We start from the raw sequence: 72,089 nt of genomic DNA on the forward strand, positions 1-72,089 counted from the left end.
TGATAGTAAATAAAATCTCTCAAAACTTACCTTTTCAGCAAACAAGACCCCTAGCGGCCCCACCCGCTCACATTTTCCTCTCCCCCCCTGCTCTCACCCCCCCTCACCCCCCGTTACAGCTCCTCTCTTCCCCGTCTTCAACAACCTCCCTCCATCCTCTGTCAATTTCGGTTTTACTTGTTACTGAATTGTTTTATTTGTTTGTAAATCTGCTTGAAAACGTAGATCCTTTTATAATTGATGTAGAACTCGCCGGGTATGGCGGTATATAAAAAATAAAATTATTATTATTATTATTATTATTATAAGACAAGTAGGGGGAAAAAAACAATAGGAAAGGTGAGGGCGGTGGGCTTCAAACAAGTTGGGAAATAGGATTCAATTGAGGCTTGTAATTTTTATATGTTTTGTTTAAGTAGCCACAGTGCTGAGACAGTACCGGCACTTTTGGACCAGTTGCTGATTTTTGCTCGCCAAACGCTGGGAGAATCACAAGGCGATGATGAAGAATCGACCGGGTGCTCGTTTAAATACTGATGAACCCATTGGAGATTGCTAAGGAAGCTCGGGAAAAGACCATGGTAAGTTGTTTTGATAATCCGTTGCTAAAATACAGGCAATGTGAAGCTTTGAGAATCTTCCCTTGGGATTTGATCTCTGGATGCAGAGGCAGCAGCTCTACCAATGAGCCACACCTTCCCCCTTACAGCGGAGCAACAGGTTAATTGATGGGGTTAAGAGCTCGTATTCAGACTTGCATTGAGGCAAAGAAGAAAGTATATAGAACCTGCAAAATTAGCTTTTATCCAAATTAGATTATTGTAACATAATATATGTTGGCCGTAATAAGGTCCGGATTAGAAAAATGCAAATTATTCAAAATATTGCAGCAAAGCTTTTTTTTTTTTTTTCTGCTAGTAAATATGATCATGTTACTCCATTGTTAAGATCTTTATAGTAGCCACCAAAAGAAGGCAAAATTAGATTCAAAGTGAGTATTATAATGTTTAAGATACATCATGGATGCGTGCCTTCCTATTTGATTCAATTAGTGGCCTCGTCTTTTAAGAAATCATCTTTTAATTGCAGGAATTGTCTGAAGTTAAATTATCCTTCAATTAAAGGAGTGAAATATAAGAAAATGTTTAATCCCACTCTCCAATATCAATCAGTTGTTATATGGAATAGTATTCCATTAGAAGTGAGATGGATTATGAGGGGGTCACGTGATGGCCGGCACCTGAGCGGACGCCTGAACGCGGGGCTCTGTCCTCCTTGCACCATTCGGCTCCCCTAACGCCTGCCGCCGGCGGTAAACTTGTGCTTTTTTTGGCTCCTGCACTTCCGGGATCGCTCCCGCTGAGCTGGGGAGCGTCGGGAGCATCTGGCACGCGACTCACGGTGGCAGCGCGGGGGATGCCGACTCAAGCCCTGAAGGCCCCTAGAAACAGCGTGGCACCGGCTCTTAAAATGGCGGGGACGCAAACGGAGGCGCCAGTGGACTGCACCTCGGACGAGGTGCTCCAGGTATCCATGCGGAACCTCTCTCAATTATTAGATGATAAATTGGCCAAGTTGCATGCTTCAATGGACGAAATCAAAGATGTGCTGGCGGGCCATGCGACGTAGATCCATCAGATGGAGGAACGGGTCTCGGCACAAGAAGATAGAGCGGGGGTCGCAGATCGCAGGCTTGACTCCTTGGAGACCCAAGTGTGCCAACTGCTCGAGAAAGTGGAGGACCAGAAGAACAGGGCCCGTAGAAAGAACCTCCGTCTGATAGGGCTCCCGGAGTCAGTTAAAGACTCTTAGCTTCTCCATGTGGTGGAAAGATGGCTGCCGAAGGAGCTGGGCCTGGCGGAGCAGGCTGGCCCGGTGGTGGTAGAGCGAGTCCATCGTGTTGGTCAACGTCGCGATGGAGACGGACCGGGCCGTCCGAGGCTGGTGCTGGCCAGATTCCACAATTATGCAATCAAAGCGCGCCTGTTGGACCTGTTCAAGTAAAATAGATCTCTGTCCTATGAAGGGGCTAAGATTATGATATTTCAAGATTTCTCCACCAAAGTCGCGGAGCAGCGCAGGGCCCTTACGCCGTATTGCTCGCAGTTGGTCACGAGGGGAATAAGATTTGCATTTCTATACCCCGCTAAGGTGAGACTAACTCATGTAAATCGGACTTTCACCATGAGCACGGCAGATGAGCTGAAAAAGTTCCTCGAGAAGCTGCCGGCACATCAGGAGCGCTGATGGGCATCTGTCGTGTGGTTTCTGGTGGTGTTTCTTCTATCCTGTCGTCTTGGTCATCTGACAGTGTGGTGCTGACTCTGTCCTGCTCACTGCTGCTGGGGGCCTATGTTTTGCTGCCGCCTGTGTGACCTGCTTGCGTGGCATGACTCCAGTCTCTACAGTCTCCTTGAGATAGTGGCAGCCATACCGTCTCGACACCCATCGGGAGCAGGGGACCTGCACTGCAAGGACTTCTGGCTGCTGGACTCTTGGTTTGAGATTCTGTTGAGTGCCTGTTTGAGAGATTTGCCAGTTTGTTGTTTATGCAGCTCTCTTAGCACTGCTTTAATGTGTTTTCTATATACTTGGATGTTTTAGCCCTCTAGAGTTGGTGTGGGGGTTCTCACTTTAGTTTTCAGCCGGGGGCTGGGTGGTGGGTGGGAGGACGAGAGTGTTCGTGTGAGAAGGGAAAGGGGGATGGAGGTAGTGTTGGGGTTCTGGTTGTGTGTGTGGGGATTGTTTGGTGTGAGCATGGTTGAGATGCATTGGGGACCTGGGGGTAGGGCTGAGGGGATGAGAGATGACGAGATTGGGGTGGAGGGGGGTTTTGGTGGGGCGGGATGGGGGGTGGGATGCACCTGGGGTCTCTGATCAGGAATGTACTGATAATTCAGTGGGTGGCGTGCTGGTTTGGCTGGGAGGCTGGCGCTGTTGCCCCCACAGATCTGTTGTCTTTGGGGGGACTTACTTCTTATCAGCTGCTACTGTGAGTTCTGTTAAGATTGCCAGCTTCAACATTGATGGCTTGCACTCCCCTGTGAAGCGCAGCAAATTATTTCAATACTGTAAGAAATTAAAAGTAGATGTTTTAATGCTTCAGGAGACTCACCTCAGCGTGACAGAGCACGTTAAACTGAAGAGGGATTGGGTGGGAGAAGTAGTTTTTGCTTCATATAACTCCAGACAGCGAGGTGTTGCTCTCCTCTTTCATAAAAAGCATCCTTGTACTATGCACAAGGTGATACGGGACCCTGAGGGGCGATTTGTGATCTGGGCCGGAGTTTTCTTGGGGAAGAAATATGTGTTTTGTTCTCTTTATGCACCTAATGTATATTCTCATAGATTCTTTTCTGTATTAGTAGCGGCTTTGACGCCCTTTTCTGAATACCAATTGGTACTAGGTGGGGACTTTAACATCACTGCAGACCCACTTGTTGATTGCAAGCCGCCTAAGCCTCGATTGAAAGGAGGCGATCACAAGGGGGTGAACTTTGTGCTACACCAACTGGGTCTGATTGATGTCTGGCGCACGCTGCATCCTACTGAATCTGACTTCACTTTTCACTCTCACGTGCACGATGTTCATAGTCTCTTGGACTACCTGCTGGTGGCTCCTTCTCTGCTGGCGGGTATTCCACGAGTGGTGATTGAAGATGGTGTTTTGTCAGATCACCACTTGGTTTGGCTGGAGCTCATTGATAGGCCGGGGTACCAGGGGCCGACTACTAGCTGGCGTATGAATCCCACGTTATACGAAGATGATGAGTTTAAGGACTTCCTGGAACAACAATGGGATTTCTTTGTGAACGAAAACCCTGCTTCTGATGTATCAGAGGTGGTGTTTTGGGAGGCGAGCAAGGCGGTCTTGCGTGGTAAAATTATTGAGTACACTACCCGCAAGCGCAGAGCCCAAGATAAGACACTGTTGGACTTAACACAGCATCTGGCCGCGCTGCGTGGGAGTCTACATGCTCCGGGTGCTACGCAAGCTCGATCTCAATATTCTGACCTACGTAGGCAAATTAATGATTTATTGACAGAAAGAGCCCTTAGAGATATCAGATTGTATAAATATCGCCTCCATTGCTGGGGTAACAAAGCGGGGAAACTGCTTGCATCTTTGGTTACCTCACGGACTCCGAAGTGCATTATTTCAAGGATTCAGGCACCTGATGGTGGTGAGGTAACTGCCCAAGCTGGAATACAGCAAAGTTTTGTTAACTACTATAGGGCACTATATGACAGGGGGACCTGTGACACAGGACAGAGGATGACTTTCTTTCAAGACCTACAGCTTCTGTCCCTGGGAAATGAGCAGCGAGAGGTGTTAAATGCCCCGGTGCGAGGGTTGGAAATTCAACAAGCTATTCAGGCCTTAAAATTGGCTAAAGCCCCTGGGCCTGACGGATTGGGTTCTGAATATTATAAGTTGTTGGGGGTACGAGTGGTGGGCCCATTTCAAGCCCTATGTGGGGCTCTTGGCAGAGGTGATATGCCTCCACATAGATTAACTCACGCCAATATTGTGGTTCTACCGAAACCGGGTCGAGCGGAAGATCAGCTGGGATCCTATAGACCTATTTCTCTGCTCAATCAAGATATCAAGTTGTTTGTTGCTATCATGGCGGCTCGCCTGGGTCGGGTTTTGCCCAATTTAATCCATTCGGATCAGGCAGGTTTTGTGCCGGGCCGCTATTCATCTGCTAATGTGCTGATGGCGCTTTCGGTGCTTCAGAATCCTGGACTTGTTGGGCAACACCCGGGACAGCAGAACGCTCTTATAGTTAGTTTAGACGCGGAAAAAGCGTTCGATAAAGTGTTGTGGGATTATCTTTTTTGGGTTCTTCCTCAGTTCGGCATTATGGGGAGCTTTCTGAATGGGATTCGATCATTATACGCTCATCCTACGGCCCAAATCCTGATTAATGGGGAGCTTACCTCTTCTTTTGAACTCGAGAGGGGGACGCGCCAGGGCTGTCCCCTCTCCCCGATGCTTTTTGTCTTGGCTCTAGAGCCTCTTGCGGCTAAGCTCCGTGGTATTTGGTTGGGTTCCCAGGAATTTAAAATTAATTTGTTTGCGGATGACATGCTCATCTTTCTGGGTGATGCAGAAGAGGGGGTTCCTCATTTAATTGATCTTATACAGAGATTTGGAGCCTTTTCTGGGTTGAGAATTAACTTTGATAAGTCAGGGGCTCTGGCGGTCCGCCCCCCGTGTAATCTATGGCAGGATCCTTCCTTTCCGTTGCAATGGTCTAAGGGTACGCTCAAATATCTGGGAATATATCTGCTTGCTGATCCGGGGGTGGTTTACCGGAAGAACGTACTTGATAAATTTGATGCAGTCCGAGCTCTGTGTAAGAAGTGGATGGAGTTTCCCCTTTCGCTCCTGGGACGTGTTGCCCTTATTAAAATGGTCCTCTTGCCGAAGCTCCTGTATCCACTACAAATGGTGCCCATTTGGATCAAACAGAAAATGTGCAGGCCTATAGGGGGATCGTTTCGTCCTTTATATGGCGCTCCCGCCGGGTGAAAATTGGCTATAACAAATTGATTAGGGGGCGCGAGCATGGAGGTGTGAACTTGCCCAATTTGCGTCTTTATAATGTTGCTGCTTTGTTGAGATGGGTGCATGAATTATATACGGGAGCTGCCAGGTTTGCCCCGGTTGGATTCTGGTACATTCTGTCAGCTCCGGTGTCAGTTTTTAACCTCCTCTGGCATGGGGCGGGACCCTGCCCTTCTATGCTTCGACCCTTACGAATGGCCTGGTGCTGGTGGCGGTCTTCCTTGGGGGGCGCGGTGGGTCCTTCGCCTTTTACAGAATTGGTGGGTAACCCTAAGTTTCCTGCTGGTTCGTTACATGCATTTTTTGCCTCAGTTCGGACGTCTGGGTGTCGCTTTGTGGGGCAGGTTGCTGAAGTGGGGTCGGGATCGGTTCCCTCCTTTTTGGCATGCCGGGACCGCTGGGGTTGGACCGCAGGGTCTATGTTTGCGTACCTGCAGATGCGTAGTTATTGTTTGGTGCTCCGTTCGCCGTAGGGCAGATTGCCCACCTTCACTTCCTTGGATCAACAGTTTTTGTTAGCCCCATCTGAGTTTAACACGCTCTCGGAGTGGTATAAAGTGGGGAGGGAACAACGGTCTGATAGGTTTCTTGATGCTATGGCAACGGCTTGGGCCTCAGCTTTGGGTGAGCAGGTCACTGCTGATGAATTAGTTCTGTGTTTTCGGGAGTGTGCCTCTGCCTCCCCTAATGTGAGTTTGCGGGAAGTACATCTGCAGATTCTGCACCAATCTTATTTAACGAGATGTAAGGGACGAACGATGGGGCTATGGCCTGATGACTGCTGCCCCCATTGTCCGGCTCGTCGGGACACCTTGGTACATCACTTTTTGGAGTGTTCACGTGTAGGGTCCCTGTGGATTTTTGTGCTTCGAGAGCTGGAGAAAGTTATAGGATTATCTATAGACTGATCTTATAAGACGTTGCTGTTGGGTGTCACAGGTCCCCTGGTGGAAGCGGGTGTTAGCGATTCTGGAAGGCGCTTCCTTTTAGTGGCCTTAGGAATCACAAAGAAACTAATTCTTCGCCACTGGATTGGTACCACGCAGCCATCGGTGCAACAGTGGCGGGCTAATATGTCCCTGATGGCTGAGTGGGAGCGGCAGCACCGTCGGGGGGCTGCGGGCTGGAAATTTAGGACCTATTTGGATTATTGGAGTTCCTTTTAGGGCTGGTTAGAGATCATGGGTGCACAGGGTGGGGGGAGGGGCTGGAGGGGAGGGTTTCATTCAAAAATTGGATCTGCATGGGGGATGATATGATGTGGATTTATCGACGTTTGTTTATCCTTAACCCGCACCCTTGATAATTGTATCTGATGTCTTTCTTGTATGGTCATACTTTGTATTTTCTCGTAGGCATTGATCCTTTAATAAACATATTTTCAAAAAAAAAGAAGTGAGATGGATTATGAAGGGTTAGGAAAATCTGGACCCATGGCCACGCCCCCAGGCCCACCCAGTTCCACCCGCATCATGCTCTGTCCCACCCCCAAGCCCCGCCCCCTTAACCTGTTTGTGTGTTAGGACTAGAGAATGACACGGTGACGGTTTACCCGCGGCCACCGCATTTAAGCCGCGGGTCACCGCCGAAAACGGGGAAGAAAACTAGCAGTCGCTGCGGTGACGGTGACAAGGCCATTCACCGACCGCGGAAACGGTGAACAGGTTTGTCCCCGCGGGCCAATGTACCCCCTTCTAGGAACCGCTATTTACCGCCCGACGCCCGATTCACCCCCCCAGCAGGACCGCTCGCACCCCCACCCCGAACGACCGCTCGCACGCGCTCCCACCCGCACCCGCGATCGGAGCAAGAGGGAGCCCAAGCCCTCTTGCCCGGCCGACTCCCCGACGTCCGATACATCCCCCCCCCCTGGCAGGACCACTCGCACCCCCACCCCGAAGGACCGCCGACTTCCCGACAATATCGGGCCAGAAGGGAGCCCAAACCCTCCTGGCCACGGCGACCCCCTAACCCCACCCCGCACTACATTACGGGCAGGAGGGATCCCAGGCCCTCCTGCCCTCGACGCAACCCCCCCTCCCCCCCAACGACCGCCCCCCCAAGAACCTCCGACCGCCCCCCCAGCCGACCCGCGACCCCCCTGGCGACCCCCACGACCCCCCCACCCCCCTTCCCCGTACCTTTGGTAGTTGGCCGGACAGACGGGAGCCAAACCCGCCTGTCCGGCAGGCAGCCAACGAAGGAATGAGGCCGGATTGGCCCATCCATCCTAAAGCTCCGCCTACTGGTGGGGCCTAAGGCACGTGGGCCAATCAGAATAGGCCCTGGAGCCTTAGGTCCCACCTGGGGGCGCGGCCTGAGGCACATGGGCCCAACCCGACCATGTGCCTTAGGCCGCGCCCCCAGGTGGAACCTAAGGCTCCAGGGCCTATTCTGATTGGCCCACGCGCCTTAGGCCCCACCAGTAGGCGGAGCTTTAGGATGGATGGGCCAATCCGGCCTCATTCCTTCGTTGGCTGCCTGCCGGACAGGCGGTTTTGGCTCCCGTCTGTCCGGCCAACTACCAAAGGTACGGGGAAGGGGGGTGGGGGGGTCGTGGGAGTCGCCAGGGGGGTCGCGGGTCGGCTGGGGGGGGCGGTCGTTGGGGGGAGGGGGGTTTGCGTCGAGGGCAGGAGGGCTGCAGTGCAGAACATAAGCCTTTCATTAAGACAATCCTGGTTCGCTTTTCCAAGTTAAAACAATTAGAAAAATATTTCTGGAGTGCTGTAATAAATTAAAATTAATAGTGCTCAGAACCCCCAAGATAACTTCAGGCATCATTTTGAAGCTGGGGGGGGGCGGTCGTTGGGGGGAGGGGGGTTTGCGTCGAGGGCAGGAGGGCCTGGGATCCCTCCTGCCCGTAATGTAGTGCGGGGTGGGGTTAGGGGGTCGCCGTGGCCAGGAGGATTTGGGCTCCCTCCTGGTCCGATATTGTTGGGGAGTCGGCGGTCCTTCGGGGGGAGGGATGTATCGGACGTCGGGGGGGGGGCATCAGGCTTTCAGGATGGGGACAGACCTTCAAGGGGGGACAGTGCAGGGAAGTCAGGGAATTTATATTAATTAATTTTTTCTCTGCGTGTTTTGTTTTTGTATAGTTATTAACTAATATTTAACTAAGTTTTAAAGTTTTAAAGAATGCTTCCTTTATACGTAAATAAAGAAAAGTGAATGGGATTGCAGTGGCGGTGACGGGGCGGTGAATGGGGTGGCAGTGGCGGTGACGGGGCGGTGAAGAGGATGGTGAGACGGGGACGGGGCGGTGACGGGGATGGTGAGACGGGGACGGGGCGGTGACGGGGATGGTGAGACGGGGACGGGGCGGTGACGGGGACCAATTTTTTCACCGTGTCATTCTCTAGTTAGGACGGCATCCGCACATGTGTGGTTGCATTGGAATGACGTCACGTGCATGCGCGGATGTGACACAGTGACGACGCGTGTGTGCGCATGATGTCACCGCGTTGCATCTGCCCGTTCACGGATGCTGTCCCAATGTCGTAAGCTTTTCAAAACCCGGACAAAGTGCCAGGCTTTGAAAAGCCGTCCGGACTCCTGGACATGTCCTCAAAAGGATGCCATGTCCAGGGAAATCCGGACGTCTGGTAACCCTAGGATTATGAATTATCTCAAACTAGTCTTTAAGCCCGTTACATTAACGGGTGCTAGAATAGGTGTGTCTGTCTGTGTTTCTTTATCTCTGTCTCCTTGGTCGCTGTCTGCCCCCAGCACACCCCTCCCCCCCCAAGCAGCCCCCTTTCCCTCTCCCTAACTGTCTCTCAATGGCCCTCTTCTGTCTTCCCCCCAGAGCAAAGCTGTCTGTCCCCAGCACACCTCCCCCCCCAAAGCAGCCCCCTTTCCCTCTCCCTATCTCTCCATGGCCCCTTCTGTCTTCCCCCCAGAGCAAAGCTGTCTGTCCTCAGCACACCTCCCCCCAAAGCAACCCCCTTTCCCTCTCCTTGTCTCTTTATGGCCCCTTCTATCTTCCCCCAGAGCAAAACTGTCTGTACCCAGCACACCTCCCCCCCAAAGCAGCCCCCTTTCCCTCTCCCTATCTCTCCATGGCCCCTTCTGTCTCCCCCAGCACACCCCTCCCCCCAAAGCAGCCCCCTTTCTCTCTCCCCCTGGCCCCCGGTATTGATCCGCTTCTTATCTTCCCTCCATCCCGGCGTCTTCTGGCCTGCTCCTCTTCAAAGCAGCCTGCGATTGTGGTGGCCATCTTTAGCGAACCTCGCAGGCCACTCTCCAACTCGGTAGCACGTTCCCTCTGACGTGATCCCTTGCGTCAGAGGGAACGTGCTACCGAGGTTGGAGAGCAGCCTGCGAGATTCGCTAAAGCCGGCCACCATCGCAGGCTGCTCTTTAGAGGAAGATCAGCATCAGCAGCGGCGAGTGAGGGCGGGAGGTGTATTCCCTGCTGAGGACGCGGGCAGGGAGAGAGCTTGCCTGGCTTCCATGGTGAGTGAGGGCGGGAGGAGGAGAGTGGCCAGAATGTTCCCTGCCGCCGTGTTGGAACACGGCCATGGATCACACACCACGGCAGCAGGGAACACGAAACCCTAAGTTCGCATGCGCGCTTAGGGTTTCATTATATAGGATTTACAAAGATAGTCAAGGTAATATATTTTTTTAAAGAATATCTAAACTAATTTGACTTTGGGAAGTATAAGGTTGAAATATATGAATGGATTTTATGATTTTTATGTAATTCCTAGATGTCTCTTGTTATCCAGTATATTAAGTTTGTAATCCGCATAGAGTTGAGAGATTTAATGGCAGAATATAAGTTTTTTTTAAAAACCCTTTTAATTTATTAAATAGGACAGAATCAATCATTCTAGTATCCTCTTAAGTCAAGGACTAATACAGAAGGGTAAGGGAAACACAGGAGGGTGTAAATGACACAGATAGCCAGAGACAAAGACCAAGGTGTTGTGCCAGAATGGGAATGCCTGGCTAAATAGCCAGATTTTGTTGAACGTCTTAAGTTGGGGTTCACTACATATAAATTGTGGACGTGAATTCCAAAGTGCTGGGGCTATGCAAAAGAATGCAGAATGTTTGATAGATTCTAGACACACAAGACGGGGAGTTGCTAGAACCAGTCTGTGGTCCATTATAGAATGGCGAGTGCAAGAAGGGGTATTCAAAACCATTAACCAGTGGAGCTTTATACAGATAACTCATATCGTAGTGCTTTGAATGTGAAAGAGAATTTTGAATTTAATTCATTTTTTTTATTAGAAGTCAGTGCTGTTGTTTTTTGTTTTGATTTTTTAATAATGGTGATACATGAGTGAATCTGGAATAATTCAAATGTAATATTGCTTTGCAAATAAATCAAGGCAGCAGGAAATCTTTGGATCATAAGCTAGCATTTCAGGCTGCTTTTTACGATAAGGAATGTCGACCTTTGTTACGTAACAATTGCTCTTATAAACATTTTAGAACCCTACTGAAAACTTTTCTTTTCTCAAAGTATTTGGCCAAATAATTCTGTCTCTCTTATGTTATTTTTATTATTAATCTTTTGTTAACCGCGTTAAACTTACAGTTACGCAGTTTATAAATACGTTATGTTATATTGAATTTTCTTTGGAGCCTCTGAAAGAATATTGACATAGGGAGGAGCAATTTGGGCAGTGTCATGGTAAGGGGGTGGGGGGGGGGCGGATTGTCCTGATCGCACCTCTCTGCCTTCCTCCATGCCATGTTCGTGCCCTCCCTTCCTTGCCCCCATACCTCTTTAAAATCTTTGCCAGTGCAAGCAACTATTTGTTGATGCATTTTTCAGAGTATTGACTGTTGTTAGAATTAATGCCGTCTGTTTTTACTTGTCCTGATTTTATGTATGTAACCATTTTGTGAACCGTTTTGATATAAAACGGTATAGAAATTTTTAAAATAAATAAAAATTTATAAACCACTCTAACCTGCTACTACTGCTGGCCTGGATCCTTCTGAAATCGCTTCCAGGTCATGGGGCCAGGAAGTGGTGTCAGAGAGAAAGCAAGGAGCTGCTCACGCTGGCAAGATTTTAAAAAGTACAGGGGTGGGGCGGGAAAGGAGGGCATGAGTATGGCACAGAAGGAGCGGGGGGAGGAGAGGTTGGTGCAGAAGGAGCGGGGCAGAAAGGAGGGCACAGGTATCAACAGAGGAGGGTACGGGGTACAACACTGCCTAGGCCCCTTCTACTCTTGCTACACCACTGAAATTGGGTAAATACTTTGAGCTGAAAATTGTCTTCCACTCAGTAGTTTAAAGTATGTACATTAGTTTCAGAGCACATGCACTTGCAGTAAAGGGAAAAGCGACAGGGCAAGAGGGAAGCAGCAGGCAGGAAGGTGTGCTCTGATTTCTTCCTACTGGTTGCACTACTTGGTTTAAGTCTCTACGGCTCCCCTCTCATGAAAGCAGTGATGAGTGAGAAATAGAGCTCAAAGAGTGTAAGCTTTCAAATGAGTGTCAGACATTCCTAATGAGTGAGACTTGGCATCTCCGATCAACGTGTTCCTTTTGTGACATGGTGAATGCACACACAGATTTCTGCTCCGCTCACAGTGCCCAAACCAGGTCTCTTTGAAATCTATGCATGATACAGATCTCCATGTGTAAACAGTGGCTTTCTAAAATTGCTCTTTACACATCTATGTGATCTACACTTGTAAATGCTGCTTTTCCACATGGAGATGCTTTCAAAAATAGAAGCCTCAGTTTACCTCATAAGGAACTGTAACATTCACAGTTTGTTCAGGAATTTCACTTTTGTAAACAAATACAGCTGTCTTTTACAGCTCCTTTTGCAGTTTCAGCCTGTAGTCATATACATGGCTGTTTTTCACAGTCTCTGTAGCTCTTTCAGTATTTAAAGAAAAATGGCCGCCTTTCGTAGTCTCTCTAGCAGATTCAGCATAGATATACACACACAAAGATACTTTTTTATAGCTTTTCAAACTGCTGTCATATTTCAATGAGGATTTCATCAAAAAAACAAGATCTTGTTTCAGTATTTTATTATAGCACCAAAAGATTAACATTCTGCAATCAACTTACAGGGGACCTGCAAAGGAAGTAGAGGTAGTGGGACCGTTGGGAAACAGCGATCATAACATAATCAAGTTCAAGGTTGAGGTAGGAATACCGAAAGGAAAGAGAACCATAGCAACAACTTTCAACTTCAGGAAAGGAAACTTCGAAGCAATGAGGGAAATGGTAAGGAAGAAACTTAGGAACACTTCCAAAACATGGCAAATGGTAGAACATGCCTGGTCTTTTCTCAAGAACACGGTGAGCGAGGCGCAAAATCTGTATATCCCCGGATTCAGAAAGGGGTGCAAAAAGAGTCGAACAAAAGACCCAGCATGGATACCTAAAATAGTGAAGGAAGCGATAGGCAATAAGAAAAACTTATTCAGGAAATGGAAAAAGGACAAAACTGAGGGGAACTGGAAAGAGCACAGGAAGTATCAAAAAGAATGTCACCAAGTGACATTCGAAAAGCCAAAAGAGAGTATGAAGAGAGGCTAGCCAGGGAAGCACGAAATTTCAAACCGTTCTTTAGATATGTTAAAGGGAAGCAACTGGCTAGGGAGGAGGTGGGACCGCTGGACGACGGAGACAGGAAGGGAGTGGTGAAGGAGGAGAAAGAAGTGGCAGAAAGACTTAACATGTTCTTTTCGTCTGTATTTACAAATGAAGACAAATCCAACATACTGGAACCTGAGCAATTCTTCAATGGAAATCAAGCAGAAAAATTAACATCCATGGAAGTGAGCCTTGAAGATGTACGCAGGCAGATAGAAAAACTAAAAACTGACAAATCCCTGGGTCCGGATGGAATCCATCCAAGGGTTCTGAAGGAATTAAAGGAGGAGATAGCGGAACTACTACAGCAAATTTGCAATCTATCCCTGAAAACAGGCATGATCCCGGAGGACTGGAAGATAGCCAACGTTACACTCATCTTTAAAAAGGGATCAAGAGGTGACCCGGGAAACTACAGACTGGTGAGTCTGATCTCGGTTCCGGGGAAAATGGCGGAAGCACTGATAAAAGAAAACATTGATGAACATTTTGAAAGAAACGAACTTCTGATAACCAGCCAACATGGTTTCTGCAAGGGGAGATCGTGCCTAGCAAACTTATTGCACTTCTTCGAAGGAATTAACAAACAGATGGACAAAGGAGACCCCATAGACATCATATATCTAGATTTTCAAAAAGCCTTTGACAAGGTGCTCCATGAAAGCCTACTCTGGAAACTGAAGAACCATAGGGTGGAAGGAGATGTACATAGATGGATCAGAAACTGATTGGCGGGTAGGAGTGAAGGGCCACTACTCTGACTGAAGGAGGGTCACGAGTGGGGTCCCGCAGGGCTTGGTGCTTGGGCCGCTGCTATTTAATATATTCATAAATGATCTAGAAACAGGGACGAAGTGTGAGATAATAAAATTTGCGGATGACACCAAACTATTTAGTGGAGCTCGGATTAAAGAGGACTGCGAAGAATTGCAAAGGGACTTGAAAAAACTAGGGGAATGAGTGACAAGATGGCAGATGAAGTTCAAAGTTGAGAAATGTAAAGTATTACATGTGGGAAACAGAAACCCGAGGTACAACTATACGATGGGAGGGATGTTATTAAATGAGAGCACCCAAGAAAGGGACTTGGGGGTAATGGTGGACATGACAATGAAACCGACGGCACAGTGCGCATCGGCCGCTAAGAAGGTAAACAGAATGTTAGGCATAATCAAGAAGGGTATTACAACCAGAACGAAAGAAGTTATCCTGCCATTGTATCGGGCGATGGTGCATCCGCATCTGGAGTACTGCGTCCAATATTGGTCACCATACCTTAAGAAGGACATGGCGTTACTCGAGAGGGTTCAGAGGAGAGTGACGCATCTGATAAAGGGGATGGAAAGCCTTTCATACGCTGAGAGATTGGAAAAACTGGGACTCTTTTCCCTGGAAAAGAGAAGATTAAGAGGGGATATGATAGAGACTTACAAGATCATGAAGGGCATAGAGAGAGAGTAGAGAGGGACAGATTCTTCAAACTTTCAAATAATAAAAGAACAAGAGGGCATTCAGAAAGTTGAAAGGGGACAGATTCAAAATGAATTCTAGGAAGTTCTTCTTTACTCAACGTGTGGTGGACACCTGGAATGCGCTTCCATAGAGCGTAATAGGGAAGAGTACGGTACTGGGGTTTAAGAAAGGATTGGACAGTTTCCTGCTGGAAAAGGGGATAGAGGGGTATAGATAGAGGATTACTGCACAAGTCCTGGACCTGTTGGGCCGCCGCGTGAGCGGACTGCTGGGCATGATGGACCTCAGGTCTGACCCAGCAGAGGCATTGCTTATGTTCTGGCTTCCCTCAGTTTTATCAAGAAACTAGTCTCATAGTCACTTTTCTGAAACTTAAAGTCAAGAAAAAAAAATAGCTGCATGTATTTGTTCTAAACATGCCAAAACAAAAGAAAAGATCCAACTGGTCTGCATTAAACAAATCAACTAGGCACATGAAGCTCAGATCCAAGGTAGCTGCGAGTGGCTGAATTTCGGAGCGTCTACTGAGCGTTCGGTAGATTTCACAATTTACCTGTATTGGATTGATCAGCTTGCTCTGAAGGTTTCCTCATGCCTAAGAGGAGAGGGGGAAGTGCCGCCGGAGTCTCGCGGCATTCTGTAAATCCTCCTCCTCTCACTATTGAGCGCCTCTTGACGCGGCTTCAGAGGGAGCCGGTAACTTCGGGGAATCGCCCGCAGGACTCGGCGGTACGGGGTGACGCCGCCAGGATCCAAGGGCTAAAGGTCACGCTGAGCCCGGAAGTAAGAGATACTCCCCCCCCAACCGCAGCACACTAGCTCGCCGCAGGCACAAGGCACGTCCATAGAGGCAGTGCCGGTAGCCCAGGAGGCTGGTTCATCTTCGAGCTATGTAATGGATCTATCAAAAGACTTTTCAAGTCTGGAGAGGGATAGTGCGGCTGGAACATCAAGGGAAAGGGAGGCACAACAAGACTTGATACCCAAAAGTTTGGCAGGTGAGACTTCTTCCTTTTTGGTTGAAAAACCTACTGAAATTACAATGGAGTGTCTTTGGGACTTAGTAGTTAAACTGGGAAATTCATTGAATCCACAACCTAAAGCACTGGAAATGAAAATTGATAAGCAGGAACAAGAATTGACTCAATTGAAATCAGAACTGACGTCAGTTAAAGTTATCTCAGAAAAAAATAAAAATGAGATAATAGGGGTTAAACAAGTACAAGAAACCATGATTATAGTACAAATATCAGGATGAAACTGGAAATGATTGAAAATGGCCAACGAGCCAATAATTTACGGTTCTTAAATTTCCCCAGGATATCTTCTATGTCTCCTAGGGAAGTGTTAAAAAAATACTTCTTGGAGATTTTCTCAGTTTCAGAAGAATTAATTCCACCATTTACACAAGTATTTTACCTGCCTGATAAAAAATTGGAACAGCAATTGATCAACGAGGGACAACAAGAATTAAAATTGGACATTACTACATTACTGGAAAGTTCATTGAAGGAATTAGCTAAACCTGTGACATTGCTGGTAACAGTTGTATTGATGCCAGACAAGAACTGGATTATGAAGATGTTCTTTAAAAACAGAACTAAAGAGTTTCTGGGTCAGAAAGTACAAATTTTTCCAGATGTTACCAAAGAGACTCAAAAACGAAGAAAGCAGTTTTTGTTATTAAAATCTGGTGTAATTTCAGTAGGATGAAAATTTTTCCTTAGATTTCCTTGTAAATGTATTGTTCATTATGGTTCTGATAAATATGTTTTCTTTGATCCGACACACCTAACTAAATTTGTGGCATTGAAACGTCTTGAGAAAGGTGAAAAAATGGAAGTAACAACAGAAACACATGATTAGCTCCCCGCGATTTCATCCACTTAGATTTTCTTAAGTTTAAGATTAATATTATGATCTTTTCATTTTATCTCACTCTATTGAAGTCTAGGATCCAATAATTGTGGACTAGAGATTGTCTTTATAAGGAGAAGATGTTATGATATTTAATATCTTCTATATTGTATTGTAATTTGTTTTCTTTTTCTTCATTTGTTTTAATAAAATCTTACTGTACAAGATGTTTATGCTTGGGAATAATGTATAAAATTATAAATAAATAAATATACAAACAAATCAACTATTGAAAACAAAAGAAAAAACTGCAGAGACGATGTACAAAGCGTCAAGCAACTTTATTAAAATGAATAAATTATGGTGATTTCAATAGTGCTTCTCATTTGTGAAAATGCGGAACCCGACACGGGCCGTGGTTCGGAGAGACGCTCCTTCAGGGGCCCAGTTGTGATAAAGTTACAAGTGTGAGAACTGTGGACATCAAGTACAACAAATCAACGGGCGGAAAACATGGCCAATTTGTGTCCTGCTGCTGCTACACAGTATGAAACTGTGAATTAGCACACACAAATTCATTAGCGTGTGTTAATCACCACAAACTCTTTAGTGGTTAGTATGCGCAAACACTCTTAGCGCCCTTTAGTAAATTCACATAAGCACCACTGCAAGTATAGCTGTACCTTTATGGAATTAGCTTCTTTTTCGTTAGTCGAAAATGTGAGACACGTTTTGAACTAAATCTAATACAAAACAGAGACAGAAAACCAATCCAGGGGTCAATTCAAGCGGGGGTTTAACTGGTCAAGAGAGAGTCTCTTAACCTTATGTGTGTTGAGTGAACTGGACGCTGGTCAGAACTTCGGCCAGTCCTCAATTAACTTCCAGTCAGCAAACATACACAAATATTCAGAGTCAAGAACGGCACATGCCATGGCATTGAATATCTGAGGTTAGGTCAGCATGCAGCTGAATGTGACTTCTGAGTCACTTGTCACCACAGGCTAAATATTGGCCCACCCAAGAACTAATTCAGCCCAACAAGTCAAATGAGGTAGAGCCTGCACACACCGCAGACTAGAGTCCTTTCCCAGAGAATGGAACTCTCCTTTCTTTCCCCTTTTGGCACTTGAAAATCCTGCAGTTGTTAGAGGACAACAGATTATATCAAGAGAGCCCTTTGACCATCACAAGTCTTCTTGCAGGGCAGTCCTTCCTATGACTGCCAAGAGAAAATTACACAAAGGCATATGCCGTTACAATAATTTTTCTTTTCCAGTTTTCCTTCCTTGGTCCTCTAGGACAGTGGTTCCCAACCCTGTCCTGGAGGACCACCAGCCAGTTGGGTTTTCGAGAAAGCCCTAATGAATATGCATGGGAATGATTTGCATATAACGGAGGTGACAGGCATGCAGAAAACCTGCGTGGCTGGAGGACAGGGTTGAGAACCACTGATCTAGGACACAAAGAAAACAAAACAAAAAAAATCCTGAGACAAGGGACTCGGGAACTGTTAAACACATGTTCTTTTAAAGACATCTTCCAGTGGGGAGTGTATAAGAAGTTCTAACTGCAACACTTTCTGACCTCATCTCTCCCCTTCAATAGCTCTAGCAAGGAACCCTTTGTGACATCCTTACACCATGAAAGGTTCAAATAAACCACAAAAGGTAAAGTTTTGTAAATGATCCTTAAAAATAGATGCTTTCTGTAAGTATTACTGGCAATTATAAGAATTTTAGCAATGGTTAGGGATATTTTTTTCAGAGCAGATGGAAGGCTTTTGAAATCTGCTGATAATGCAAGCTACATCTGATCTTGTCAGCAAGGTAAGCTTGGTTGGGATTCTGACTTGGATGACACTCTTCCTGTACATTGGAATAAATGTGAATTATTTCTAACTACACTGCAGTTTGACAGAATGTAATATAAGTTATCCATTTCTCCCCTCACAAACATCCTTTTACGAACTTAAGATTCTAATATGCACAAACAGAACCAACAGTAGCTCTGCTAAAAACACAGGGCAATATTCAACTGGTAGCATCAGTGTTTACAGGGGCTCTTAATTTTTTTAATTCTAAAAAGGACTCAACATGTAAGAAGTTCTTCTTTGTACACCTTACCATTTAATACTCTCGGACATTGACTTACCAACCTTCTCAAATTTAGAATTCCGTGCTCGTTACTTTAAAATTAGGGACTAATTATCTGAGATTTAAGCGTACTTTACAAACTTTGCAGGAGATAACCAGATAGGAGCCTGTCCTACCCAATTCTCTCTCACTATCAGCCTCAAATTTTTTTAAGGTGACAGAGAAAATTTAAAGTAGGGCTGCACATCGATTAATCGCGATTAATCACAATTAATATTTGTAATCGCGTAAAGCATCCATCCCCTCACATTTCCTTCTATACTAATACAGTGGCTAATATAGACAGTAGATGTAAATTCTCAGAACCAACATATTTTAATTACTAAAATGAAAATAAATCTTTTTTTTTTACCTTTGTTGCCTGGTGATTTAAAAGATGGAACAAAATGATTAGGCGGCAATTAAAACCTGTGCAGACTGCAAATAATCTAGCAAAACTAATTCATGCTTTTATTACCTGTCGTCTAGATCAGTGTTTTTCAACCTTTTTACACCTATGGACCGGCAGAAATTAAAGAATTATTCTGTGGACTGACGGTTGAAGATCCCGCCCATCTGGCCCATCGTGGGCCAGACCCCGCCCATCTCTATCCAATCTCCACCCCCAGACCACGCCCCCATAATAGTACTAATTGCACCTTGCACGTCCTGTGCCTCATCTGGAAGCCTTCCCTCTGACGTTGTAACGTCAGAGAGAAGGCTTCCGGTTCAGGCGCAGGATGCCCGTAGGAGCCACTGTTTGTGGCTTTGTGCACTGAATCAGTTAGGAAGATTAGGATCAGTTAGGAATCAGTGTAGGGCTGCCCAAGTCCGGTCCTCGAGATCTACTGGCAGGCCAGGTTTTCAGGATATCCACAATGAATATGCATGAGAGAGATATGCCTGCACTGCCTTCTTGGTATGCAAATCTCTTTCTCATGCATATTCATTGTGGATATCCATTGTGGATATCCCGAGGACCGGACTTGGGCAGCTCTGCGCTAGACTATTCTTATCAAGCACTTCCTTTTTTTCAATCCACCTACTTTTTCCAGATGTTTCTCAAGCGAATGTGATTTTCATCCTTTTCTTGCATTTTGCCATGGCTAGCATAGCTTAAATAAGCTAAAATAGCTTAGCCAAGTCATGATTCTTGTTTCTGAATTAAGAGTATAAACAGAGCTCACACAACAAACCTAGCACAAATACGACCTAATTTGAAAAGACGATAACACGAGGGAAAAAAGAGAGTATTATGTTCAAGTCTACATCAAAGAGAGGATCATGAAACAAAAATACTAGAGGAAAAGCACAATAGCTTATCTGGTCATAATGAATTCAGCCTATCTAGGCCCCTGAAAACCTTCAGCATTCACACACAGGTCAGATCAAAAGGAAACATTTATTCGACAGCATTTTTATCTTGAAGAAAGGTCTCTAAACTAGATCAAAGAAAAGTGAACCTGTTACCCTGGTAGCCAACAAAATACTTGCTGAGGAGCTTCAGATAAAAGGCCCCTCCCCCTCCCCCTCCCCCGTCATTGCCTAATCTTTAAGCTGGAGGAATATCTTCCTTCTCAGCTGGACAGACCTGACTACATTTTGAAAGAGGGTCACTTTCTTGTCCTTATCTTTGAAGAATTTCTGAAAAGCAAGTTTTTGTCTATTTCAGACTAGACCAGAGGTTTTGGTAAATATATCACCATGAGATGTTTATAGGAAAGCAAATATGCCCAAGTTATCAGCTGGAACCATAGCATTCATCCTCCCCCTCGTGGACGCGAGTGGACACAGGCCTACCCAGCAGTGGCGCACCTGAGATGTGCAGTCAAGGATCTCCAAGCTCCATCAATTGAACAGTCCAGATGTCCGAGGTCCCGGATGGACTTTCCAAAACCCAGAAGTCATCTGAGCATGCGCAGATGACGTCGCACACATCCACGCATGCTCCAGGCCCTCCTGACGTGGCTGGAGCTTGTCAGGGAAGAAGGTTTGTGGGGGAGGGGCTGGGGCTGAACTGGGCAGAGCCAAAGGTGGAACTGGGTGGGGCCATATGTCTGGGTTTTTGCGGCCTGAAAAATGCCTTAGGGCAGGGGTGCCCACACTTTTTGGGCTTGCGAGCTACTTTTAAAATGACCAAGTCAAAATGATCTACCAACAATAAAATTTAAAAAAAAAACACAACGCACACTGTACGCATACAATTGTTAATTATCATTCCTATTCTGGGGTTTTTTCAAAGAGGTCAAAGGAGATGACTCTATGCACTGTCACCTCAGTAACAACCATACAAAAATAGACAAATACCCACCCCCTCCCTTTTTACTAAACCACGATAGCAGTTTTTAGCGCAGGGAGCTGCGCTGAATGCCCAGCGCTGCTCTCGACGCTCATAGGCTCCCTGCGCTAAAAACCTCTATTGCGGTTTAGTAAAAGGGGACCATATTGTAAAATATAGAGAGCAGATATAAATTCAGACACATTTTGATCACTAAATTTAAAATAAAATCATTTTTTCTACCTTGTCTGGTGATTTCATGAGTCTCTGGTTGCACTTTCTTCTTCTGACTGTGCATCCAATCTTTCTTCCCTTCTTTTAGCCTGTATGCTTCCTCTCTTCCTGACCTCATTCCCCCCCCAATGTTTTCTTCTTCTCTCCTTGCCCTCTCTTTCTTTCTCTCTTCATGCCCCCATTCTTTTTTTCTGTTTCTCTTCTTTCCTTCTGTCTCCCTGCCTGCCTTCTTTCTCCCTCCCTGCCCACCCACAAGCCACTGCTTCTGCCACTGCCATCGGATAACAGGCCCCCAAAGCCGCCCGCCGCCGGCCAAGCTCTCCTTGCTTCGGGCCCACCAGCATTCCTCTCCCCGACGTCAATTTTGCCGTCGGAGAGGAAGTTCCGCTGGCCAGAACTTCCTCTCCGACGGCACAATTGAGGTCGGGAAGAGGAAGGCTGATCAGCCCAAGATCGACATTTTGGGAAAAATGCTGCCGGGTCCTGCCTTTGAGGAAACAGAAAGTAGGCAGGACCTGGCAGCAAGAAGAGCAAATCGCAAGCTTCACTGACCTGTCTCCCGCTTTAGCCCGCGAACAGGGCTCTAACATGTGCGTGCCGGCTTCCCTTCTTACCCCCTCCCCCTCCCCAGACATAACTTCCGGTTTCAGAGGGAAGCGAAGGGAAGCCGGTACAAGCACATGTTAGCCCCCGGAGCATAAGTTCTCCAAGCCTTTTTTTGATTTTTGTTTTTAAATGTTGAGCAGCGGAGGCAGCAGCAGAATTCAGGAGCGGGCCAGTCAGGAGGGGAAAAAAGAGAAGGGAAGAAGGGAACCCGTTCTGCGATCGACTGGGGTCGCCTGAGCGAGCGACCTGTCGATCGCGATCGACGCGTTGGGCACCCCTGCCTTAGGGGCTCATAATCAAAATGGAAATACGTCTAAACATACGGCCTGACGATCAGTGAGACAAGTCATCCAAGTGCCGATAATCAAACCAGGTTATAGATGTGTCTAAAAATGACTTAAGCCTTCACAGTGCTGCAGTATACCCAGAGCTAAAAGGGGCGTTTTAGGAGGAGTGGTGAGGGTGGGGTTTGGGTGGGACGTGGGACGTCCTAGACTTAGTATAACCGAAAATTTTACAACACTGCCTAGACGGAACTTGGACGTTGTGACTTAGGCCATCTAAAACCAGGTCTAAGTTCAAAGAGGGTATCCAAAGTGACCAGATAAACACTGCAGACAAAGTGATCACTGACCCCACCCCCATAAAAATCATAATAACAGCTTTACATATCTGCCTCCAGAACATCAGCACCTGGCAGCCTGACAAAGGAAAGCCTAGTAGAGCTGCACAGAGATGGGTTAGTGAACCATGGAGAAGAGGACTGAGGCCTATAAGCCACTCTAATCACTGCATTCATGGTGAAACATATGCACCCCCCCAAAAAAAAAAAAACATACCCTTTTGTACTGCCATATAAGTGGCACCTGCAGCCATAAGGGCTATTGGGGTGGTAGATAGGTGGGTCTAGTACAGGGGTAGGCAATTCCGGTGAGATGTTTATGTTGGACCCTTTTTGGGAAGTTCACAGCAGTACCCTATAAGGTACTCCACTACTCTGGTGCCATGTCTGGGTGTCTAGTCCCTCACTTTTCTGGACCCTCCTATGCCCAAAAGTTCTTTTTCTAGGCGTTTTTGACATGGACAAATTTTGGGTCGAAAATGGGGTATGCAGAAAAATGACTTAGCGGTTTGGACAATCAAACGGCTGGATAATTTTCTGAAGAAGAAAAAAATATTTTGGACACATTTTTCGAAAATGGACTTTTTCCATGTCCGACTTTGGGCGACTAGCAACTTAGTCCGAAAAAGGACTTAGACGTTTCTTTTGATTATGCCCCTCCATGTCTAGCATCTCTCACTCCCATTCCATGCAAGGAATCTGGCATTTCTCAACCCCTCCCCCCACGGTCTGACATGAAGGTTGTGTTTCAGGATTTTACTTAAGTAGCACAATGAAATCATCATAACCTGCTAAATCCACCATTTAGTTCACGGTAATCTATACTTAGTATGACCACCTGACACTTATAATTGAGCTTCTTCCACATCTAGTCTATATCTTCTTCTCCAAGTTGGTTTGGTTTGATCTGAGCATCCCCAACTGTGATTATTCCTCATACCTATGTTGTTTTGGAATTATCTGCATTGTTTCTAAGACTTGTTCATCAAGTATGTGTGGTTTGTGCATCAATTCTCTGATTCAGGGTTGGCATTTCGGGGAAAGAACAACCGAGGCAATTTACTTGGGCACTTGTGCCATAGTAAGGTCCAAAACAAACCAGATCTTGAAGAAGACACATCAACTTGCTGGTAACATTGGGTCTTTTCCAAAGTTTCTGACCTGGGCCCTAGACCTTGCTTTGACCAGAACTTCTGATTAGAGAGTGATACGGAGACAAAGATTCATCCTCGTTCTCTTACCATCCCTGTATTTTCATCCCCATCCTCTCACTGTCCCCTTCATGTCTCATGAGACTGCCACATGAAATTTCAGCAACCATTTTGAAAATCTTTGGAGCTGCGGTAATGGCGGTGGCTATAGCGGTGGCAGGGCAGGAGCTGGGTTCTTTCTTGCCCTCAAAGAGGCCACTAGACCACTAGGGATGTTAAGATAGGGCATGGGGGCGAGGTGTCATACCATGGTAGGGAGGGAGGGATGCATGCATGTCACAGCAGGAAGAGAGGGAGGGAGGTAAGGAGGAAGGAGCAGAGAGGAAAAACTTAGTGTTCTTGAATCTAACTAACCTTGAGCTATTATTGAAAAAGATGTGAGCTAAATCCAAATAAATAAATTTATGTACCTACGCTTGTGGAGATGGCGCAGTATACAAACCTAAGGTTTAGTTTAGTTTAGTTTAAATAATCTGGTTTACTAATTTATTTTCTCCCAAAATGATCCAACTGTAATTGGCCTCTCAGAAAATTAATAATCTCCTCTTTTATTTTAATAACCTTGCACTACAGCACTTATCAAAAGATCAATTTTAGTTATGAGAGTAGAAGGACACTTGCTTATACTGCATCTAAAATACTGTTGCTGGAAAAGGTAGAATAATAGAAAACATAGAATCATTTGTACAAGTAAAGTCTAAATAACATACATTTATCCCACATAACAAAATATACAGTTTACTCCTCCTAGCAGTTCTTTATGATAGTGGCTGAATAAGGATAGAGGCTATATAAGCCCATCTGGCTCTAGGATAGCTGCTGCCACCTAGGGAGCAAGTCCTAGTACAGCATGTACTAGAAAAGAATCACTTCCTGCCCACATCAAAATTGGCTTTCTTCCTGTTTAGCATTATGTGTTATTTGCATTTGGAGAATATAGTCTAGATTCAACACTTGTGACTCAAATCCTTCTTTCAGCAGCCTGTAATAGGCTTCTGGAGAGACTGTTTATATTTCAGGAAACAGAAACACTTTTTCAGAATGCATTCCCTAGGATTAGAATGGTGTAACAGGCCATTTCTGGCTAATTGATAACTTGAGAATAAAGCATGCATGTTGCCACATGACCATAAACTCTGTAGCAGGAAAAACACATAAGGAGGAGTGAAAATAAGAGAGAGGATAAAGAAAGGGAGGATGATCAAAGTTTTGAAAGCCATGCTTCAGTGACAAAAAATGTAAGCACACATGTTTAGAGCAGAAAATTAAGAACATAAGAATTGCCATACTGGGACAGGCCAGTATATTGTTTCCAACAGTGGCCAACCCAGGTCCCAAGTAGAACATAAGCATGAACATCAAGCAATTGAAAGAAGTAATGGAAAACAGGGAAGAATGTCAAGGACTGGCCTATAGAGCAGGGGTGCCCACACTTTTTGGGCTTGCGAGCTACTTTTAAAATGACCAAGTCAAAATGATCTACCAACAATAAAAATTTTTTAAAACCCCCACAAAGCACACTGAAAGGCAGAGAAAATGTTAATTATCATTCATATTCCGGGTTTTTTTCAAAGAGGTCAAGGCAGATGACTCTATGCAATGTCATCTCAATAACAACCATACAAAAATAGACAAATATAGCCCCTCCCTTTTTACTAAACCACATAGCAGTTTTTAGCGCAGGGAGTTGCGCTGAATGCCCCACGCTGCTCTCGACGCTCATAGGCTCCCTGCGCTAAAAACCGCTATTGTGGTTTAGTAAAAGGGAGCCATAGTGCAAAATATAGACAGCAGATATAAATTCTCAAAACAGACACATTTTGATCACTAAAATGAAAATAAAATCATTTTTCCTACTTTTGTTTGATGATTTCATGAGTCTCTGGTTGCACTTTCTTCTTCTGACTTCTTCTCACTTCACTCTGGCTGCACTTCTTCTGACATCTTCTGATTTCAGCCCACTCCTTCTTTCAGCCTCCTATATGCTTTCTCTCTTCCATACCTCATTCTCTCCCCCAACTTTTTCTTTCTTTCTCCCTGCCTCCTGTTCTTTCTTTCTCTCTCTCTCCATGCCCACTTTCTTTCTGTCTCCCTGCTTGCCCCCTTTGTTTCTTTCTCCCTGCCCTCCCCCAAGCCACTAGGTTTGCAGTCGCCACCGGGGAACAGGCCTCCAAGCCACCGCCCCCCAAGCTCTGCATGCAGAAGCCTTGCACTGACCAGCATTCTGCTCCCCTTCAATTCTGATGTCGGAGAGGAAGTTCCGGGCCAGCCAGGCAGCGATTGGCTGGCCCAGAAATTCCTCTCCGATGTAAGAATTGATGTCGGGGAGAGGAATGCTGGTCAGCGTTAGGCTTCTGCAGGCCCAAATCTCTGGATCCCCAGGGCCGAGGAAAAGAAAAGAAAAAAAGCCAGTCTTCCATGAGAGCCGTTCCAGTCTCTTTTTAGCAGGACACTCAACTTCACATTTTCAGGCTCAAGACGTCAGAGCAGCAGCAGCAGCTCCGGCATTTTTGGGCAGAGCACCTCCTGCTCCCGACCGCCTTTATCCAGTCTGGCTTGTCAATTCCACCAGGGGCAGCCGGCGCTCAGCTCTCAAGGGTCGTGACTTCCCTAGACCTCCCTCCCGCCTTCTCCCGAAGGAAGTGACTTCATCCCCCAGTCGGAAGACGCAGTCGGGCAGGAAGGGCGCAGCAAGAATGAGTGTGCGTGGGGAACCTTGGGGAGATTCCGGTGGGGAACCTTGGGGAGAGGAAGGCTGATCGGCCGGCCGATTGGAACGGCAACACGAGATCGACTGGCGTTGCCTTCCCGATCGACAGGTCGATCGCGATCGACGTGTTGGGCACCCCTGCTATAGAGTATCCAAGGGTCAGACACGACTGAATGGATAGTAGTAGTATATCCCACCAAATCCTCCCAAGCGGAGTTTGGGGCAGGGTACAGCAAATAGTCAAACATGATCATTGATATATCAGCGGTCAATGCAGTATTGGCAGTCTGAATAGTGATACAGTAATCATTGTGCATTAATAAATTTAATTATCCTATTCAATCTACCGTTAAAATTTTGGGTATAATAATTGGACCAGGGACTAACAATGAAGGACCAAGTGGATTATTTGGTTAAAAAGGGTTTCTTTATTCTTTGGAAGCTCTGGTCCATTAAGGCATATTTTGATGTTTCATCATGTAGAGTTTTGGTGCAATCTCTTATACTGAGTCAACTTGACTACTGCAATGTTGCTTATTCAGCAATTTCTCTGAAAAATATGCAACAATTGCAGATGGTGCAAAATTCAGTGGTCAGGTTAAATTTTGGGTTAAAGAAATATGACCATGTGACACCCTTTTATCAGGTGTTGCATTGGTTGCCAGTGGAGGCGCGCGTGAAATTTAAATTTGGTTGCTTTTGTTTTAAGGTTCTATTTGGTTTGACTCCTAAATATATAAATTAACTTTTCTCTTTTACAACCAATAGACATAAAAGAAGCTCACATTTGAATTTTGCTTTTCTGCCTGTTAAAGGATGCAAACTTTAAAAATATCAGTTTATGAGGTAGGGAGGGGGGTATTTTATTATTACATATATCATACAATAATGGAGTATATGGTTGGGAGGGATGGGCGAGGGGTGGGGATAAGAATCTATGTAATATACCAATGATTGTTTATAAGTGATGTACTTATTGTTACTGTGAATGAAAATATTAACACTTAATGTAATTTGTGAAAATGAATAAAGAATTATAAAAAATAAAAAAAAATATCAGCATTTATTTTTGAAGTACTTAGGTAGTTAATTTGTAAAATTTTAGACTATGCAATTATTAGATTTTTAGGATTTTTAGCCATTGGTTCTTAACTCTCTAATCTCTTTCAACTTTTATTGTATTTTAAATGATGTAAACCGCAAAGAACTTCACGGCTTTGCAGTATATAAATGAACTGTTATTATTTTCATTATAATAACAGTAGCATGCAGCATTAGTGACATGCAATCAACATAGCTTCATCATGTTCAGTGTGATGATAGTAAAGGTTGATGTTATATGAATTGTATTGCAATTAATGTGTTCCTTCTAGGTTCCTTCTAGGTGTTCCTTTGGGTGTCTGATTTGCTCTTAGCATAGATATCAGGTGTGATGGATAGGTGTATGATATGCAACAGAGAAAAATGGGGAGATCCAATGATCCACCGATGAAAACAAAAACTGTGGATACAGATGTTCTGGAGATAATTTATTAAACACTGACATATAAAACCATGAAAATTCAATTAAAAAAGATTTGGGTCGAGCTATGCTCCTGGCCAGGATTTTTGGAAGAGACATATTTTTAGGGATTTACAGAGCAGAGCATATGTGGGGGCAGTACAGATCTCTGCTAGTAGTGGGTTCTATGTTGTTGGCTCTTATAACTTTATTCCTTTCAGAAATGGGAAGGATAATATCAGGCTGTTTGTATTGTGTTGCTCAGTCAGTCTTCCCAGCAATTCTGTGTTCAGGCAGTCCCCGGGTTAAGAATAAGTTATGTTTTTTTAAGCTGTTGTTAAGTCGGATTTCTATGTAACTCAGAACTTGTAGATTTTAAGATTCTTGCTGTTTACCTCTGCTCCCAGCTGACAAAAGGGTCAATTGTCCCCAGTGTTCCCTCTAAGGTACAGCATGCACAACCACACACTGTCCTTAATGTGGCCATGTATCATTCCTAAATCTGCTACTGGAGTCTATGCCACTGGAAATACTGCTCAGTGAAATCGAATGAAGCCACAACCGCATTCTTAAGTATGAGCCGTATATATGTCAGGCGTCTGTAACTCGTGGATTGCCTGTATATGGGGAAGTTTTCAGGGGACTCTTGAATGCTAGGCATCATGTCTTGAATTTGATATATTTGCCAACAGGGAGCCAGTGTAGTTCAATCAGTAGTGGTGTGACGTGATCGAACCTTGATTTGTAGAATATGAGTCTTGCTGTTGTGTTTTGTATTAGTTGCAGTCTTTTCTTCTGCTTCTTTGATAGTCCTATGAGAAAGAGCATTACTGTAGTCTAGTATTGACAGTATTATTGACTGAATGAGTATCGTGTAGTGTTGGTGGAGGAAATAGGGCCTAATCCTTTTTTAACTTTTGAATAGTGACATATGACTTCCGGACTATGTTGTTGATGTGGTTTTCGAATGTTAGTGAGTTGTCTAAGATGACTTCCAGGACCCTGATAAATTTCTCTTTGTTAAGGTTGCTTCTGTTTGTCAGTATGATAGAGGTAGGTATTTACAGTATGTGTCTTTTGCCCAAACTATAGTAGCTTTTTTTTTTTTTCGGTACTTAATTTAAGTTGTTTTGGTACTTAATTTAAGTTGGGGTTTTTTTCAGTACTTAATTTAAGTTGTTTTGTTACCAGTCTTGTACTTTATTTATGACTAGTAATATCTTGGTGATTGGTTGGATTCCGATCTACGAGGATTTAATAGAAGGATGTCATCTACATATGAGAATATCCATTCTCCAGGGTCTAGTTTAATTGAATTGAGGGTGGTCATGAAGATTTATATAGTAGGGGTGTGGCAGTCTGCATGGTGGGCAGGGCAGGATTAATTCATCGAGGGCCCCTAGGCACATAAGTACACTGGGCCTCCCTGCCCCGCCCCACCCCACGTTTCCAAGTTTCCAAGTTTATTGGTTTTTAATATCCCGACCATCAAACAAATGTCTGGCCGGTTAACAATCAGCTTAAAAAAAAAGAATTAATAGTAATAGGATGTGAATGGAAATATCTTAAATTAAACATGAATGACAAAGACTTGACATACTTGAATGTGAGGAAATTGTGGGGGAAGGGAAAAAAAAGTTACATTATATAGAAGAAATGGAGAAAGTGGAAACAGGAAGCTGCATCAGAGGGAAGCTTTGGGCAAGCAGCACCGCTTGCACAATTACAGTTCCCGTTGCCTTTCTTACCCGCGTTGCTTGCTTGTCTTACTTTCCGTCGACTGGGGGGAGGGGCGCTGTGTTGCCGATTGGGGTGGGGCCCGTGTTGCTGATCGGGGGGGGGGGGTCTGTGTTGCCGATCGATGCTGGAGAGGCCCATTGCCGTTTGGAAGAAACAATGTTGATGCCCTTTCTTTCTTCGGGCCCCCCTGACCATTTTGGGCCCTAGGCACGTGCCTACTTGGCCTATTGGTTGAACCACTGAAACCATATCAAGACCTGACCAGTGATTTCTAGTTCAGTAGAAGGGCATGTTTTACTGTGTCAAAAGCTCCTGAAACATTGAATTGTGCTAGTAGCATCTGTTTTCCTTTACTTAGTTCTGTTCTTGCTCTGGACACCAGATCTATTAGACAGGTTTCTGAGCTGTGTGAATTCTTGAACCTTTCCTGGGGAGGTTATAGCCAGTTCCAGCATGTGATGTGTTCTTTTAATTGGGTTGCAACTACAGGGGGAGTGTGTGGCATAGTGGTTAAAGCTACAGCCTCAGCACCCTGAGGTTCTGGGTTCAAACTCGCGCTGTTCCTTGTGACCCTGGGCAAGTTACTTAATCCCCTCATTGCCTCAGGTACATTAGAAATATTGTGAGCCCACCAGGACAGAGAGGGAAAAATGCTTGAGTACCTGAATAAATTCAAGTAAACCGGTTTGAGCTCCCCTGGGAGAACGGTATAGAAATTGAATAAATAAACAAATTGAACCCGAGTATTTATGAAAGGTATACTAGCAATCGGCCATTTGGGATAGATTTAAATCTGATCCTTTCACAATGGGAGTTAAATTATGATCAGAAAACCCAGGTTTTTTTGTATGTGCCCATCTCAAAGTCCTAATTTTAAAAATCAGAATGCAAGAGTAATCTCTCAGATTTGGGTACATATTCAGTTGAGTAACAACTGGCATTAGCCAAATAACATAGGAGAACTTACAGCAAAACGGATTATTGTTTTATTGAAATCTAATCTAATAAAAAATGATTGGATTAAATTTCTTCAAAACCTTGCGATTGATCTAGGTGATTAAATTCTCCTAAATAAGCAGTCAATTGACAAGCTACAAAATGCTCTGTCAATTTTGCTACAATGGGTGGATTATCCATTAGTCTGTAATTAGCACAGAACTGAATTTATATTTCCAGCACTATCTAATTCATGGTGGATACAATATTTTGAGTTCTGGGACTTGTTAAATGTTTTTATGACTATGCTGATTGACTCATTGATTTGAATTGCAGTTTTGGTTGCTATTAAAGTTTGAAGACCTGCCTCTTTCTGCTCTTATTGAATGGGCACAATATTGACCCACTTCTTTGACCATTGATTTCTTCTGTCGGACTTTGATTTTGGACTCCAATATAAAAACAATTCAATAATAAAACAATTCCACAACATACAGTGCATTGTAGTTAAGTACATGATGTTGGACTGAGGTTCCACATGTACATAAGTGGAGCATGCCCTCAGAGGGTGGTGGGCACCTGGAATGCGCTTCCGGAGGTCGTGATAGGACAGAGTACACTACGGGGTTTTAAAGAAGGATTGGATAAATTCCTGAAGGATGCGGGGATTGAGAAATACCGATAGAGGTAGAGATAGGATTATGAAAGGGTATAGATAGAAGCATAAAGGAGAATAAAGGGTTTTAGACAAGGATCACCTTACAGGTCATGGACCTGATGGGCCGCCGCAGGAGCGGACTGCTGGGCGCGATGGACCTCTGGTCTGACCCAGTGGAGGCAACTTCTTATGTTCTTATCAATGTAACCCTTTCCAAACTGTCCCCCTCTTTAACTATAATGGACGTGTTAGCGTTTAGCGCACGCTAAAACGGCTAGGGCGCCTTAGTAAAAGGACCCCATGTCTCAATTATGTGTACTACCATTTATTATTAATAGAACCATATAACAATTTTATGAAAATGTCAATTAGGCTAATCACATGTAAATGTCAAATCAGTGTAGCACTATTTCATAATTAGTAGGACAGTCGCGCCAAAAGGATTCCAGGTAGGTTGAGAGTTGAACGACCCATCTGTGCATATAAAAAGAGTCAAAATCCACAAAAACTTGCTTCTGAAATAAATATGTAGAATCTCTGAGCCCGGCAACCACCACAATCTAAATCAGGGGTGTCCAACCTGTGGCCCCGTGATGTATTTTGTGTGGCCTCGGTCGAGAGCAATGCAGTGTTTTCCTCTGCTGCCCCCGGGTGTTTACCGTCTTGGCGGCTCCCTCCTCTATCTTACTGCAGCATTTGCGCGACCCCAGAACCATTTTTTTCGGTCAATACGGCCCAGGGAAGCCAAAAGGTTGGACACCCCTGATCTAAATTAAGAATAAAAAAGCAAAAAAAACCAAAACATGGAGAAAAAAAGACCTCAGCCTATGGGCACCTCACTGAAAATCAAATAAACTTCAAACAGGGCCCTTCAACAACCACCATCATAGGTCGGGGAAAAAATTCAACATGTTTATGTTTGTTCCAATTTTTGATTGCATTTCAGTTTAACAACAGCATGGTTTACAAATAAATAGGAAATAGAAAGGAATGCCATTAAAACATAGAAATCCAGAATTAAAAATTAAAATCAAAATTAATTGGAGTCTAAATAGTCTAGATCAGTAGTCTCAAACTCGCAGCCCGCCAGGTCCCATTTTGAGGCCCTCAGTATGTTTATCATAATCACAAAAGTAAAATAAAACCGTTTCTTGGTCATATGTCTCTTTAGCTATAAATGACAATATTTTATTTAAGACTTAGCCAAAAGGAAAGATTAATAAACTATAGAGTTTTCCCTCATGCAAAATTGTCATTTCTTTAATAAGACAAACTATTTTTTTCCGAGGCCCTCCAAGTACCTACAAATCCAAAATGTGGCCCTGCAAAGAGTTTGAGTTGGAGACCAATGGCCTATAGGAAGAGGAGATGCAAATGTTAAGAGCCTTAGCCAATAGGGAGAGGAGGAGATAGTGGATGCTCTGGATGAGCCATTTGGCCTTTATCTGCCATCATGTTTCTATAACCATAGAGTTCTATGACCTCACAATGCAGGTGTAAAGAGCCTTAGCCTATAGGAAGAGGAGATGCAAATGTTAAGAGCCTTAGCCAATAGGGAAAGGAGGAGATAATGGATGCTCTGGATGGGCCATTTGGCCTTTATCTGCCATCATGTTTCTATAACCATGCAGGTGTAAAGAGCCTTAGCCTATAAGAAGAGGCGATGCATATGTTAAGAGCCTTAGCCAATAGGGAGAGGAGGAGATAGTGGATGCTCTGGATGAGCCATTTGGCCTTTATCTGCCATCATGTTTCTATAACCATAGAGTTCTATGACCTCACAATGCAGGTGTAAAGAGCCTTAGCCTATAGGAAGAGGAGATGCAAATGTTAAGAGCCTTAGCCAATAGGGAAAGGAGGAGATAATGGATGCTCTGGATGGGCCATTTGGCCTTTATCTGCCATCATGTTTCTATAACCATGCAGGTGTAAAGAGCCTTAGCCTATAAGAAGAGGCGATGCATATGTTAAGAGCCTTAGCCAATAGGGAGAGGAGGAGATAGTGGATGCTCTGGATGAGCCATTTGGCCTTTATCTGCCATCATGTTTCTATAACCATAGAGTTCTATGACCTCACAATGCAGGTGTAAAGAGCCTTAGCCTATAGGAAGAGGAGATGCAAATGTAGAGCCTTAGCCAATAGGGAGAGGAGGAGATAGTGGATGCTCTGGATGGGCCATTTGGCCTTTATCTGCCATCATGCTACTATGTTTCTATAATCGTAAAGTTCTATGACATCACAACCCAGGTGTAAAGAGCCTTAGCCTATAGCAGTGGTCTCAAACTCGCGTCCCGCCCGCCAGGTACCATTTTGAGGCCCTCGGTATGTTTATAATAATCACAGAAGTCAAATAAAACCGTTTCTTGATCACATGTCTCTGTAGCTATAAATTACAATATTATTATTATGACTTAGCCAAAAAGAAAGATTTATAAACTATAAAGAGTTTTACCTCGTGCAAAATTGTCATTTCTTTAATAAGGCATTAACTCTTTTTTTCTGAGGCCCTCCGCGTACCGACAAATCCAAAAGGTGGTCCTGCAAAGGGTTTGAGTTTGAGACCACTGCTCTAAATAGTTGCCAAAGAGAGGACTCTACTCCCAATATTTTCAAGAAAATGCTAGACCAAAGAGATCAGACTTAACCATTGACCTGAATTTTACATAAGAGAGCACAGAGCGAATCACTCTTAATGACTAACCCCCTCTTTTACTAAGGCACGCTAGCCGATTTAGCGTGCACTAAATTGATTAGCGCGCCTTAGTAAAAGGACCCCTAAATGACTTGCATGAGCGTATGCTGATTCTTTCCTTTTATTCACTGGAGTTCCTTTCATTTTTAGGATTTTATTTATGTTCACTGCTTTGTTCCTTGAATGATGTAAGCGGAATATCAAGGCAAAGAAAGGTACTGCAGACAGATTCCCAAGATACAGGCAAAGTTGATTGTTGCGTCTAAATGTACCACTTTATATGAGATTTGGGACCTGACACGGTCTGTGTTTCGAACAAACAGTTTTCCTCAGGGACCCCAAAATGTAGTGGTAATACAGGACACGCAACAAAGACCTGACCGATAAGCGGCATTTTTTTACTGCAGATTTCGTGGATTTTCTTTTTCTCCTCTCCAGCGGTATGTCAAGCCAATAAATAAATAAATAGTATTTTCCTCGCTCAGAGAAAACTGCGTACAAATGACAGGAATAAAAAAAACATTCAACTGCATCAGTAGAAATTAAATTAAAGCAATTGCAAACATGATTGTTTATTATTTATTCAATTTTCTATACCGTTCTCCCAGGGGAGCTCAGAACGGTTTACATGAATTTATTCAGATACTCAAGCATGTTTCCCTATCCCTTATGTTCTTATGTTCTGTCCTGGTGGACTCACAATCTATCTAATGTACCTGGGGCAATGGGGGGGGGGGGATTAAAAGACTTGCCCGGGGTCACAAGGAGCAGCGCGGGTTTGAATCCACAATCTCAGGATGCTGAGGCTGTAGCTTTAACCACTGAGCCACCCTCTTCCCCCCCCTTTATAAGTTCAAAATCACTTATCTTTGCAGAAAATGTTGTTCATCTACTCTGTTTCACGCTGAAACCCCATACAGTAGAAAACAGTACTACCTACACAGCAGCATTAGAAAAATACTCTGGTTAAGTTGCTTGGTTGGGGCTAGCTGCTAATTTTCAGCTGTCCTTAACCAGCTAACTGCTACTGAATACCGCGATTAGCGCCAGACTCAAAGATGGCTATGTTGGGGTATTACGGGGGTGAAGTCAGCACTTGGTATCACGAGCACTTGGTCCAATCCCTCATACTAAGTCAACTTGACTACTGTAACATCGCCTACTTAGCTATTTCCCAAAAAAATATGCGACGTGTACAACTAATGCAAAATGCAGCGGTCAGATTAATCTTCGGACTAAAGAAATTCAATCATGTATCACCCTACTACCGGCAGTTACATTGGCTACCGATGGAAGCACGCATAAAGTTTAAATTCGCCTGCTTCTGCTTTAAAGCGCTAAATGGACTTGCCCCTAAATACATAATTGACCTTTTCTCCTTCTCTGCCAACAGACACAAGAGAAGCTCTCATTCCTACTTCGTTCCCCCCCAGTTAGAGATTGTAAACTGAAAAAACACCATGAACACCTTCTTTCACATCAAGCAGCATTGTGGGGTAAAGACCTAGATCAACTGCTTTCGCCCACTACTTATGAGGAATTCAGAAAACGTCTAAAAACTCCTAAAGTCTCTAGACAACTGACCCACTCATCTTCTTTCTCCTCCTATTAATCTCTTTCTCCTCAACAACGTATTTCTGGTCCTATTAACTCTCCTCTTCCCCCCTCTTAAATTCAATCAATTTGTACCTCGCTTAATCTATTGTAAACCGCATAGAACTAAACGGTATTGCGGTATATAAACTGTTATTATTATTATTATATTCAGCCCATAAGAGTCCAGGTTTATCCCATAAATGGGGCTGCATAAAAAGCCTGTCCTATTTTAATGCGATAACTCCTGACCACCACTTAAGTTATTCATTTTGATTTAAGTGGCTATGTATTAACCAGCTTAAAAATAACCAGATATTCAAAGCCAAATCCCACACAGGTCCCAACTTTGAATATCTGGGAATAACTCTTCTTGGCTGTGCTGAGAACTTTTCAGCACCCGCTCATATGCAATTAATTGATAAAAAAAATTGTTCATCAGTTTAGGGCTCTTTTTACTAAGCTGCGCTTTTATTGAGCTGGTGTTAGTTTGTGGCGCATAGCGCGGGGTTAGCACGCGTGAAAATGCAGCATGCGCTAAAAACACTAGCGCACCTTAGTAAAAGGAGCTCATAGTTTCATAGTTTATTTAAAATTTGATCACACACCTATCAAAATTCTAGGTGAAAGTACAATATTAATAAAAACTAGCTTTATAGCCCATTACATTAACGGGTGCTAGAATATATGTGTGTGTCTGTCTTTATTTCTTTCTCTCTCTGTCTCCTTTGCCGCTTTTTCCTGTCCATTCTCCCTTCTTTTTACCTCCCCTGTGTCCACCACCACCCCTTCACTGCTCCCCTTATCCAGCAGCAGCCCTTCTCCCTTTGTTTTACTTCCCCCCCGTCCATCAGCACCTCTTCCTGCTCCCCCTGTCCAGCAGTAGGCCTCCCTTCATTTTCCCCCCCCTGTCCATCAGCACCTCTTCCTGCTCCCCCTGTCCAGCAATAGGCCTCCCTTCCTTTTTTCCCCCCCTGTCCATCATCACCTCTTCCTGCTTCCTCTGTCCAGCAGTAGGCCTCCCTTCACTTCCCCCCCCTGTCCATCAGCAGCTCTTCCTGCTCCCCCTGTCCAGCAGTAGGCCTCCCTTCATTTTCCCCCCCCTGTCCATCAGCACCTCTTCCTGCTCCCCCTGTCCACGGGAGTTGGTACAAGGCCGGTCTGTGCCATTCTCCCCAGAGTTTTTTATTTACTCGGATAGAGTCCTTGCCGCCCCCCCCCTTCCCTTCCTGCAGACCCGACTACGAACCCGGCGATTCAAGCAGCGTGTGCAGCAGTCTTCACACGCTGCTTTGGGTCCTTCTACTGCCCTGATTTACTCTGGCACGTCCCTGATGACTCGTGTCGCCACACCCCGACAGAACAGGGATCAGGGAACACGCGGCGTGAGTGCACATGCGCGGCTAGCATTTTATTATTATAGATAAGGGGTAGAATAGTTTAAAACACAATTATCTTCAAACTTCGGACAAACCATACAGATTATACATGGAAAGGGGGAAAGAACTACAATTAAGTTAAAAAAAGAAACATGTCGGGAACAAACATTAGGAAGAGGAAAACACATGTTATGCTGCTGAATTTCTGTTAAAAGAAAGAAAAGAGACTGGATGACACAAATAGCAAATACGGAAAGAGTACCTGGCATCCCTAGATATCTTTAGACAGAATGGAGTATCTAGAGTTCAAAGGCATCTTTGAATAAAAAAACATTTTAAGGCACCTTTTGAATTTCTCATGGACATCTAAGGAGGATTGGCCTAGTGATTAGAATTGCTGCCTCAGCATCCTGAGGTTGCTGGTTCAATCCCCGTGTCACTTCCTGTGACCCTGGAACAGTCACTTAATCCATAGGTAGATTGTGAGCCCACCACAACAGATAGGGAAAATACATAAGAGTACCTGAAAGTAAAAAAAACCACCTTGACAGTATTGCAAAGGGCAGTATATAAGTACCTTAAATACAGTATAAACATTTTAACTAATTTGGCTGTCAATCTGTAACTGGCACAAAAGATTAGTTTCATCCAGGCTCCTCAGATTTGGCGCCAGGAAGGGATGTTTTAGTAACACTAGATAACAATTTACAATTATATTAAAGAACATATCCCATGAAAAGTAGATGAATACATAATTCAGGCAAAAGATAATTCCCATAGAGTATTTTCCGATGCTCCTGAGTAGGTGGTAATGTTTTTTATTTTTATTTTTTTCTATGAAGAAGTACAGTAATTTCTCATCAAATGAGGCTGTCGTGTTGTGCTCTGCTTGTTCCAGTTGCTGCTTTGTGGAATATATCTAGTTTCATTTCAGCAGTGGAAAATGTTTGATTTTGCAGACATTCTCCAAATACTGGAACAGAAGGTCCTGCAGTGTCAGTGAAGATCTTCTGACAATGGTATAAGGTATCGACCTCTGCTATCTCTCCCCCATATATCTTCTTTCACTCAGGCTGCAGAATCCTGTCACAAACGTTGTGCAAACACCGATCTTGAAATGGCAGCCCTAGGTGAGGAAGCAGTTCTCCTTGACCAATCAGTACCTACTCAGCATCTTCCTCTGATGAGCTCAGTCTCTGCAGTTCTTCCACTCTTGGTCAGCTCGACAAACAAAAGCGTAAGTCAGGTATCGCATCTGTATCTCTTATGCTGGCCAGAGGCCAGTCCTAAAATTTTTACTCAGCAATTTCGATATGGTAGTCAAATAATACTCTCCAAATTAACATAGTAACATAGCAAATAACCAAATAACTCAATTTCAATTAATGCTGGAATGTCCAATGATATAATATGAGAACAGCATAGGCTATTAACTGACTCAAACTGAAGAAAAAAGCCTCAGGCAAAGGCCCTCCCGTTTGCCAAAGGTGGTTGAGCGGTCACCTCATCGGCAAAAAACCTTCAGTGAAGATAAAAGCTTTATGCTGTGCTTTGCTAGCAAAAACAAAAGATAGAAGAAAAACTTTTCCACTTATCTTCTGATGATTGGTACACCAACAGTGGCCAACATTTCACAAATCTGCTGCCTTAGAGTGTAACACGACCGATCAGACTTTAAAGTGGGACGTCAAGCGCGTCTCCTGCATGGAGAATCACATTTATCAAAAGAGTGGAGAAAAAGCCTCAAGACCTTTCAAAGAGACAACAATTGACATAGATTTTTAGCCACTCACTTATTATCATAGGCATATGGAGAGGAGAAAGTGTAGTACCATAGATAGATTGTGGACCACCAGGGCAGACAGGGGAAAATGCTTGAGTACCTGAATAAATTCATGTAAACCATTCTGAGCTTCCCTGGGAGAACGGTATAGAAAATAGAATAAATAAATAAAACTCCGCTTCAAAAAACACCAATCTCAGCCAGGGACTAAGTCCACCACTGTGCTTCAATGTGGCTTGATGCACGGCATGTAGGCGTCCAAGTGGCAGATGAAATATAATGTGGGCAAATGCAAAGTGAAGCACATTGGGAAGAATAACCCAAATCACAGTTATCGGATGCTAGGGTTCACCTTGGGGGTTAGTGCCCAAGAAAAGGATGTGGGTGTCATCATAGACAATGAGACGAAACCTACTGCCCAATGTGTGGCGGTGGCCGATAAAGCAAATAGAACGCTAGGAATTATTAAAAAAGGGATGGTTAACAAGACTAAGAATGTTATAATGCCTCTGTATCACTCCATGGTGTGACCTCATCTGGAGTATTGCGTTCAATTCTGGTCTCCTTATCTCAAGAAAGATATAGCGGCACTAGAAAAGGGTCAAAGAAGAGCAACCAAGATGATAAAGGGGATGGAACTCCTCTCGTATGAGGAAAGACTAAAAAGGTTAAGGCTCTTCTGCTTGGAAAAGAGACGGCTGAAAGGGGATATGATTGAAGTCTACAAAATCCTGAATGGAATAGAACGGGTACAAGTGGGTCGATTTTTCAATCCGTCAAAAATTACAGAGACTAGAGGACACTCGATGAAGTTACAGGGAAATACTTTTAAAACCAATAGGAGGAAATATTTTTTTACTCAGAAAATAGTTAAGCTCTGGAACGCGTTACCAGAGGTTGTGGTATGAGCGTAGCTGGTTTTAAGAAAGGTTTGAATAATTTCCTAGAGGAAAATTCCATAGTCTGTTATTTAGAAAGACATGGAGGAAGCCACTGCTTGCCCTGGAACAGTAGTATGTAATATTGCTATTCCTTGGGTTTTGGCCCGGTACTAGGGACCTGGATTGGCTACCGTGAGAACAGGCTACTGGGCTTGATGGACCATTGGTCTGACCCAGTAAGGCTATTCTTATGTTATGTTCTTCCAGGATGTAGAACACAGCACTGGTAATTTTAAACTGCAAGCTTTGCACCATTTACTTGCTGTCATATGCACTACTCCTTACCTTGTAGTGCATAATATTCACCCAGGGCTACACTTAAAAGCGAGAATGATGTCACTAATTGCTTAGCACATACATACATCAGTTCCAAGCACTATTTTATAAAATTGGAGCACTCTTTGCATGACACATATTGGCAAATGAGCTGTAGCAGTGGGAAGCTCATTTGCTGATACTGGACCTAAAGGTGTGGGGGAGAGGCAGAGGAAAGAAAAACATTTGCTGAAATCTTAGCGGGAGGACACGATGAAGGGAAGAAAGAGGGAGAGATGCTGGCTATGGGGAGGGATAAGGATACATTGAAGAAGGGAGCTAGAAACACAGAGGGACAATGCTGGACATATGAGAGGGAAATAGGGATACAGAGAGATGATGATAGACAGATGAGGGGGATAGGGGCACAGAAGGGTGATGCTGGACAGGGCAAGAATGTGGACACATCAGGGGTGCCCAATTGGTCGATCGACCAGTAGATCACAAAGGCAGCGCGAGTCGATCGCGTTGCCTTTGCAATCTTTTTCTCCCTGCTGCTTCACCAAGCCAGGTCTGGTGCGTACAAGCGCCAAACTCACAAGACATCAGAGATGAAGTTCTGGGCCAGCCAATCGCTGCATGGCTGGCCTGGAACTTCCTCCCTGATGTTAGAATTGACGTCGGAGGTGAAGTCTTGTGGGCCTAGTGCTTCTATGCGCCAGGCCTAGCTCGGGGAAGAAGCAGGGAGAAATCGGCATGGTGGCTTGGGGGGGTAGGAGAAGAATCAGGAAAGTGGAAAAATCGGCACGATGGCTTGATGGGGGGGGGGCAGGGGGAGAGAAAAAGAAAGACAGGCAGGCAGGGGGGAGAGAGAAAGAAATTGCCTTTACAGAAGAAGGAAGTGCAATCAGAGACTCATGAAATCACCAGACAAAAAGGTAGGAAAAATTATTTTATTTTCAATTTAGTGATCAAAATGTGTCTGTTTTGAGAATTTATATCTGCTGTCTATATTTTGCATTATGGCCCCCTTTTTACTAAACCTTGCATTTAGTGCAGCTCCCTGCCATCGCGGTTTAGTAAAAGGGAAGGGGGTATATTTGTCTATTTTTGTATAGTTGTTACTGAGGTGACATTGCATATTTTAAAGTCATCTGCCTTGACCTCTGAAACCCCCCCCCTCGAATACAAATGATAATTAACCCTTTCTCTGCATACAGTGTGCTTTGTATTTTTTTAAAATTTTATTGTTGGTAGATCATTTTGATTTGGTCATTTTAAAAGTATCTCGCAAGCCATAAAAGTGTGGGCACCCCTTCTCTACATAGTGAGAGGAGAGGTACATGGACACAGGAAATTCTAGACAGGGCAGACAGTGATACAGAGGGTAGATCGATGGTAGACACGGAGAGAGAAGAAATGACAAATGGACAAAGAGACTCTGGTAAGAGAGTTACGACAGATGAAAGCATAAACCAGAGACTGGGAGCAACATGATTAGAAAAATAAAATGACCAGACAACAAAGGTAGAAAAATAATTTTTTGTTGTTGTTGATTACAATATGTCAGTTGCTGGAAAGTCAGTTGCCCAAACTGCTTTTAGACATGGTTGGTGCCCAGAGATAAATCTTTAACATTTTCCATCACAGCAGTTTCAGGATGGGCTACCCATGACATCTCTGGAACAACCTCTAATCCACCATAAAATCCATACACGCTCTAGGGATCTCTGACTCATGTAAGGGTAGGAAATGCCATTGTAGTTATCCCCGAAGAGGGATGCTGTAACCAAACAGCATATACCTTATCTCTACTCTAACTTGGCATGGCTCTGAATGTAGGAGCATATGTGTGAACAGCTTACAAGCATCAAACTCTTCCAGTTTCTCGAGATATTTTGGTGGTGGTGCAGTTCTGGCCAGTGGAAAGAGCTGAGGTATATTGTATTCAACATTCAGTTCTTAAATAATATTTAACATACTTAGTATTGTCCATGTTCTCTTAATGGCTTAAATCTGTTCCCAGCAAAACCTTAGTGTGGCCCAAACACAATGAACCTTAACTCCATCTGGACATACAGCAAAATAAGGTTCCTCTCTGGATAGACTTCAAGGTTATCTCCTAGCTTGGCAGTTTCTTGGAGGAAAAACACACAATTTCCCACCCCAGGGAAACACTCCTTTTCCTTCTCATTTCACTCCGGTACTGTAGCCTTCTCTCTGCATATGCTAGGAGGTGCTTATTCAAGGTGCTCCCTTGGAGACTTCTTGACACGGGGCTTCCCCCTTAGAGATTTCTTCACTTGGAGCCTCACCGATCTGCTCTGCTCTAGGTCATTTAACCTCCTCCTTGTCTAAGCCCTGCCCTTCTAAATCAGCAGGTAAATTCCACCTACCCTAAGGTAGCTAACTATTAGCACAAGTGAGAGAGTGTTACTAAGGAAACCTACCTCTGAACCATTCATTCCCAAACACTTACTTAAAGGCCCTGAAAACATCTAACAATATATAAGAAATTGGACTGGAATCCAGGCAACATAGGGTTCAGATCCCACTTTTACTCCTTTGTATTGAACAAGTCACATGATTTCCTACCATTTCAGGTATTCACTTAATTTTCAAGTTCTTCAGAGCAATTACTTATACCTGAATAATTATAATGTCCAGCACTGCTATAAAAATAAGTATAATTTCCAACATCTGGAGTAGCAAGAGCTCAAATCAAATAACTGAATTTTCCAAACTGGCAGCAACAGGCCTATTGATTAGGTTTTTGGTTTGTTTATATCCTTCCTAAGCCAAGGCCAATTATAACACATGCCAACAACATCAACAAAATTCTTGGTGTCTTGGGTTTTTTGACCTTTTCCTGGGGTTATTTGGGGTGCTGATTCAGAAAATTGCATTGGATAGTGTGACAAACCAAGCTCCCGTGCTGGTTTTGCACCTAGAACTGCCAAGAGGATCCTGTGCAGAAGATCTGACCAGATCAGCTCTAATGACCAACATGAGTCTGACCTCCCTTGTCCATGTTATAAAAGCAGTGGTGATCTGGAGCAGGCAGAATCACAGCATTTGCATCCTGCTAATATTTCAGGTAGCCAAAACTAAATAGTTCCCCCTAACCCAAAGAGACAAAGTGTTGGCTATTTTGGTAGTTTTCCCTCTTTTGGGTTTTTGCTTTGTTCAATATTTCAGCTAGGGCAGCTGGCTGTTCCTGTAAAATTAAGGCAAAGCAGACAGGGGAAGCTTTGGCTGAGGCCTGCAGTGAAACCAAAGCCCATCCCCCTCTACAGGCTGAAGGGGATTGGCTTTGGACTGGTTAAAGGAAGGCTGAGTGAAGCAGGAAGGGGGGCGGAGAGTTATGTGGGAGAGGCTCTCCAGAAGGATGAAGCAAGGCAGGAGCCTTGGAACATGCAGGCAGACTCTGGGGTGGTAGATTGGACCATGCAGGAGGTAGAGGAAAGTTGCCCTACTTCTAACTTCCATGTTCCAGAGGATTTTATGGAAATGGAAATGGAAATCCAGGAAGCCGGCCCTACTTCAGAGAACTAAGCAGAGTTCATGGAATCTAGACAAATTTAAGAGTAAGCTCAAAAGTTTCATTTTTAATGATGCTTTTAGCGATTAACGATCTTTTACTATCATATTTTTAGTAATTTTCCCCCCCTATGTTATTACCTTTTTTTTATTTTTTTTTTAATATGCATTGTAACCATTAATGAACTTCCCTTTTGTTTCTAAACAATGTCCAATAATCTATGTTTATTTTAACATTGTGATTTGTGTTTGTAACAGTATTTATTTATATAATATTTTACCTATGTTTTATAACTACGTGTTTTATTTTGTACATCGCCTTGAATTTTGATATGGCGATTAATCAAACTATTTAATAAACTTGGAAACTTGGAAACTTAACTGAAAACAGTGAGTAGCTGTGAGACAGCTGGTGTGTGTTTTTTTTGCTTTGTATTTTGAGTTCCTTGTTTTTTTTTAGCTCGATATTATTGTTGGCCAAGATGTGGGTATTTACCTGATTTTTACAATCTGCTAACTGGATGTTTAATTTGAGCAAAAAGGCATTGAGACAGAGTGAATGTTTGTATGCTGAAACTCACTGTGTTTGCCATGGGGGAGAAGCAATCGCAGAATCTTGTTTCAGCTGAGCTGCCTACTAATGTGTGCTGCAGTGACTAGAAAGCTTACCCTCTGTTTTGTGCCTCAGAGAGAATATTTTAAATTGTCTACTGCTGGAAATTATAACCTTCTTAACTGTGCTGTAAAAAAAACAAAAACCTTGTTCCTGCTTAGAAATAATCTGTCACAAAGAAGGAAGTTTTTGTTTCCAGAAAGCCACTATGTTTTGAAGTCTGAGCCAGAGTGGATGGTCTCAGGCAAGACAAAATGCATGTGAGTTTTGTTTTTTCTTTTCAAACTACAGTACGTTTGTTTGTAACTACCTGCAGTCAGGACTGAGGTCCAGGTCTTCATGCAAGGAGTTGATTGCTGAGGAACCACTATTATAGTGTTGGACTAGAACTGGAATTGGAAGCTTATAGTAGTCTCTGTTAGAGAGTTGCGCGGGGACAGAAATCCCACCCGTCCCCACCCGTCCCCGCCAAAATCCCACCCATCCCCACCCGTCCCCGTGAGGAATCCCTCCGTCCCCACCCGTCCCCGTGAGGAATCCCTCCGTCCCCACCCGTCCCCGCGAGGAATCCCCTCCGTCCCCACCCGTCCCCGCGAGGAATCCCCTCCGTCCCCACCCGTCCCCGCGAGGAATCCCCTCCGTCACCATCCTTCCCTATAAACTTCAGAAATAGTTATTTTATTTAATTATGCTACTGAATTAAAGGCTCTGGTAGAGACCCATTTACAAATAAGCAAAGAGACTATTAATTTGGAAATATTAATTGGGAAGAATACATACTTTGTAAATGGGTTTCTACCAGAACCTCTAATGTAAATATAAAATATAAATACTCAGCTGATGAGAACCCACAAACTGTCAGCTGAGGACTTCCTTTGCAGTTGGCCTGGGGTCCCTTTTGCCAAGCTTGGCAGGCAGCAGTAGCGTCCCTGAGTCACAGATGCTGGCACCTCAGTGGCTCATGGATGCTGCCAGCGACTGCTGCGCTTGGTGGAGGGGAGTTCTGACCATCTCTAGAGGAGGTCCTCTGCTGGCGGTGCTTGGGGATCCCCACCAGTCACAGCAAGGGCCAACAAGTACTTCAACACTGTAGAAATAAAACCAGAAATGCATTTCCTTTTCTTTTGAACACAAAACAAAGATATCTGCCATATACATTTCCCAAGGCAGATGACTCTATGCAATGTCACCTCGGTAACAAAATACAAAAATAGACAAATACACCCCCTCCCTTTTTACTAAACCACAATAGTAGGTTTTAGCACAGGGAGTTACGCTGAATGCCTCGCGCTGCTCTCAATGCTCATAGGCTCCCTGCGCTAAAAAACAATATTGCGGTTTAGTAAAAGGGAGCCATAGTGCAAAATATAGACAGCAGATATAAATTCTCAAAACAGACACATTTTGATCACTAAATTGAAAATAAAATCATTTTTCCTATCTTTGCTGTTTGGTGATTTCATGAGTCTCTGGTTGCACTTTCTTCTTCTGACTGTGCATCCAATCTTTCTTCCTTTCTTTCAGCCTCCTGTATGTTTCCTCTCCTCCAGACCTCATTCTCTCCCCCAACTTTTTCTTTCTGTCTCCCTGTTCCCCCTTCTTTCTGTCTCTCTGTCTGCCCCCTTTCTTTCTTTCTCCGTGCCCTCCCCCAAGCCACTCGGTTTGCTGCCACCGCCATCGGGGAATAGTCCCCAAGCCACCGCTGTCCCAAGCTTTCCCTGCAGAAGCGTCGCGCTGACCAGCATTCCGCTCCCTGACGTCAATTCTGACGTAGGAGAGGAAGTTCCGGGCCAACAAGGCATTTCTCCTCATTCCATCCAGCCTGAGCCCCATCTCTCCTTGATCCAGCATTTCCCTTCTGTGTCTGTCAGAATTACCATTCCACCTATTTTCCAGCATCACCCTTCTTTGTGTCCATCTCACCTATATCCCTATCTCACCACTTTTTCAGAATCTTCATTTGTCTCTGTCCTTGTCTTTACCCCATATTCACCATTTGCCCTTTCAATGTCTTTATCTCCCCCCCCACACACACACTTTTTCAGCATTACTTCTATGTCTCTATTTCACCTCCTCTTCATGTCCCCTCTGTATCTCTATCCTTATTCAGAAGGTCCTGCTTACCCTTTCTCTTCTTTGTGTCACTATCTCCATTTTCAGCTTTCCCCCCTTTTCCTTTGTTACTGCACCCTGTAGCCAGAATCTTTCCACCCTCCCTCCACTCCGGCCCAGCCCAGTATGAAATATTTCCTTTTGTTTCCCTCCCCTCTCTCTTTCTCTCTCTCTTCTCCTCCCTCACCCACGAGTCCTGCATCTGGCCCTCTCCCTTCTACCTGCACCTGGCAACACCCCCCTGCTCCGCGGCTCTCTTAAGCAACTCGTCAGCAGCGGTGATCAAGACAAGCTGCCGACATCGAGGCCTTCCCTCTACGAGTCCCGCCTTTGTGGAAAAAGGAAGTTGAAACAAGCGGGACTCGCTGAGGGTAGGCCCCGACGTCAGAAGCTTGTGTAGATCGCTGCTGCTGAGTTGCCGAAGAGAGCCGCAGGTAGAAGGGAGAGGGAGATAGGAAGGCTGTAGAAGCTCCGGAGCATGACACCGAACCCGGCCAGGATGATTTCTTTTTCAGGCTGCTGCTGCCGCTGCCATCCCCCACCCGAAATGACAAAAAACAGCCTAATGCCCGCGTCGGGAAATAGCCATGCTGAGCAGTGAGCTCAGCACGTACACAGATGAAAGCCTTGCTTGCTGATTGGTCCGGCGGCACGGTGGGGCGGGGCCGCCGGACCAATCAGCAAGCAAGGCTTTCATCTGTGTACGTGCTGAGCTCACTGCTCAACATGGCTATTTCCCGACGCGACGCCAGACTTGTAAGCTGCATGCTTGCATCGCCAGAATTTAGGTAGGTTGTTTTCATCCCCGTGGGAGTCCCGTGGGCAAGGGGGCGTCCCCGTGGGAGTCCCGTGGGTCAGGGGGGCATCCCCGTGGGAGTCCCGTGGGCCAGGGGGCGTCCCCGTGGGAGTCCCGTGGGCCAGGGGGGGAACCCGCGGGATCCCCGCGGGACCCGCGGGATCCCCGCGATCCCCGTTCCCATGCAGACCTCTAGTCTCTGTACTGTTTGCCAGAGGCATATGTTTTCTTTTGGACTTTATTATGAAAACTGTTTTCTTCCTGTGAAGAGCTGAATGAGTTTTGCTTTTGCCATACCCTTTTGACCCTGAGGTCAGAATAAAGACTATTATTGACTTGGAGAAATTCTGCTTGAGTGTGATATTTGGAGTGTTGGCCAGTGATACCATACATAAGTCAACAAATACATTAAAACAAATATTACATGCATCTCAAAACCAATACGTGCCAGATAAAATTCTGTACAACTCTTCTGTTGACGTCAAGTTAAGCCAGATGGAGTATTGTCCACCCCGGAGGGGGGGGGAGTAGAAGCAGCAAGGTGAAAAGTAATATCTGCAGGTCCCGTGTAGCCTTCATAGTATATGAACTGATAAATAAGATCTGAAAAGGCAAGAAGTAAGAAGGCTATTACCAAGAATTGTTCTTTCCCAAAAATATGACTTCTTTGCCTTTTGAAGAAGGATAAAAAAGGAAAATGAAAGCTTTTAATACTTTTCTAGTACAGTACGCATCCTTTCTTTCATCAAGTTGATTCTTTTCTCGTAAGGATGCATTTTCTTCACAAAACTGAACTTCCAGTGGGAAAAATGTCAAAGTACCTTTTCCTAAGCCAGGGTCTTTGTAGTTATCAATCTGCTAATTCAATAACTGAGGGATTCTGTATTCCCTTCTATAGAAATGTTACAGGAGAGATGTATAAGAAAGGAAGAATAACCTCATCTACAAAGGCAAAACGCGAATCCTCAGAAGCTGAAAACGGATCTGTTTTAATGGTGCCCAAGCTATGCAAATGGACTTGGTTTCTAGGCCAAATACATTAAAATCTATCTAAACAGGGGTTCTCTACATATTCCTCAGGATACACCAAGCCTGATTGATTTGAGATTGATTTGCAAATTTATCTCATGCATATTCATTGTGGATAAAGCCTGACTGGCAGGTTGTGTCCTGAGTAATGGTGATTTTGAGCCAGTCGGGGCCTTCAGCCCCTCCCACTGAATCCCAAGATGCATTGGGAGGGGAAAGCCTTATCATTTGCAGCATGCAGCCCTGTAGGCAGGAGGGAGTGAGCTTCCCTCCTGCCATTTTCTCATCTGAAGGTATCCCCAGGGTGTCTGGGGATATGGGAGGGAGGCCCAGAAATGTTGGGGGCTGTTGGGGGGGCATAGATGTGATGGGATGTCGGGGGAGGTCTGGGATATCAGAGGGATGTGGGAGATGTCGGGGGGGGGGGGGGGGGGGGGAGGTCCAGGGATGTAGGTGCGCCTTGCCAAAACTTTTTTAATATCTACTGCATTACATTTAAAGTTAGGTGCCATTTGTTGAATCGCACCTAACGGCACCTAACTTGACTTAGAGCTCCTTTTACGAAGGTGCACTAGCGTTTTTAGCACGCGCTATAATGCCGCATGCGCTAACCCTACTCTACACAGAAAATACTAACGCCGGCTTTATGGAGGCGTTAGCGTCTAGTGCGCGTGCTAAAACCACTAGCGCACCTTCGTAAAAGGAGCCCTAAGGCTCAGGAAGACATCAAAATGTTAGGCCTAGTTTACAAGCGCCTAACAGACATTTCACGTCCAAACTCTACCCCCCTAACCACACCCAGCTTTTGGGTAGGTAAGGATAGGTGTCACTAAGCACCGTGCCGATTTCTGAGCAAAACTTAAATTACCGTAATCACATATCATATGCATTGCAAAGGTCACTCTTTCTGTTCTTTTCTATTATTCTCCGTTGTTTTTCTTTGATGGAAAGGCACTTTCTGTAACCTAGAATCCCTGCAGTTTGACTGTACCATGAGCATTGCCTTTGTTATTCTTGTAATTACTCTGGTTGTTATGTTTTTTGGGGGGTGTTTTTGATATTATGCAAAAGTCAATAAATATTTTTGAACTTAAAAATAAATAAATTACTGTAATCACTTTTTATTTTTTTAAAAATTGGCTTTAAATGGAATTTTTAAAATTATCACGCCAATTTAAAAATCCAGCTGCGTGTGGAAATCAGCTGGGCAGCGTTTTGTGTTTATGGACCCTGCATTAAAAGCATAAATGTGAAGACCAGGGATATATAACACTATCTCCACTTCGGACTTAAATGATATTAAAAGTATTAAAATTCCATATTGAATAAAATTCACAATTTTTTAAAATTCTGTTTTCTCTACCATTCTCCCAGGGGAGCTCAGAACGGTTGACATGAATTTATTCAGGTACTCAAGCATTTTCCCCTCACAATCTACCTAATGTACCTGGGGCAATGGGGGGATTAAGTGACTTGCCCAGGGTCAGAAGGAGCAGTGTGGGTTTGAGCTGAGGCTGTAGCTTTAAGCACTGCGCCACACCTGGTACAATTAAATTATGAAACATTTTGTACTTTACACAGTTTATCAAGCATCTTACATAACAGCATGATACTAAATCACTGAAGCACTCCATAAAAAAAAAAGTGCCAGATAGTTCAAGGTTAGTGGCTGACAGTCTTGGATTTTTTTTAACTTTTATTTTATTTTATGCCTATCTCGCTCACTTCTCAGTTTCTGTTCCTATTTTGTAAGAATAATCAAAACGTTGTGTATCTCTTCATCAGAGAGATAAGAATTAAGAAAAAAAATCTATTTTTTTTAATACCTAGAATGACCCAAGACAGTTTTGTAATAAGAAGATAAAGAATATTTATCTTGCAATTCCAGGCATATGATTGGCCGAACACCCTCCAGCACCTGATAATGCAGCCAGTAGCCAAGGCTTATTTTATCCCACTGGTCTACATTGTCTGTCTCGTTCCAGGAGGTTGCTTTTGTGACTGAAATAGAGGGGATGGGAAAGGCCAGGCCATATTCTGTTTGTTTTCTTGACTGGAGTGAAGAGTGACCAGAGTTTTGCCATGCAGGTGTCTCCTTGCTCATGGGGTGCTCCTAATAGCCTCTTTCGAGTAATGAGTGCCGGCTCTGACATTTTCTAGTTTGACAGTATAATTGAGATTTGTGCAAACTGGCCTGTTCTCTCTCTCTCTCTGTATATATCTATATATATGAGATACTTCAGCTACAGTTATAAAGCCCCCAAATGTCAGATGTATTCTCTGCAGAAAAGGCTCTAGAGCATAGAAATACAGACGGTCTTGGCAGAACTGACAGCTGCTCTCCCTTAGAAGGGCAGATTTTAGGTGTAAAATGTGGAACAAATTTCTCTTGTCTAATGTATTTTATTGTCTCTCATTTTCCATAAAGCTCTTGCTCTTAAAAGCTTTCCATGTTAATGTGGTCAGCACTTCCACACATGAACAGAACCTGAGCGCTCCTTTGCAGGAATTGTTTTGCGGATCCTTTTTGCATTCAGCTGCTCCAAAAACTGACCTGACGTCGATTTTCATTAGCCGCAGAAGAGGTAGCCAAACAGTGATCTTGAAATAGCTCAAAAGTAGTACTCGGCATAGAATGAAAACACAGTATAGACAGAGATACAGTGAGTCTTCTGCAATAAATCCCTTCATCATATTGAACTAGTTATGGGTGTCAAAGTAATTCTTGCCATTTTTCTCTGTTCTATAAACTCTTTGTGGGATACAGGAATGGCCTCAGGATATCTGATGTTCTAGGGGTAGGCAATTCCAGTCCTCGAGAGCCAGAGTCAGGTCAGGTTTTCAGGATATCCACAATGAATATGTATGAGATGGATTTGCATGCACTGCCTCCTTGAGATGCAAATCTATCTCATGCATATTTATTGTGGATATCCTGAAAACCTGACCTGGCTCCGGCTTTCAAGGACCGGAATTGCCTACCCCTGTACTAGGCAATCCTTCAGCTCTCCAGGATCAGCTTGAAGCTCTTTCCCCTTGGGTCCAGCATCTCCCCTTTCTCCCCTACTCCCCAATTGTCCACCATCTCCACTTCCCTACCCCCTAACAATACAGCATCTCTCCTTTCCTACCACTCTCCAAGTGTCCAGCCTCTCCCCTTCTATTCTTTACCATCCTCCAATCAAGGTGTCTAGTATCTTCTTATCTTTTCCCTACCCCTTTCATGGCAGCATCGGTGTAACCGTCAGTGTCTCTAAACAAGTGTCGGCACTCTCAGCATGGGGCGTTCAGCATTCCGTTTCAGAGGGGGCAGATCCTAGCAGGCCTTGAGCTACAAAGACCTTGTGGCTGCCACTCTGAATCTTTTTTAGAGATACTGATTTCGCTGCCAGTGCTGTTTCTTCAAGTTATGCTACCCTAGGTCTGGGCTACTCAGTTCTGGTCCTCGAGAACCACAGGCAGGCCAGCTTTTCAGAATATTCACAATCAATATGCATGGGAGAGATCTGCTTGTTATGCAAATCTCTCATGCATATTCATTGTTGATATCCTGAAATCCTGACCTGCTTGAGGAGCTCAAGGATGTGAGTTGATTAGCCCTGCCCAAGGCAAACACATTTAATGATTGAGATGACCCTAGCAGAATAAATGAATTGTTACAAGTGAAGTGCCATTGTTCTCTCTAAGCTAAGTGTGAGTCCTCCAACTGCATTGCTGCCAGTGGGTGGTGGTGCTTCAATATTATGTTTTCAATTGCTAGGGACAAGAATCTTGCGGAGCTTACCTATCCCTCACTATTGAAAATGTGCTAATGAACTAGCGCCCCCCACTGGCAGGACTGTAGGTGGCAGACTCCCACTCAGAACATATAGATGATACCAAATAAGGACCTCAGGTTTAAGTTTTAGGGGTTATATTTATTTAGATTTCAAGACTATTAAAATTTGATTTTAATCGCTTATCTAATTTCTAAGTGAGTTTACAATATATATATATATTGGGTTTTTTTGTAAGTATCAATGGTATTGTTAATGGCATTTTTATTATGTTCTTGCTCTTTTATATATATATATATATTTATTATGTTCTTGCTCTTTTATATATATATATATAAATATAAAAAAGAGCAAGAACATAATAAAAATGCCATTAACAATACCATTGATACTTACAAAAAAACTCAATAATAAATGGCATTGATACTTACAAAAAAAAACAATAATAAATGGCATTTTTATTATGTTCTTGCTCTTTTATATATATATATATATATATATATATAAAATGCTCTTTTATATATATATATATAAAAGAGCAAGAACATAATAAAAATGCCATTAACAATACCATTGATACTTACAAAAAAAAAAAACAAATTGCTAAGAAACATCAACTAATAATTGGCATATTAAAGAGGGATAAATGAGACAAACAGACGGGAGACAAAATGAAATAGGGTTAGAAATACAATTTGGATAGGAACGAAAGACAAATAAGGAAAAAAAACCAAAAGGAAAGGACTTGTTGCTGCTTTATTCCTTAAGGGAGTTAAAAAGGATACTGTAAAATTTAAATCAAATGTTAAAAGCTTCTTTAAATAAATGACTCTTGAGTAGGCTTATGAAACATTCGAGATTAGCTTCTTCTCTAACAAGAGCTTGTAAGGTATTCCAAAGTTGAGGGGCTACAACTGAGAAAATGTCATGCCTTTTGGTTCCTATTATATGAAGGGAGGGGACCGTCAACAATTTACGATTAGATGATCTAAGACTGTGGGGTGGGTCATATGGGACAAGATATTTATCAATAAATTGGGGCAGTTTAGAATTAATTCTTTTAAATATTATGAGAGAGATTTTGTAAGAAATTATTTGATTAATTGGCAGCCAATGGGCATTTCAAAGTAGGGAAGTAACATGGTCGTATTTTCTAGATTTGTTATTAATTTTATTGTGACATTTTGAATCATTTGTAAACGTTTTAATTCTTTCTGGGGTACTCATGTAAATAAGCTATTACAGTAATCTAATTTCACAATGATTAATGAATGTACCAGAATGTTAATGGATTTTGGTTTTAAGAATTTAGAGATTGAGCAGATCAGTTGCAGCTTGAAAAAAACATGATTTAATTACAGAACTTATATGCTTATGAAGGTTAGGGTTTTTTTAAATCAGATACAACCCCTAAAATTTTAATTGAGTCAACATGGTCCAGGGGGGAGGTATCGAGAAGAATTGGAAAGTTTAGCGCTATTCCCTCTTTCCAGGAGAAGAACATTCCTTTGGTTGTTGAAGCGTTTAAGGCTAGCATATTTTCTTTCAGCCATAATCTAATCTGATTGAGTTTGTTAATTTCAGTAATTTCATTGGTATTTTCCGGTTTTAGCGGGTGTAATAATTGTGTAAGCAAATGCTGAAAAATCAATTGATTGACATAAGGTAAGTAGAGGAGAGAGGAAAATAATAAACAGTAATGGAAAAAGAATAGAACCTTCTGGTACTCCACTTAAACAAGCAAAGAGGTATTATTGATGAGGTATTATTAAAAACTAGTCTTTAAGCCCGTTACATTAACGGGTGCTAGAATAGATGTGTCTGTCTGTCTGTGTTTCTTTATCTCTCTCTCCTTGGTCGCTGTCTGTATCCTTCTGTCTCCCCCTCCCCCCCTGAGCAAAGCTGTCTGCCCCCAGCACCCACCTCCCCCCCAAATGTCTCTCCATGGCCCTCTTCTGTCTTCCCCCCCAGAGCAAAGCTGTCTGTCTCCTTTCCCTATCTCTCCATGGCCCCTTCTGTCTCCCCCCAGCACACCCCTCCCCCCCAAAGCAGCCCCCTATCCCTCTCCCTGTCTCTCCATGGCTCCTTCTGTCTTCCTCCCCAGAGCAAAGCTGTTTGCCCCAAGCACACCCCTCCCCCCAAAGCAGCCCCCTTTCCCTCTCCCGCTGACTCTCTCTCTGGCCCCCTTTCTCTATCTGTCTTTCTGTCCCTCTCCCTGCCCCTGTGTCTTTCTTTCTTTCTGTCTCCCTCCCTCCCGCTGTCTGTCTGTCATTTTTCCCCATTTCCCTGTGCAGCAGCATTTCCATCCCACTTCCCTATGCAGCAGCAACAGCATTTCCCTCCTATCCCCCCCCTTTCCTGTGTAGAAGCAGTAGCAGCATTTTCCCCCACTCCCCCTTTCCCTTTTCTTACCTTATCTTCCCTGCTCCGATCGGCCCCTCCCCCTTATTTTACTGCCGTTGTCGATCCGGCCTGCTCCTGACCCTCCCACTGCCGACAAACCTCGGGACTCCAGCCGCGTAGGCAGCACTTTAAACACGCTGCTTCGCGGCCTTCTACTGGCAATTTCCTCTGCCACGTCTGTCTCCGATGATGTCATCAGAGACGCAGCAGAGGAAATCGGCAGAGAAGGGCGCGAAGCAGCGTGTTTATAATGCTGCCTACGTCGCTGGAGCCGGGAGGCGACGGAGAGGGCAGGGGGTGCTAGCGGCCGGCAGCGGTGGAGAGCAGGGAAGGGCGCGCATGCCACTTGTCTTGCCTCGCGTGAGGCCAGTCCATAAGCCGCGCATGCGCAATTCCTATGTGTGCTACAGCTCACGGAAAATGGACGCACACATAGGAAGTGTGCATGCACGGCTTACCGTTTTATTATATTAGATGACTTTAGATTGACGATTTGAGAAATAGGATTGTAGCCATTTGAGGACCTGGTCTGTAATTCCATTGGATTCAAGTCTTTCTAAGACAGTGGCAAATGGGGCCTGACTATTCTGATCAAAACCGGCATCAATGGATGAGCAGAGGCTTTTTGTACTAGTCTCTGGCAACAGTCAAATTCCGGAACTGTCGTGAGAGGGGGATATTTAGAAAATTACTCAAAACACAGTTATTTGTTGATGCTTTCTTTTGGTTACATTCTTTTATTTGATAAATTTGATGAGCTGTTTGTGATCTGCAGTTACGATATTAATCTGGATCCGTGACACAATATTAATGTTTACTTGTTTTAAGATTTGTGTTTTATGTAAAGCTACATTAGCATCTTTTAAATATGAATTTTAAGACCTTTTGTATGTTTTTTAACATGCTTTAGGATTATGTATGTACACTTTGTTAACCGTTTGGTTGTAAATGGTATAGAAATTTTTAAAATAAATAAATTATGACAACCGTTGTAACAAAAACATTTGTCAGCTTGTAACACTTTGATGATAAAGTGCAACCATTTTCAATGCTAGATACCGCAGATAAGACAGAGACCTACAGACCGACTAATATTTATGATATCTCTCTGTCCTGGTATTGCAGCCCTCCCCAACCCTTTATCTCAGAAGCAATAGACTCAGGCATCTCAAAGTATAGACAAAATGGAGCATTAAAAATAATCCCTCTAAGATGTCTATATTTCAGGTACCTATAGTGTCGACAGCCTTGGCTTGTGGGAAAGATGTCCTAATGACATTTTGGAATAATGTTCGTTTCTACATGCATTGGACACATGGGAAAAACGGCACTCAGTGTTAACTGCTTGCGAGTTGCGACATGCCTAAATTCAACCCTTTTTTTTTAGAACTGATGGTGCCTGTTGTCAAGACTATGGTCTGTCTGGGTGTCCGTTTTTCCATCTTCCTTCTGCATTGGTTGTATGAGCATGCATGGTGGCCCAAGCAGATGAAGTGCTAGCCGGGATCCCAGAACTCCATGAGCTACAAAGATGGCTCAGTGATGAGAAGAGGTGTTGAAGTGTTGATGGGATTTCCATCTTATTGATTAAAAAAGTCAATAAGATAAAAAGAAATGTTCAGCAGGTCTATATCGGGATCAATGAGGAACTGGACCACTAGATGTTATATTACACGAGTGGTGGTCTGAAGATCCTGATGTTATATGGTGATTAAAGGGAGTGAATTGTATTTTGCTGCATTGAAAGTGGAGTGTATTTCTGAGGATATTGAATTTATGAATTGATACAAATTGTTTTGATTTCTGTAGGAAAGCATTTATCAAGACCAGAGCTTTGTTTCAATGACTTTATGATGAGAATACAAAAAGGAACCTAAGAATAGCCTTACAGGATTGTCTTCACAGAGGCCAAGTCAAGTCACAAGTACCTGGCAAAACACCCAAATAGTAGCAGCATTCCATGCCACCGATCAAGGGCAAGCAGTGGCTTCCATGTTTGTCTCAAAAGCAGTTTATGGACTTTTCCTCCAGGAACTTGTCCAAACCCTTTTTAAAACCAGCTACATTAACTGTTCTTACCACATCCTCTGGCAATGCATTCCAGAGCTTAACTATTATCTGAGTGAAAAAATATTTCCTCCTATTGGTTTTAAAAGTATTACTCTGTAACTTCATTGAGTGTCCCCTAGTCTTTGTAAATTTTGATGCAGTAAAACAATCCTGAAATGTAAAACTGTAAAATGTAAATGTCAGCCTTACTTTGCTAGCTGACAGCATTTTCTGCTGGCCTAACCAATTTCAGCAAAGGCCTATGGGAAATGATATTAAATAAATCTGATCTTAGGCATGTCAGTGCAGATAAACCTTAGGGCTCCTGGTCATTCAGTCTCAGGAAAAACATTGGAATGACTTCTAAATTACCAATACTTAAGATTGACAAACAGCCCTGAAAAAGGCTGGGAGGATCCACAGTTTCAACAGATGTGCTAAGGTCCAGTGCTTAAGGAAAAGAATAGCCCCAGCTGCCTGTACTTGAAAGACAGATAGCTATGGTCGATCAAGAGCTTTTGTCACAGAAAGATACTGGAAACTACCAGAAATTCAAATCTATGAGGGACAGGCCTCGCCCCCGTTTTCTCTTTTTCTTCTCCTTTAGCCTTTTCACACCTCATAAGCCTTCACCCATGCAGGTACACACACAGCATTCAGATAAAAGCTCTTGCCTGCTTTTGCCCTGCCACTTCTTTCTATCTTCAGCTTCAGACACACAAATCTTCTCTCTCTCTCTTGATATTTCCCTCTCTTTCCCCACACGTCACCTCACCTATCCAGAGACACAAAGGAAAACCTGTCTTGTCTCTCATATTCACAAGATCACAAAGCAGCTACATAATAGAATATCTTTCTTCTAAACGTTGCATTTCTGTAATATTAAGCCTTTTTCTACACAATATATTTTATGCAATCACTCTTGGCTGTCATTAATTTCACTTTCCACTGATCCTCTGAGGTCAGGGCCTCTCGCACACCCACAAAAGACTAGCCAATTTTGGGGGGCTATATCCTTCAGTAAAAAGTTAAAATGGTGAAGTATTTTGACACCCACCAGACAGGACTTAACAAAGACCTGGATTTCCTATAACATTATAAACTATAAAATTATACTGCTTTTTCACCTTCCCATCTCTCTCTGTTACTTACCCCCCCATCCCCCCCAATGTTTTTTGTTTCACATGTATATTCTGTTATAGATAATCATTTGTTCATTTTTGTTCTGAAGAAGGCTAATCTAATCTGAAAGCTAATCTAAAATACTTTTAAAACCAATAGGAGGAATTTTTTTTTCACTCAGAGAATAGTTAAGCTCTGGAACGCATTGCCAGAGGATGTGGTAAGAGCGGATAGCGTAGCTGGTTTTAAGAAAGGTTTGGACAAGTTCCTGGAGAAAAAGTTCATAGTCTGTTATCTGGATCTGTTGCATTGAATGTTGTGATAAAGGAGCAAAAAGAGGTAGCCGACAGGTTAAACAAATTCTTCTCGTCAGTCTTCACAAGCGAGGACACATCCAGTGTACCGGAACCCGACGTGATCTTCCATGGTGATCAAGAAGAAAAACTGTCAGCAATAGAGGTGAGCCATGAGGATGTCCTCCAACAGATAGATAGATTGAAAAGCGACAAATCACCAGGCCCGGACGGAATCCACCCTAGGGTACTAAAAGAACTAAGAAATGAGATAGCGGGAATACTCCAAAGAGTTTGCAACCTATCCCTGAAAACTGGAGAGATTCCGGAGGACTGGAAGATAGCAAATGTTACACCTATCTTTAAAAAGGGGTCAAGAGGAGACCCGGGAAACTATAGGCCGGTAAGTTTGACATCGGTTCCAGGCAAGATGGTAGAAGCACTGATAAAGGACAGCATCTGTGAGCACATCGAAAAAAATGGGCTGATGAAAGCGAGCCAACATGGCTTCTGCAAGGGAAGATCGTGCCAAACAAACTTACTGCACTTCTTTGAGGGGGTAAACAGCCAGTTGGACAAAGGGGAACCTGTAGACATCATTTACCTTGACTTCCAAAAGGCCTTTGACAAGGTACCCCATGAGCGGCTGCTTAGGAAGCTATGGCACCACGGGGTGGAAGGGGACGTATACAGATGGATCAAACACTGGTTGGCAGGCAGGAGACAGAGGGTTGGAGTGAAAGGTCACTACTCGGGCTGGAGGAAAGTCACGAGCGGAGTTCCGCAGGGGTCTGTACTTGGACCGCTGCTGTTCAATATGTTTATAAATGACCTGGAAACGGGGACGAAATGTGAAGTTATAAAATTTGCGGACGACACTAAACTCTGTAGAAGGGTCAGAACTACGGAAGAGTGTGAGGACCTACAAAGGGACCTAAACAAACTGGAGGAGTGGGCGAATAAATGGCAGATGAAATTCAATGTAGGGAAATGCAAGGTCATGCATATAGGGAGAAAAAAACCCGATGTTCAGCTACCAAATGGGGGGATTAGTATTAGAGGGAAGTAACCTTGAAAGAGATTTGGGTGTACTGGTGGATACAACAATGAAGTCAACGGCGCAATGCGCAGCAGCCGCGAAGAAGGCAAACAGAATGTTGGGTATTATTAAAAATGGGATTATGACCAGAACAAAAGAAGTCATCCTGCCGTTGTATCGGGCAATGGTGCGCCCACACCTGGAGTACTGTGTTCAGTATTGGTCACCGTACCTCAAGAAGGATATGGCAATACTTGAGAGGGTCCAGAGGAGAGCGACACGAATGATTAAGGGCATGGAAAACCTTTCATACACTGAAAGACTGGAGAGGCTAGAGCTCTTCTCCTTGGAAAAGCGGAGACTCAGAGGAGACATGATAGAAACCTACAAGATCATGAAGGGCATTGAGAGAGTAGAGAGAGATAGATTCTTCAAATTTTCAAAACATAAAAGAACAAGAGGGCATTCGGAAAAATTGGAAGGGGATAGATTCAAAACAAATGCTAGGAAGTTTTTCTTTACTCAGCGGGTGGTGGATACCTGGAATGCGCTTCCAGAGGACGTAATAGGGCAGAGTACGGTAATGGGGTTTAAGAAAGGATTGGACAATTTTCTGTTGGAAAAGGGGATAGAGGGGTATAGATAGAGGATTGCTGCACAGGTCCTGGACCTGTTGGGCCGCCGCGTGAGCGGACTGCTGGGCGCGATGGACCTCAGGTCTGACCCGGCAGAGGCATTGCTTATGTTCTTATGTTCTTATGTTGTACTCTTTGGGATTCTAGAATCTTGCTATTCTTTGAGATTCTGTATGGAATGTTGCTACTCTTTGGGTTTTGACCAGGTACTAGTGACCTAGATTGGCCACCATGAGAATGGGCTACTGGCCTTGATGAACCATTGGTCTGACCCAGTAAGGCTATTCTTATGTCAGTCCAATTAAAAGATATATTATTTTCTTTGCTTTATTTGTATTTATTATCTTTAAAAGTAGAGTAACATAGCTACCACACCACTTCACACAACAAGATCACAAACCCCAGTCTCTAGGGTAGTGGTCTTTATTGAAAGGCCTGCGAGCCAATGACAGCCCTCTGAGACCTCTGTGGTGGCCCATGAAGCCTGAATAGCATCACCCCATGTTTCAAGTTTCAAGTTTATTCAAATTATTTGATGAAACGCTTTTCAAATTACAAAGCGTTTTACAGAGATAAAAATAAGATTTTAAAGAAATCACTGATACATAATATTTATAACTAGACCAACAGGGGTAAATAAACTTGTGAAACAATAGGAATGGCGGGCAGAAATACAATTTTTCAAGAAAAGTACATAAAAGGAAAGTACATTGGGTAGGGTAAGAGAAAGTAGAAAGTGGTTGTGAGAGATCGAAAAAGAGAAAAATAATGGTGAACTGGTTTCATGAATGAGAAAAATCATAAGATGTTGTCACATGATAGACTTAGTAAATTCAGTTGAAGGCTTCTTTGAAAAGAAGACACTTTAAACTACTCTTGAATTTCTGCAAATCTTGTTCAAGTCTCATGAACAAAGGGAGGGAATTCCAAATCGTTGGTGCTGTCACTGAAAAAATAGAGGCACGGCGTGTTCCGATAATTTTCAGGGAGGGAACGTTAAGGGTAGACTGAGAGGATGATCTAAGAACTCTTGATGAACTATATGGGATCAGGAGCCTATCAATAAAAGCCGGTGTATTGGTCTTAATTGTTTTAAAGACTAAAAGAGCTATTTTGTATGTTATCCTATGTATTACTGGTAACCAGTGAGCTTCTTGTAATAAAGGTGAAACATGGTCAAATTTTTTGAACCTGAAATTATCTTTATTGCTGTGTTTTGAATCAATTGAAGTCGCTGTATGTCTTTTAGAAATGCCCCTTTTAATAAAGAATTACAATAGTCTAATTTTGATATAACTAAGGAGTGAACTAGTGTAATAAGGGAAAATTTGTCAAGGAGGGGGACAAGTGATTGAATCATCTTCAACCTATAGAAACAATTTCTGACCAGTGCACTAATCCGAGCACAGGAGAAGATTCTAGTGGAGTACAGCCCAAACGACGAGGTCAAGGAACTAGAAATGTTCATAGAGGAAGCTCATCAGCACCACGTAGAGATCCCAGGGCTGGAAAACTGTACTCAGGAAACCGATGTGAGGAGAGAAGACACCCATGCAAACACAGAAGAAACTGAAGACGAGGTAGGAGACAACCGCACACCAGGAGGAATAGTGAGAGCACAGGAAGACATCGCCCCACCCAAAGAACAGGAAACAATTTCAAGAGTATCATTGGAGGAAGAAGACTGGCCCTACTCCAAGGACGTGGACCTACGCCCCCCAAGGAACTCCCGAATAAAGAAGATGGGGATCATCGTAGGCGACTCCATCATACGACATGTGGACAGCCACACCGCAGGAGGAAGAGAGGACAGAGTTGTCACCTGTCTGCCTGGAGCAAGAGTGAAGGATGTGACCAACAGGATCTCCAGGATCATAGATGGAGCAGGGGGAGAGGACACCGCTGTACTTATCCACGTGGGAACAAATGATGTGAGCGGGCGGAAGTATGACAGGGAAGAGCTGAAGGGCCAGCTCCGCTCACTCGGAAGACAACTGAAGATCAGGGAGGTGAAGGTGGCCTTCTCTGAGATCCTCCCAGTACCAAGAGCGGATGGAAAGAGACAAGGGGAATTGCAAGTAATCAACGCCTGGATGAGACGATGGTGCGAAGAAGAAGGCTTCGACTTCGTGCGCAACTGGACGGCGTTCTGGGGAAAAAGCAAGTACTACAGAAGGGACGGACTACACCTCAACAAGGAAGGAGCAAGAGTTTTGGCAGGCAACATGAAGAAGGCAATCGAGAAGGCTTTAAACTGAAAGATAGGGGAAAGCCGACAGTCGACCACCGGTCGATGGTACGGATAGCAGGATGCCCCGACGAAGAAGCCAAGGACAACTACACCTACACAAGAGAAGACGACCTCACAGCCAATAAGGGAGAAAAAGCAGGAAGGGACAACTCAGACACAGGAGGGGACGACCACACAGCAAACAAGGGTGATAACACAGGAGCAGTAAATGATACCGTAATTGAAACTACAGGGACAGCCAAGAGTAGAAGGTCCAAAAAGGTAACACGAAGGGAACTTAGATGTATGTATACGAATGCTAGAAGTCTGGGTAACAAAATGGGGGAACTAGAGACAATAGCAAGACATGACATACTGGATATCATTGGCATAACAGAAACATGGTGGAATGAAGAAAACAAATGGGACACAGTACTACAGGGATACAAACTGTATAGAAGAGATCGAGTAGGGCAGAAAGGTGGAGGTATTGCTCTATATGTTAAGGAGGGAATAGATTCTGTTGAAATGGTTACAACAGAAATGAAAGAGAAGCTTGAGTCACTCTGGATCAAAATTCCTGGTCAATATGGCGCAGATACGAAAATTGGCCTTTACTATCGTCCACCAGGACAGGCGGAGGAAACTGACTCAGAAATGATGGAGGAAATCAAACAAGAATGCAAGACAGGCAATGTAATTATATTGGGAGACTTCAATTTCCCAGGGATAGACTGGAAACTAGCAACCTCCAACTGCGGCAAGGAAGCCAAGTTCCTGGAGGTGCTAGGGGATTGCTTCCTGGAACAAATGGTAAAAGAGCCGACAAGAGGCAACGCCACCTTGGACTTGGTCCTAAATGGCCTCACGGGACCGATAACAGAAGTGGAAGTCATGGTTCCACTGGGAACGAGTGATCACAATGTAATCAACTTTAAACTTGACATCGGGAAAGGGAAACATGCCAAAACCTTAACCACCACCTTGAACTTTAAAAAGGGTAAATATGATAGCATGAGAGCCATGGTAGAAAAACGACTCGAGAAGATGGTGGACAAACTTGAAACGGTTGATCAGGCATGGACCCTACTGAAAAATACTATCACAGAAGCACAAGATCTCTACATTCCGAGGATTTCCAAAGATCAGAGAACAAAGAGCAAAAGAGAACCGGCATGGCTTACCATACAGGTGAAGGAAGCCATAAAAGAAAAGAAGGACTCTTTCAAAAAATGGAAATGCATAAAGACAACCGAAGCCTGGAACAAACATAAAGATGATCAGAAGAAATGTCACAAGGCGGTGAGGGATGCAAAACAGGAATATGAGGAAAAAATAGCCCAGGAGGCCAAAAACTTCAAGCCCTTCTTTAGATACGTGAAAGGGAAAAAACCTGCAAAAGAGGCAGTGGGACCCCTGGACGACCAGGGAAGAAAAGGGTACATCAAGGAAGATAAACAAATCGCAGACAGACTAAATTCCTTCTTTGCGTCCGTCTTTACGAAGGAGGACACCTCAACAATACCTGAAGCGGAGAAAGTGTTTGCAGGAGAAATAGAAGACAGCCTCACCACAGTTGAAGTGGACTTAGACCAGATATACTATCAGATCGACAAACTTAAAAGTGACAAATCCCCTGGACCGGATGGGATTCATCCGAGAGTCTTAAAGGAATTGAAGGTTGAAATCGGAGAGTTATTGCAAAAACTTGCAAACCTGACAATCAGAACTGGACAGATACCGGACGACTGGAGGATAGCGAACGTCACCCCAATTTTCAAAAAAGGATCGAGAGGGGAACCGGGCAACTATAGACCTGTGAGTCTTACGTCTGTCCCTGGCAAGATGGTTGAAGCACTGATCAAGGATAGCATAGTCCGGCACTTGGACGCACATGACTTGATGAAACCCAGTCAACATGGATTCAGGAAAGGGAAATCATGTTTGACGAATTTACTCCAATTTTTTGAAACCGTGAACGAGCAAATTGATAGTGGGAAGCCGGTGGACATAATATACTTGGACTTCCAGAAAGCGTTCGACAAAGTTCCACACGAAAGACTTCTCAGGAAACTACAAAGCCATGGCATAGAGGGAGATATACAAAGATGGATAGGCAAATGGCTGGAAAACCGAAAGCAGAGAGTGGGCATAAATGGGAAGTTCTCCGACTGGGAGAAAGTGACTAGTGGTGTACCCCAGGGCTCTGTACTTGGGCCGATCCTTTTTAATATTTATATCAATGACCTGGAGGAAGGAACATCCAGTGAGATCATCAAGTTTGCAGACGATACAAAACTATGCCGGGCGATCAGATCGCAGGATGATAGAGAGAAACTCCAGAGCGACTTGTGTCGGTTAGAAACATGGGCGGAGAAATGGCAGATGAAGTTCAATGTGGAGAAATGCAGGGTAATGCATTTAGGCAATAAAAATAAGGAATACGAGTATACAATGTCAGGTGCAACTCTGGGGAAGAGTGAACAAGAAAAGGACCTGGGTGTACTGATAGATAGGACCCTGAAGCCGTCGGCGCAATGCGCGGCAGCGGCAAAGAAGGCAAATAGAATGTTGGGCATGATAAAGAAAGGAATCTCGAGTAGATCGGAGAAAGTTATAATGCCGCTTTATAGGGCAATGGTCAGACCACACTTGGAATACTGCATCCAACATTGGTCTCCCTACCTAAAGAAGGATATAAAACTGCTGGAGAGGGTGCAGAGACGAGCAACAAAACTGGTGAAGGGTATGGAGAAACTGGAATACGAGGACAGACTTATAACACTAGGATTGTTCTCCCTTGAGAAAAGGAGACTGCGTGGGGATATGATCGAGACCTTCAAAATACTGAAAGGAATCGACAAAATAGAGCAGAGAAGATTATTTACATTGTCCAATTTGACACGGACTAGAGGACATGTAATGAAGCTAAGGGGGGACAGGTTCAGGACTAATGTCAGGAAGTTCTGCTTCACTCAGAGAGTGGTTGACACCTGGAATGCCCTCCCAGAGGAGATTATGACGGAATCGACCGTCCTAGGCTTCAAGAGCAAACTAGATGCATATCTCCTTAAGAGAGGCATATAAGGATATGGTGGACTATAAATTAAGCCAGGTGTACACCTGGCAGGGCCTCCGCGTGTGCGGATCGCCGGACTTGATGGACCGAAGGTCTGATCCGGAGAAGGCAGTTCTTATGTTCTTATGTTCTTATGTTATCTATTATAACTCCCAAAATTCTTGTGTTATTGGTTTGCGTTAGTGGCGTATTGTCAATTAAGATTGGATTAATAAGTGGGGATCCCTCTTTTCCTGAGAAGAGTACAGTAGTGGTTTTGTTAATACTTAGGGATAATTGATTGACATTTAGCCAGTCATGGATTTTGGCTAGCTTATGGTTAATGTCGGATATGTCATGTGAACTTGTGGGGTCAATAGTATGCTGAAGTTGGAGGTCATATGCATAAGCATATACTGTAAATCCAATTGATTGGCAAAGAGTTAAAAGAGGGGCCAAATAGATGCTAAACAATAATGGAGACAATATTGAACCTTGAGGGACTCCGTGGTTTGTTTGATAGGGTTTAGAGAAAGAATTTTTGAAGTACACTGTGGAAAATCTGTCTTTAAAATATGCTCGGAACCATACTGGTACTTTTTTGTTTCCAGTGCTGCAGTTCTACATTCTTCGAGCTGCAGCAGCGTGAATGCAGTAAACATGCTGCCTTCGGCAGCCCCAGAAGCTTTCCCTCTGCTACAGTTCTCTACCTTGGGACAGAAACTGTAGCAGAGGGAAAGCTTCCGGGGCCGCCAAAGGCAGCATGTTTACTTCATTCACGCTGCTGCAGCTTGAAAAATGCAGGACCGCAGCACTGGAAATAATGCCAAATCTTCTGTTGGGGGAGGAAAATGGGAAGAAACATGGGCAGGAAAGAGGAAGAAGATGTCAGACATCTGTAGGAAGAAAGATGGGGAGGAAATGTGAAGGGCACAGAGATGGAGGAGATGGTGCACATGGATGGGGAGGAGGGGAAAGGCAGAGAGGGAGGAGATGGTGCACATGGATGGAGAGGAGGGAAAGATATGGAAAAGTAGACAGAGTGAGAAGGAAGCAGAAAAATGGAAGAAAGTTGAATGTCAAAAGTTAATGCCAAAGATGGATGTAGGTGAACAAACAGAAGAACACCTCGCCTTCAGGGAAGAACAGTCAAACAAAAAAGGCAAGGGTGGTGTCTTTTCAACCGGTACTACAATCTTTATTCACCAAATATAGTCCAAACAAGAAACCCTGTTTTGGCGTATGGGAATGCCTTCCTCAGGGGACACTGAAAGAGAAATCGCTGAAGTCCAATGAACACGTGAGTGGTGAGCAGCAGCATAAACAGCTTCAAAGAAAGATGGATGGAAAGCAGAACGTGAAGGAGAGAAAACAGCAAATGGATAAGAAGGCCCTAGAAACAGTTAAGAGCTCAGACAGAAGGAAGTGCAGCCAGAGCCTAGGAAAAAATGATTAGAAAAATAAAATCACTAGACAACAAATGCAGGAAAAAGATTTTATTTTCAATTCTGTGATTGAAATAGGTCAGTTCTGAGAATTTACATCTGCTGTCTATTTTGCACTGTTCAGAAAATAATGCACACCATCCCCCCATCTGTTAGATCACTAGATGGACTATGGCACTTCAGGAAGACCGTGAAAACCTTCCTCTTTACAAACCCAGCGCCTTAAATTCATTCATATAGTAACATAGTAGATGATGGCAGATAAAGACCCAAATGGTCCATCCAGTCTGCCCAATCTGATTCAATTTAAATTTTTTCTTCTTAGCTATTTCTGGGCAAGAATTCAAAGCTCTACCCGGTACTGTGCTTGGATTCCAACTGCCGAAATCTACGTCAAAACCTACTCCAGCCCATCTACACCCTCCCAGCCATTGAAGCCCTCTCCAGCCCATCCTCCCCAAACGGCCATATACAGACACAGACCATGCAAGTCTGCCCAGTACTGACCTTACTTCAATATTTACTATTATTTTCTGATTCTAGATCCTCTGTGTTCATCCCATGCTTCTTTGAACTCAGTCACAGTTTTACTCTCCACCACCTCTCTCAGGAGCGCATTCCAGGCATCCACTACCCTCTCCGTAAAGTAGAATTTCCTAACATTGCCCTTGAATCTACCACCCCTCAACCTCAAATTATGTCCTCTGGTTTTACCATTTTCCTTTCTCTGGAAAAGATTTTGTTCTACGTTAATACCCTTCAAGTATTTGAACGTCTGAATCATATCTCTCCTGTCCCTCCTTTCCTCTAGGGCCACAATCCAGTCAGGTTTTCAGGATTCCCCAGTGAATATGCATGAGATCTGTTAGCATACAATAAAAGCAGTGCATGCAAATAGATCTCATGCCTATTCATTTGGGAAATCCTGAAAACCCGACTGGATTGCGGCCCTCGAGGAGGGACTTTGACACCCCTGCTCTAGGTATACATATTCAGAGCTTCCAGTCTCTCCTCATACATCTATAATTTTCGTCGCCCTCCTCTGGACCACTTTCACCCAGAAATGGCACTCAGTCAATGCACCTACACCACCTAATCTCACCAGATGCTACTTAGTGACTAGAGAAGATGGTGGACAAACTTGAAACGGTAGATCAGGCATGGTCCCTACTGAAAAATACTATCACAGAAGCACAAGATCTCTACATTCCGAGGATTTCCAAAGATCGGAGAACAAAGAGCAAAAGAGAACCGGCATGGCTTACCATACAGGTGAAGGAAGCCATAAAAGAAAAGAAGGACTCTTTCAAAAAATGGAAATGCATAAAGACAACCGAAGCCTGGAACAAACATAAAGATGATCAGAAGAAATGTCACAAGGCGGTGAGGGATGCCAAACAGGATTATGAGGAAAAAATAGCCCAGGAGGCCAAAAACTTCAAGCCCTTCTTTAGATACGTGAAAGGGAAAAAAACCTGCAAAAGAGGCAGTGGGACCCCTGGACGACCAGGGAAGAAAAGGGTACATCAAGGAAGATAAACAAATCGCAGACAAACTAAATTCCTTCTTTGCGTCTGTCTTTACGAAGGAAGACACCTCAACAATACCTGAAGCAGAGAAAGTGTTTCCAGGAGAAATAGAGGACAGCCTCACCACAGTTGAAGTGGACTTAGACCAGATATACTATCAGATCGACAAACTTAAAAGTGACAAATCCCCTGGACCGGATGGAATTCACCCGAGAGTCTTAAAGGAATTGAAGGTTGAAATCGGAGAGTTATTGCACAAACTTGCAAACCTGACAATCAGAACTGGACAGATACCGGACGACTGGAGGATAGCGAACGTCACGCCAATTTTCAAAAAAGGATCGAGAGGGGAACCGGGCAACTATAGGCCTGTGAGTCTTACGTCGGTCCCCGGCAAGATGGTTGAAGCACTGATCAAGGATAGCATAGTCCGGCACTTGGACGCACACGACTTGATGAAACCCAGTCAACATGGATTCAGGAAAGGGAAATCATGTTTGACGAATTTACTCCAATTTTTTGAGACCGTAAACGAGCAAATTGATAGTGGGAAGCCTGTGGACATAATATACTTGGACTTCCAGAAAGCGTTCGACAAAGTTCCACACGAAAGACTTCTCAGGAAACTACAAAGCCATGGCATAGAGGGAGATATACAAAGATGGATAGGCAAATGGCTGGAAAACCGAAAGCAGAGAGTGGGCATAAATGGGAAGTTCTCCGACTGGGAGAAAGTGACTAGTGGTGTACCCCAGGGCTCGGTACTTGGGCCGATCCTTTTTAATATTTATATCAATGACCTGGAGGAAGGAACATCCAGTGAGATCATCAAGTTTGCAGACGATACAAAACTATGCCGGGCAATCAGATCGCAGGAGGATAGAGAGAAACTCCAGAGCGACTTGTGTCGGTTAGAAACATGGGCGGAGAAATGGCAGATGAAGTTCAATGTGGAGAAATGCAAGGTAATGCATTTAGGCAATAAGAATAAGGAATACGAGTATACAATGTCAGGTGCAACTCTGGGGAAGAGTGAACAAGAAAGGGACCTGGGTGTACTGATAGATAAGACCCTGAAGCCGTCGGCACAATGCGCGGCAGCGGCAAAGAAGGCAAATAGAATGTTGGGCATGATAAAGAAAGGAATCTCGAGTAGATCGGAGAAAGTTATAATGCCGCTTTATAGGGCAATGGTCAGACCACACTTGGAATACTGCGTCCAACATTGGTCTCCCTACCTAAAGAAGGATATAAAACTGCTGGAGAGGGTGCAGAGACGAGCAACAAAACTGGTGAAGGGTATGGAGAGACTGGAATATGAGGATAGACTTATAACACTGGGATTGTTCTCCCTTGAGAAAAGGAGAATGCGTGGGGATATGATCGAGACCTTCAAAATACTGAAAGGAATCGACAAAATAGAGCAGAGAAGATTATTTACACTGTCCAATTTGACACGGACTAGAGGACATGGAATGAAGCTGAGGGGGGACAGGTTCAGGACTAATATCAGGAAGTTCTGCTTCACTCAGAGAGTGGTTGACACCTGGAATGCCCTCCCAGAGGAGATTATTGCGGAATCGACCGTCCTAGGCTTCAAGAGCAAACTAGATGCATATCTCCTTAAGAGAGGCATATAAAGATATGGTGGACTATAAATTACGCCAGGTGTACACCTGGCGGGGCCTCCGCGTGTGCGGATCGCCGGACTTGATGGACCGAAGGTCTGATCCGGTGATGGCAGTTCTTATGTTCTTATGTTCTTATGTTATGTTTTATTGTCATGTCTATATTGTAATTTATGTAAATTATGTCATCTCTGTGCTGTCTCGATTATTATGGATGTACTTTGTAACCCGTTCTGGGCTCCTTTGGGAGGATGGGCTAAAAAAATTGAATAAATATTTCTCTGGTGGTGCACTTCATGCAGAGTCTGGCATCATGAATTTCAGTGGTATATATTAGAACTTTTAGTATGTGGTTCTGTATTTGCATTGGGTTCATTGTGTGACCAAAGCCAGATGTTCTGGTAGGAATGAATGTCGGTTCTCCTTCAGCCCTTTTGGACCCCCCCAAAATTTGCGAAGACCACTGGTCTAGGGTCTCGTACATTCCCTCTAAAATACAACTAAGGAACATCCTACCATCAGTGCTAAACTAATAGACTCCGCTACCATTATATCACTTTAAATAGAGATAAAATCAGAAGAAGAAACTAGAAATTTTCTCATCGCAAACCTCGAGCAGCATTTTGGTGCCCTGCTACACATACAGTAGTTGAAACAGCTGCATTGATAACTGAACTGCATGGTAGAGAGAGGAGTTGGTAATATGAGGCAGAAGTTATGTTTACATTTATGTCTGAGCAAGAACAAAACCCAAAAGCAATGGGAATGACCAAACAAGGCAAAGAAAAGTGATCACAATGTCAAAATGTCAATCGTAAAAGACAATGTGCACATCATAGCAATATCTGATGCAATCTAATATGAAGCAACATGACATTGCAACGAAAAAGGAGTGTAGAAGGGACACAAAGTCAAACTGTTGCGAGGACAATTTATTAAAATATCATATATGTTTATATTACTATCTATGTGCATATTTTGGTATTTTAGTACATACATGCTTCACATTATTTATATTATATATGATCTCAGATTGTATACATGTTTATGGTTTATTTTGCTGTTCTTATAGGCTTCCATTTTACACACCCCTGAGGAAGGCTATCCCAGTCGAAACACGGACCGTGTTGGGATCCAGTGTATACAGTTCTATTTTTATGTTTGCTATGATTTTATGCCTGCCGTATTTTATATATATGTCTTGAATCTATAATATTTTAATAAATTGATTGTCCTCACAATGGTTTGACCTTGTGTCCCTTTCCCACTCCTTTTTCGTTGCTATATCCTGTACGTGGGGTTGTTTTTTCTTTTGTATTGTGTGCAACATGACGTTGTACATTCATGGTAGAATCACCATTTCTCTGGCACACTCTCTCTCTCTCTCTCTCTCTCTCTCTCAATCTAAACAAAGAATCTTCTATTAAAAATTTGTATACAGGTTTAAAAACACATACCTCTCTAGAAGCTTTAGGAGGTTAACCTCCTTCTTACTGTTTGCAGCTTTGTTCTATGGTCCCCCCAAAATCCTAGTTAACTCCAGGCATGCTACAAGACAGCTAATGTTGGATCACTTTTCTTCTCATCTACTTACATTTTGTTTCCTTTTTTCCCCCATTTGTTTTTACTGATTGTACCCCATGTAGGTAATTTTATATATGTTGTATCGAAACAAACTTAAGGTCAGAGAAACAAATGAAATCAAATCTACGGACTGCAATGGCAGGAACAACAACAACAAAAAAGGTGGAAATGAGCAAACAATCCTACTGTTAATATGTCCTTTATTGTCAATTCTAAAAGTTGATGTGAATTCAACATGGGATCATGTATCCAGGAGTCCTTGAGAATAATATAGATCAGTGCCACGCCACAGCACACTAAACCTGGTGGCTGCGGCTCAAGGCATCTGGAAGTGCGTGGACATCGACCCGATGTTGCATCATCACATAAATGTCCACTCATGCGCAAAAGCCTTCAGACGGTGCCCTGAGCCGCCAGTGTGGGTGGGTATACTGGAAGGGAAGACACATGGAGATAAGGAGAGGCACTGGCACTAGCTGACTGCCTACAGGATGTGCCTCTTGCCACGAGAGGCATATCCTGTACCAGGGCTGCCCAAGTCCGGTCCTCAAGATCTACTGGCAGGCCAGGTTTTCAGGATATCCACAATGAATATGCATGAGAAAGATTTGCCTGCACTGCCTTCTTGTTATGCAAATCTCTCTCATGCATATTCATTGTGGATATCCTGAAAACCTGGCCTGCCAGTAGATCTCGAGGACTGGACTTGGGCAGCCCTGCTGTAGGCAGTCAGCTGGCGCTGGCGCTGGCACATAATGCTTTTCTAAAGGAGTAGAGAATGTGCAAGCTATAAGGAACAAGTGAGCTGTCTTTTGCGATGCAATGTCATTGTCAGCTAAAATTTAAGGCTAAAAAATGCAAGGTCATGCATTTGGGCTGCAAAAACCCAGAGGAACGGTATAGTTTAGAGGGTGAAGAACTTATGTGCATGACAGAAGAGCAGGACTTGGCTGTGATTGTATGTGATGATTTGAAGGTGGCCAAATAGGTTGAAAAGACAAAAGCTAGAAGGATGCTAGGGTGCATAGGGAGAGGTATGGCCAGTAGGAAAAAGGAGGTATTGATGCCCCTGTATAAGACTGTGGTGAGATCTAATTTAGAATACTGTGTACAATTCTGGAGGCCGCACCTTCAAAAAGATATAAAAAGGATGGAGTCGGTCCAGAGGAAGACTACTAAAATGGTGTGTGGTCTTCGTAATAAGGCGTATGGTGACAGACTTAAAGATCTCAATATGGATCAATATGGAAAGGGGAGATATGATAGAGACTTTACTCCCTATGTGGTGTAAATGCACATGAGTCAAGTTTCTTCATTTAAAAGGAAACTCTGGAATGAGAGGGCATAGGATGAAATTAAGAGATGATAGGCTCAAGAGTAATCTAAGGAAATACTTTTTTATAGAAAGGGTGGTAGTTGTGTGGAACAGTCTCATTGAAATGAAAAG

This window comes from Geotrypetes seraphini, chromosome 18 (assembly GCF_902459505.1).
Source record: "Geotrypetes seraphini chromosome 18, aGeoSer1.1, whole genome shotgun sequence".
Lineage (NCBI taxonomy): Eukaryota > Metazoa > Chordata > Amphibia > Gymnophiona > Dermophiidae > Geotrypetes > Geotrypetes seraphini.